Consider the following 60,802-nt stretch of genomic DNA (forward strand, 5'->3'; position numbering starts at 1 on the left):
GTATAGATTGATTAAAGCTGCGGAACATAGGAAAGACGAGAAACTGTTGATTCAACTGCGAGATCAAGACTTAGTCAGTATAGAAGTTAAGTATCACCAATCATGTTACCTAAGTTATACAAGATGTGTAACTTACACGTATCAGAAAAAAACAGAGGAAGACAGTGGTATCATGTATGCCCCATCCTTTAAGAAATTTTGTGATGAAGTTGTACAGAAGAGAATCATTGAAGGCAGGGAGTGCATTACAATGGATGTGATGAGAAATATTTTTATTAAAATGATCAGTGACGAAGAAGACATTGATGCATCGACATACAAAAATTCGTCACTGAAAAAAAGACTGCAAACAAGGTTTGGTGACGAACTTGTGTTTATTCGACCTAAGTATCGCCAATGCGAAATACTGATGGCTAACCGAGGAGATTCTGCTGCAGACTGTCATGTCTTGAATATTACCAATACAGATTCTGAAAGTGAAGAGAGTGGAAATGAAATGGAATCACAGTCGATGACAACAAGCTATAACAACAGCCAAGATGAAAGGCTTGAGATGGTTCACACTGCAATGAATATTCACAGTATTCTTGAAGAAACTGAAGGCGTTAATAACTGGCCTCCAAGGGAAGAAGACCTTACAATAGAGCAAAGTAGACGTATTGTGCCAATAAAGCTGTTCAATTTCCTAGCTTGGTGTACTGGCACATCACAGGACTTTCTTACAAGTGAACGTGTGGATGTCCCATCAGCTGTAGAAAACAGATTGCTATCAGTCTGCCAGGACTTAATCTTCTTGTCATCTCGAGGACGGAAAGTCACCCCAAAACACTTGTCTCTCGGTATGGCAGTGCGTCATTTGACAGGGTCTTCATCTTTGATAGGATTGCTGAATGGTTTGGGCCACTGTGTTTCACATTCATCGGTTTTAGAGCATGACACAGCGCTGGCTCTTCAACAACTTCATAGTGATGGTTTGCCACCAGGATTTTGTCAAGAAGTGTTTACCACCTTAGTTTGGGACAATAATGATTTTGGTGAAGAAACTATAAGTGGTGAGTAGACTCAAATACACATACTGTGATTAGCTTTCCATGTTACAGCTTATGATTTACACCGAGACGCCATGAAAACTAATTTTTTTAAAGCCTTTGTGTGAAACATTTTGCTGTCATTTTACTTTTCGCTGTTTTAATACAAGGAGATAATTACACATTTTATCTTCTCACAAGGTTTATTTCAATTATGATAATATTGTAGGAAAAGGTACAACTCACAACACCAATGGAATCATAATTCAAAGGAACACTGGAGATGAAGCTGATAGTACTGCTGTCAACCTTTCAACTGCAGTTGCCATTACAAAGTCAAAGCAAAGGACACTTACCGCTCCACCAAGCAACATTATTGAGTACCATGGTAAACCCCGCCATGGCCCCGCACCGTCAGGTTGTACATTGTGAAATACAATAATCATCACAGTCACCACGTAGCATGATGTCATGGTTTCATATTATGGTTGTAAGTATTGTAAGCGCACACTCATTCATGAAATGTTATCATACGAATTGCACAATCCCTTGCTTGCCCTTCCCTTTCATCCAGACTTTCAATCATTGTTACATTCTCTAAGGTTAAACAATATGTAAACAATCAAACCAATTACTTGTCATACATAGTCTATTTAATCCCAATATAAAGGTGTCCCTTTAACCCTTGAAATCCCTATAATTCTTTCCCTTTTTGTTAAAATTTTAATTTCTTTTTATGAAAGTTGTTGAATTGCTAATTCAATTGTAATTTCTTATTGTACTATTACCATGTAAATACTGTTATTATTATTATTATTATAAGAATATCCAGTTCAATACAATAACTTGTTTTTCATGCTACATGTAGGTTCAGATGCTGATTGCATGTTTCAAAACAAGGACAGAGTGATCGATATTCCACTTACTAAAGACTTGGCATTTTGGATGTGCAAAACTGTGCAGGTATGTACTGACATATCTTCAATTACTTATACCAGTATATTGCATGATTTTTATTTTTATTGATAAATTTTTTTTCTTCATTTAACAGTTGCACTTTTATTTTTTTCATGTTTGCATCATTAGGTAGAGGAAGGTAAAGTGACTTTGCCGGCATGGACTGGATTTAATCAGCAACTCTCACGCAATATCACACGGCCTGTGAGCAAAATTGGCTACCTACTAGTGATAGATGCCAGTCCAACAGAGAAGTCCACAATAAACACAGTACTGAGTACCAGTGTTGACATCGCCAATAAACTCCGGCTTCAAAGTATGGTACTTAATATGGATCTGGCAATTTATTCAAAGGCACAGGAAATCCGATGGCAGAATGAAGAGTACACACAACGCCTAATACTGCGTCTTGGAGAATTTCACACAGCAATGTCATTTCTTTCTGCAATAGGAAAGCGCTTCAGAGATGCTGGCTTGGAGGATATCATGATAGAGTCTGGTATTTTAGCCCAAGGTTCAGTCAATGGTGTAATGAGCGGACATCATTACAACCGAAGTGTTCGCTGCCATAAACTGGTTGCAGAGGCCATGCACCGTCTCCGCTTTAATGAGTTCCTTGACAGCTTGACTGAAGAGGAACATTTACCAGTCATCGCCAGCCTTCTTGATCTTCGTGACAGCTATCCCCATTCGTTCATTGATGCAGTTAATACAGAAGAAATGAAGCGGTTACAACAGAAATACACAGATCATATACAGAAGTGCTGTGAAAGCAACGTCAATTATGCTTTCTGGAGTTCGTATTTAAACATGGTACAGCTACTACTCTTATTCATCAGAGGTACGCGTGAGGGGGACTGGCATTTACATCTAGCTGCTATACGACAGATGTTACCATGGTACTTTGCCTATGGGAAAGTCAATTATTCACGTTATCTTCCAGTCTATCTGCAGGAAATGTAAGCTCTGCTACAAGCACATCCTGATGTATATGAGAAATTTTGTGAAGGTGAATTTGCTGTACAGCGATCATGTGACCATCCATTCTCAATGACAGCATGTGATCAAGTCATCGAACAGACTTTCAATCGCGAATCCAAGACAAAAGGTGGTCTGGTTGGTTTCATGCAGAACAAGGGTGCACTCAACCGATGGATTCTCAGTCATCCAGCACGTTCAGCTATTGCAACAGGTTGCTTTATCCAAGCTGGTAAGACAGACAAGCAGTCAGAAAATAAAGACCTGACACAAGCCAGGATGAAGAGAGATGAATCTGATGTGCAAGAAGTGATGTCAACCTTGCTGTCAGTTGGGTCACCGTTCACCAGTGATAAAGATAGTGAACTGGTTCATCTTACAGCGGGTGCCCTGGCTAGTGAAGAGATCACATCAGATCTTACCAATGCATATTCAAGAGGTGAAGAGGCCTACCTACAGTTTGAGAGTGAGCGTCTGACACAAGGAGTCAAAGATTTGTTTGACAAAATGTCCGTGGTACGAGGGAAGACGTTTGCAGATATATCCAAGAAACCAAAGTCAAAAGTAACCATGAACTGCTTGTCGCTGAAAGAAAATAGAAATCTTCTCCAGAGAATGCTGTTGATTGCACAGGTACGACAACTTGATCTTCATGATGCCCTCACATACCCACTAGGCCCTGTTCCAGCAATGTTGGCCAACTTCGATGAGACAATGACAAAGACAAATAAAGCTGTCCTTGCTCATCATCTGGAGGCAACATTTCCAGAAGCTATTGTTGACCTCAGTTTCAAAGGCAAGACTGCAATTATTGTTGATGCTATGGCGATGATACAAATACAAAGTAAAATACCAGCTACATTTGGAGAATTTGCATCCAGCATATTTACCAGTTGAGAGCAATCGCCGCTAAGTATGATGCCACAAGAATTGACTTTGTCATCGATCAGTACAGAGAACAGTCCATAAAAGATGCAGAGAGAAAACGTAGGGCAACGACAGGTACCCTTACTGAGATCCGGATCACAAGACCAACTCTAAATATGCCAAGGCAGTTCAAAAAGTATCTTGCCTCTGGTAAGAATAAGGAATCTCTCCTACTCTTTCTGTTTGAATCATGGAAAGAATATGAATCAGAATGCCTGCAGGGTATCACCATGTATGTTACCAATGGTGAGTTATGCTACAGGTTGCAATCTGCAGACGGTGTCATGGATGTAACCGAGGTACCTGAATTACAGTGTGACCATGAAGAGGCTGACACAAGACTACTACTTCATGCTCAACATGCATCATACATTGGGGAGGCAGACAACATTGTCATTCGCAGTCCTGATACAGATGTCTTGATGTTAGCTGTGAGTTGTGCTCATCAATTACAGGACCAGCTGTTCCTACATCAAACCAGCAAAAATGGTAAAATCCTCCATGTAAACAAGATATCAGAGTCTTTGGGAGACAAGACTGCCCTGGCTCTCCTCGGCCTTCATGTGTTCTCTGGCTGTGATAGCGTGAGTGCTTTCAAAGGCAAAGGCAAGAAGAAGATGATTAAAATGCTGCTGGAAAGTGATACCTACACTGGCACATTCCATGACTTAGGAATGTCATGGACATTGTCTGATACCCTGATGACACAAATAGAGTCCTTTGTCTGTAATTTGTATGGACAAAGTCGATGCAGTAATGTGAATGAAGCAAGATACAACTGCTTTCGTCTTGGCCTACAAAGTGATGGTGCGCTCCCTCCAAACAAAGATAGTCTGAAATTGCATACACAGCGTGCAAACTACCAAACAGCAATCTACAGGCGATGTTTGCAGGCCAAAATGGATGCACCAAGCCCACATGGACATGGATGGATAGAGCAAGACTCAGAGTTATCAATCCAGTGGATGACACTTCCCCCTGCACCAGATTCTATCATCAAGTTTGTAAGCTGTAAATGCAAGAAGTCTGGATGCGCGTCAAGATGTTCGTGTAGAGAAGTGGAATTGCATTGCACAGAGCTGTGTCAGTGTGTTTCCTGTACAAACACAACAAACATTGATGAAAGTGAACTTGCAGATGAAGAGAATGATAGCTCCTCAGACATAGAAAGTGACATTGAATAAACTAACTGTATGGAAGACATCAACAAAATCAAACATTCAATCATAGTGATCACAATGTGGACAATTAAAGTACTCACTGATTACAACAGAGAATTAGGGACACTTGTGTCTTTCAAATGAAGGGAGATTTCAAATTGAAATGTATTTCCACTGATTGTTTCATCTGACAAAAAACACAAGGAATAAAAAACCAGAGTGAAGACAAACGAGTGTGGTCATTTCTCCCTCATAAATTGTGAAACTTCCATGATCCTGGCAATTTTTACCATATACTCTCAAAGAGTTGAGTACATCATGGCCAAGATTACGATATGTATAGACCCTAGCGATTTCTCCATATTTGGTAAAAATTAATTTACAGGAGGTAATTTGCCATATGATATTAACACCAACCATTGTTTTTCAAGAAGGAACAACACAACACATCTCACCTTCTCATGTAGGATCAGTAACTGTTTCAACAAAATCATGGGAAATGCCCTTTTGACATATCTTCTATTTTAGTGAGAAAAGTTTGAAATATTGCAGTTTTGGTTAAAAAAATAAAAGTTAGACATTTTCAAGAAATACATGTGCATCTGATATCAGAAAATTGGAAATGAAAAGGTAATAGTTTCATTGTTTTGAACAGAAAATAAACCAACAAACACATCGCCTCTTTTTTCCCCTAAAAACATGAAAACGTATGTTTTTGGTAAAAAAGTGCTTTTTTGTGTTTTTTCGATGAAATGATGGTTGTTTTGATTGTTTCTTGTAATTATGTTTTTTTCACAATGATAACTATCATGAACAGAGTAACAACATACATATCTTAATTTTTACTGAAAATTATGAAAAAACGAGCTTTTTGGTCAAAACTCTATCAAATCTTGCAATTGAAAATTGTGATTTCCATGCAAGCATGTTGTAAACTGTCTTTTCACATAATATCAATTTACACAAACATGTGGTTAAAAAAAATCAACTTCTAGAGCCTTTTATAAGGCTCGGCCCACAGACTATTGTGTTCTCTGACCCGAACTCCCCCGGCTAGATAATTTTCATATCAATCAAAGTAACTTTTCATTGGATATTAGAAAAACTGAAATTTCAACCTAAAATGGTTACCATGGAAACATTGGGCAGTGAAATCGATATCATATTTGGTCTTTTCGACCAAAAATAACCTTATGGTGAAATTTTCACGGAAATTGAATCTATTATTATTTGCGTTATTTTTCTATACAATACTTATATCTTGAGTGGCTAGTGACCTTGGCGCGATATTGATATTTTTTTAGCTCCGCTGCGTATATGTAGAGAATATAACTATTTTTGACACACCTTGTTGATGAAGAAGATTGAAATCTTTGACAGCTAATTTCTATGGCCAGAAAAGTGGCAAAAATAACTGCAAAAATATACCATTTAAGATTTCATCATAATTTTAATATATCACATTAGATCATCTCTAAGAAAAAATATGAACTCAATGTGCTCACGTGTTTTACAAAAGATTCATTTATAGTAGTACGCTTGACAAACAATAAGATATCTGTTGTATCAGTATATGTAACAGGTTTTATCAGCTTTGCACAGTACTCTCAACGTTTAATCACTAATTACAAAACTTTATTTAATATGCAAATGAGCTGTTAATTAATTTGACACTGCTCAAGGCTTCATGGGACAATTAGATATCCATCAGATTTGTAGCACGTTTCATTAAATTTAATGCTGTAATTTTAGAGTAATATCACTAATTACAAAATTCATTAAATATGCAAATGAGCCCTAAATTAACTTGACACCATTCAATGTTTCATAGCACAATTAAATATTTATCAGATAAATATCTGTAACACGTTTCACCAAATTTGGTGCCGTAATTTCAGAGTTATATACCTAATCAAAAAGTTTATTAAATATGCAAATTAACCCTTAATTACCTTCACATTACTAAATGTTTTACAACACAGTTAGATATCTGTCGGCTCAGCATATGCAGCAGTTTTCATTACATTTGATGTACTTATTTCGGAGTTATATGACTAATTATAAAACTTAATGAACTATGCAAATGAGCTAATTATTAATCTGACACTGCTCAATGCTTCTCAGTGCAATTGGATATTTATCAGATCAACATCTGTAGCAAGTTTCACCAAATGTAATGCTGCAATTTTGGAGTAATATAACTAATTACAAAGTTCATTAATATGCAAATGAACCCTTAATTAACGCCACACAACTGAATGCTTTACACCACAGATAGATATTTGTCGTATCAGTATCTTCAGCAGGTTTCATCACATTTAGTGCAGTTATTTTGGAGTTATATGACTAATTACAAAACTTCATAAAATATGCAAATGACCACTTTGTTAACTTGACACTGCCAAGTTCTTCTCAGTACAATTATATATTTATCAGAACAATATCTGTACCTAATTTCACTGATTTGGGTGCCGTAATTTCAGAGTTCCATACCTAATTACAAAGTTCACTAAATATGCAAATGAACCCTTAATTAACTTTACACTACTAAATGCAGTACACCACAGTTAGATCGGATCAGTATCTGCAACAGATTTCATCACGTTTGGTGCAGTTATATATTGACTAATTACAAAACTTCATAAAATATGCAAATGAGCTATTTATTAACTTGACACTGCCCAATGCTTCTTAGTATAATTAGATATATATCAGATCAATATTTGTTGCAAGTATCATCAAATTTGGTGCAGGAATTGCAGAGTTAGCTGTTTAATAACAAAAGTTCATTAACTATGCAAATGAGAGGATAATTGACATGACACTCACAGTATCATAATAGTGTTCATAATAATGTCATCTGTGAAAAGCTTCATGAAATTTCTTGCAGTAGTTCTTGATATATGTCTACTTTGTCATTACCGTCTCCATAGGGAAATCATTGTACAAAAAAACGATATTGCGAATATAAATATACAAGCCAGACTAACCAAAATCTAATCACTTCTTGCAAGTAGCGTATGGTACCTCTCTACCAAATCTGACTTTAATCCGTTCAGGCGTTTTTGAGTTATCGTGTAAACAGACAGACAGACAGACAGACAGACAGACACACACACACACACACACACACACGGACAGACAGACAGACATCGCTATGACATTAGCCCACGTGTTTAAACACGTGAGCTAAAAATGTCAACCAAGCTATCTGACGAGCAGTTTTTCGAGAATCAAATTTTCCGAGCAAAAATGGCAACAATTGCCTCAAAAATAAAAATTACAAATTTCATCATAATAAAATAATCCCTTGGCACGTGTATACCAAATATCAGAGCAATCAGTCATGCAGTTTTTCAGAAACAAATTTTAGGACAAAAAATGGCAACACTTGCCCCCAAAATACAAAATTGCAGGTTTCATTATGATTTCAATATATACCATTTGGTTATCTGTAGGAACCTGCATACCAATTTCAAAGCTATAAGTAGTAGTTTTGGAAAAACACGATTTTTGACCATACATCACTAAGTTCATCTGCAGAGACCTGTATAGCAAATGTCGAAGTTATCAGACCAGTACTTTATGAGTTACTCATATTTGACTAAACTGGCAAACATTGCCCAAAAATTACAAAATTGTAGATTTCATCGAAATTTGAATATATCACATTTTGCTTATATACATATAAATCTATATACCAAATATCAAAACTTTCAGACAAGCGGTTTTGCTGAAACAAATTTTTTGACCAAAAGTGACAAAAATCGCTTTAAAAATACAAATTTGCATATTTTTGCACAATTCGAATAAAACTGAAATAGATCATCCCTAGGGACCTATGTACCAAATATCAAAGCTATCTGAATGTACTTTGGAAGAAGATTTAAAGAGGTTTGACCAAAAATGACAAATATTGCCTTTAAAATACAGATATGCAAATTTCACCATGATTTGAAAAATCTAAATGAACCCCCCTTAGTTACCTGCATATCAAATTCCAAAGCAATCGGACATGTTGTTCCCGAGAAGTTTTTTTTTTACCCAAAGACAGCAAAAATTCTCAAAAATACAAAAATGCAAATTTCACCACGATTTGAACAAATTTAAGTGAGGTTACCCCGAATAAACAGCATATAAAATTTTCAAGCAATCGGACTTTCGCTTTCCGAGGAGAAGGCAATTGTTGACAGACGATGGACATTGGACGGACGATTACAATGACGCTGGACGATGACGGAAAATCAGCCTATTGATAAGCTCCACATTGCTGACAGCGGAGATAAAATACAATTTAATCTATAAAAATCTTAGAACTCTAGAACAAATAAACCCTTTGAATTGAAATTGTACACACGGCATCACTAGTGAAAGTATTATCAAATTTATGGAGACATTGGACTTGTCCCATGGTTTGGTCGTAATATTGGATTTTTGGTAAACTCCAATGTATAAAAATCTTAAACTACCGAACCAGCAGACCATATTAACTGAAACTTTACTCATATCATCACTAGTGTGACTATTATTATATACGCGAACGCCAGTTGGATCAGTCTCTTGGTTTGGCCGCCACATTGGATTTTTTTTAAAATCCACTTTTATCTATTATTGTTAAATTCCAGGAAAATATCCAAGGGATGCATATGGGAATTGCAGGGCTATGTTAAATGAGACTATCATGAGAAGTTCCTGGTTGGCAGGAAATGTTAAAAGATGTTGACAGAGGGTTATGCAAAGTGTTAGTCAAGTGGAATATATTTATATTCCACTTGACTAACACTTTGCCAAACCAGAATGTGGTTTTAAATCTTTATCATTGTGTTTGAAAATGTGTCAAATCATGTCACAGAAAGAGATTATGCTCAGAGTACATACAAAAAAACTAAAGATATTTGAGAGAGCAAGAATGGAAAGGTGGTCTTAAACACAGAGAGACTAATTTGGCCAAAGTAAGTAATACTTCTGTGAAAATACACAAGCATCGCATAACTTCCTATAAACAAATATATGGTAACAAAACCAACAGGCGAAACACGGTTTTGAAGGATATTGTCAAGGCTTGTCAATGAAGAAATTCCAACCGGAAATCTTGCAGGGTGTTTGCATAAGGCGGGAAAAACGGTTTTGGAAGGTTCAGCAAACGCTTGTCACGTGACTCTTATGCAAATCATGACCGTGCACAGTGCTTACAGGGCTTTCAGAAAATGTATACTTTATTGGCACTACGGCCCAAAAGTATGCCTCAATGTACGGTATTCCGCGAAGCATTATTTCTATGGAACAGCGCTTCCAGCCGGTCGCTATTGACAACGGCGAACATTGTATCAATTTATTTTCAATAGATTATCGATCGAAAATCTGTTGGGTGCCGCTCGTGCCGGGCGCTCGTGTGTTGAGGTCACGTCATAAACATTTCCACAATTACCCGTATAATGACTTATACACTTTAACATCAAGGTATCCATTGGTTTCCTGTACTGAAATTAAATCGACGACACTTTTTTTTCAGTTTTGGTGATATTACGTACGTTTCAGCACATTTTGGCGCACTTCCGCGTAGTTTGGCGCCATTGTGAACGGGGAACTACACGCGAGTGAGTGAGACAACAATGTAACAATTTCGGACAAAAGAATATCGATCGATAACGTTCACTGCACGATTACAGTGGAGACTCTGTGCGGGTTCGTCTCTGTTCTGTGTTATTTTTGCAGTTTACTGGAATTTTCATAGTTGATATTCGCCAAAATTTGGTGTAAATTACAACAACCTGACAGGTATTTGGTCTGTACAATTTAAGAGACGCTAACCGATAAAAATGCGTCAATATAAGACCCTGATTCTGCATATGCAATCGCCGTAAGATCGCCATTTTATTGAGGGCAAAAGCAAAAATTCAGCGATCGAAAAATAAAATGCAACTAAAACATGTTTCGTCGAGAAATTCAAAAAACTAAAACGACAGGAATTTTGTATATAAATTAAAGAAACACTGTGCCATTTTTCACTAACATTGGTTCAGAATTGAGAAATTTGAACGAGCGAGAGTTGTACGGTCTGTTCAGTACATTAAACGCCATTGTTTTCTATGGGAAATCGAGCTGATTAGACACATCGTAAATGAAAAATACATCTGAAACAAACCGTTGGTTTAACTTTTTCATTTCGCTGTTATTTTTATAATATTTGGTATGACAGATATCATAAAGGGTAACTAAAACTCTATGGTTTTATTTTTTGAGTTTCCCTCTTATTTTTATGAAATGACGAGTGAAGATCTTTTTGCTGTTGACTGTGTTTTTACGTAATTTTGCATATGACTGTTATCGCTTACGTATTTTTGGAATTCCCATGTGAAATTCTTCCCAAAATATTATAATTGTAAGGGCAGCATATACGGGAAATAGGACCCGTTACTCTTTCATTAATATTTAGCTGTGCAGCAAGGAAATACGGCGAAATTTTCAACATGACGCGGGAGGTGAAATTTACTCTGTGAACGCGCACTCCACGTATTTGTGGCGAAAATTCGGGACGCTAATACCGTACAAAATGGGGCGCCTTTGGCCGTAGTGTGGGGTTTGGGACGTGTTCAATTGAGAAAAAAATAAAAATCTGAAAGTGTCTAAAAGGTATGTAGCTACCTTAAGTATTTACAATTTTAAAATTACTTTGGAGGAAAAGTTTTCAAGATGATTGCTCATAAGCTCAATTCCTTTTGCTACTGTGTACACACTTCAACGAACAATTAGTATTGCCCAGAAGCATAACTCCAGACCTAATGGGCGGGATGTCCGGTCCTGATTTGGGCAATCAGCACTCATGCAGTCATGCAGATGTCATGGGCATGTTGCTGGAGACACAATACAATTTTCTTATATATCTGAATAATGAATCGGCTTCAGCATCAAGAAATTGTCGTCTAAAGTTTGTGTTACTTGATCTATGGTGATTTGGTCAAGGTGTTGGTTTGCACAAATTAAAGAGAATGGTTGAGTTATTTGTTATTAACAATTTTCAAGCAAACAGGGTGTGCTCAGGTGGTTGTGCTCAAATTGTACCTGGTTTCTGTAATTGAAGTGATATGCAAGTCATAAACAAAATCAAAGCCATCCGGAATGATGGCAACACCCCTATCTAGTTTGGGCATCAAACGTAGGATGTTTCTCCTGGTCGAGACTGACATGTAACATGATATTCAAGTTCATTCTGCCTACATTTATCCTAGAATCCTACTGCCGGACAGTAGTGAAAAATACTTATAATGCGGCAATTTCAGTTTGCTTCTCAAACCAATACTTGCGCCTAAATCTTACAAAATTATACATATCGATCAAGCTGTACGTTCGGACATACGATATCCAAAAGATGTAGTTTTGAGAGAATTTCATTTGTCGATTACTTTCTGATTAAAGAAGAACCATATAAACTATGGTACCTTTTTTATTGAGCGTACTAATTTGATGACATATTACGGTTGGAAAAGAATAATTTCAACTTCATCATTAAAATGGAGTTGGGCAACAAAATAGCTCAGTGTTAGGAATCATATGGGATCGTTCTCGAACCTATTAATTTTGACGCCGACTATAAAAATGTGATTGAAGGATGAGCAAGTCAATATTGATTGAAATATTACTGAGTGATTAAAGTGGCACTCCCACTTGGTAACATTTTTAAAGCACATTTTTTAAGTGCCAATGGTCGATATTTGACGTTGCGACTGCGTAAGGATCGCGAGATATCGATAAAAACATGTCTTCAAAAAAGTAAGTTTGAATTCCGGTGGCCCACCTAAATTCAGCTTCCGAACATCGAACGTTCGGCACTGGGCCATTGTCAACTAAGCTATGGAGTACGAGTCTGCACTTAAGCTGCTGTACGCCACAGTACCACTGGCGTCTGTGATCGGCCATGCCCCGTGGGAGAAAGCTGAATCTTACTGACTTGGCGTAAAAACGAAAACAATTTTTGCTGATTCCACCGGAATTCGCATAGGTGACTAGCAAATTTACGTGCGGTTGATACATAGCGCCGCCGCGTGGTTTGCATAGACGAATACCACGCGCGCGGCGTACTGTGTGGCAGACGACAAAATGTGGTCATCGGAGGCGGCTAATATTTGACAAGTAAAAACTGATGTTTACGTGGTAGTGGTTAAAAATATAATACAACTAATTTACAATAATAAAAACGACAAAAACTAAGGAGAAGTTTTAAAAAACTTACCTGAGGTAAAGGCATAATGCTGTATATAAAGTCTTTGCAGTGGGAAGTAAATTAATTGCGTCGTTCGAACTTATTGTAGACTCCCTAAAATATCGTCAATCAGCACAACAACAAACCTTCGGGGGATTTCGGGTCAAAATCAGAAACGATCGTAAAACTTCGGGATGTAAAAAATACGCTCGGGAAATGACATGTTTTTATCGATATCTCGCGATCCGCGCGCAGTCACCACGTCAAATATCGACCGTTGGCATTAAAATAATGTGCTTTAAAATGTTACCAAGTGGGAGTGCTTCTTTAAAGGCTACATTGGAGTTTCCCGAGTTTCAGAATTCTTCTGTATATTAAAATATTCGATAACTTTTCGGCTGTTGGTTATTGCGCTTGTAATAAGAATATTTAAGGCATATCAACATGTAATACGAGTACGTAACACTACGTAACCTCCAATGCACAAAATTGAAGTAAATACAGTGTTTATCTTAGAATCAATGCTTTCCCGTAGTGATAGAATGATGAAAAATAAAAGGAAATACAATGGCTACCTTAGAATCATTGTTTTCCGTCTACCCGTTGTATAATCTTATTCGTTGGGTGATATTGCACCAAAAATTATCAGAGTGCAGTGGAGAAATTGTATATAAATAAATAAACAGTTACAGGTTCACAGGCTTTTGTAAATCAAAATGATCATGCTCATACATATAGAGGCAAATTATTTTGATTTTAATTATTGTAGATCTGGGATTATATCAAATGTGTTACTTACTATATCTTGAATCTTACCTGGATGAACAGATTTATTTTGGTGTTGACATTGATAAAATAGAAATAAATCATACAAAGATCATATATCCAAGAAAGCTTAAATAATATCATGTCGGCCAGAATATTTTCAGATTAGTGTACAGATCTTCTATTGAGAGTGTCTCATCAGTTACGTTTAACTCTGGTGTTTTAAGTATAGGATAAAGCCCTCGTACTCGGGCTCTTCTGGTATATAAAGTCCAACCAACGATAAAATGTCGAGGCCGCAGGCCGAGACATTTTATCGTAGGGTTGGACTTTATATACCAGAAGAGCCCGAGTACGAGGGTTTTATCCGACTTAAACATTATCGCCCCTAAGGCCAGAGAAAAAAAAATCTTGTTCATCGGATTTTTTGGACCAAGTTCCAGGAGCGGCGAGCGAATTTTTTTTAAATTTTTTTTTAGGCCGAAGGTAAACGCGGTTCTCTGGCATTTTTGCACAGATGCAGACAAGGCAAGATAATTGTTTCCCTTTTTACCAGAAATATCTCAGACAAGAAACACTGATACTGGTAACTGAATTCAATACTATATTTCCAAACAATAACATAGGCAATTACATTCACAGGTAGTGTTTGCACAACATATTCTAAGCATTTCAACATTCTCTCAGAATAAAACTGAAATGTACAGCAAATCACTGAAATTCAACAATTCAGTATTGTCCTTTAATATTGTCCTGGTGGGACCTAGCATCTGAGTTTTTTCATTTTACTTTGGCCCCATGTTTTGGCCTCTTTACCACTGTCTATATATACACATTTTACACAATGGTCTAACAACACTGTACTGTGATCGGAGTGAAGTTATATAGTCATCACTCAGATTGTACTTTAACATCGACGCAACCATGTGTTTTGTCATTGCCGTAAATTTTTATACTTTCGATGCAATTTTCATTCAATCGGATGCACCGTCCATCTGCTGTCACGATCTTGTTGAACAAATCGCCGAACGTAATATCAGGACAAACACTGAATAGCGTCTCTGGAACTAACTGTTGGCCATCACGTCGAATGTTGGCGATCAAATTAATACTCATGATGTGACATGTACTTACCTTTACAAAACGAGCAACTTTCTGGCTAAATCGACCCACTTTGCGTCGTGATTCGCCAAATTCAGACGTCACAACAACGTGTTGGGGGTCAACTAAGTCCGAACACGTATGAAGTCTCATTCAAAATCCCGTGCCCGCGAAAACCCGACAAAGTGTAGGGCGCCACCAGCGGCAGTACTAAAAATATTTGTAATGCGGAAGTAAGAATTTGCCGCGATCAAAAAAAAAAATCCAAATATGCCAAAGTAGAAGCGGCGATTCCGATGAACAATTTATTTTTTCTTCCTGGCCTAAGCAATATATTTTCGTTTTCAATGTGTTTACGTCAACCGTCCCCTTTGTCGATGTAACATGTTTAGGATATGAATTAAAACTTTTATTTGTGAAGTAGCCTTCCAATCTAATGGAACATCCTATAAATGCCCTAGGGCACATTATATAAATGCCCTAGGGCACAGCAGATTTTGTGTTGCAGCTGGTTTCCGCTGTGTTACCAAATTTGAATATTAAAACGTACCAGATGTCTACAGAATATGACATGTTCACTTTTGATTGGACAGTACTTTACTATGGCGCTGTCATTCGTTTCTGGAATTTGGTGACCAAGGCTTTACGAGTAGATAAAACACCCTGAATTGAGCACTCTGATTGGTCAATCAACACTAGATAGTTTTTAATTAAATGTTAAAAACAGAAACAAATAAACTTCACCAAATTGTAAACATAGCCGAAAAAGTAATTGGATTCCGGCAAACTCTTTATAAAGCCTAAACTGTTCTGCAGTGAAGGGGAATGTACAGAATAAAGTTAGTGATTCAACTCTTCTTTATTGTCAATGTCAGATGTTGACTGTAACGCACAGTCGTGTGCGGGCGCTCCGAACCTCCGCCCCCGAAAGCACACTGTTTCGGGGCGGAGGTACGGATCGCCCGCACACGACTGTGCTTAAAGGTATACTGTCACCAGTTCGAATTTACTGTCGACCAGTTCCAATTTTGCCACAGTTACCATGGAAAGAGAAAATCTAACCAATCACAGATTTTAAGCGGGTGGCCGTTTTAGAAAAAGCGCCCTCGCATGGTCATTTTGAATACCAAGGAACTCCCTTTGACCATATATGGGCATATTTTAGATTACAGGTGACTGTATACCTTTAATAGTCTATGTCAGACGCTCCCTACGTCAAAGCATGCTATTATTCTGGCTGGTAGAAAGGATCATTGGAGAAATCCGTTCGCCCCTTAACCTGCGTACATTTAAAGTCTCAGTAAATGTGGTGCATTAGAGTTTTAGTGAATCTGTTACTATAGACTATTGTTACGTCTAGATATAAATTTGATGACACGTAAGGCAATTTTTTGTTTTATGAACATACAATAAAGTATTTAAATTGATTTGAATTGACGAAAATGAACGATCGGCTGAGACGGTTTGCAATCACATTTCAGGGTGCACTTCCACTCGTATAATGGCCGAGTATACGTCCTCTAGCTCATTCAGGGTAGGAGGAAAATGTTCAAGCTGCGATACTGCTGCTTGGTTCAAAACAAACTGTTCTCTGGCAATGTTGTATTATAATATATTATCCCTGTTATTGTTTTGGTCATTCTTGCTCCTTTGATTAATTTTCACACTTTGAATTCCATTGAGCTTAATCTTAAAACATATTACTGCTTGCAATATTAATTATTAGTAGAAAAATAGTTTTCAATGTGAAACTGTGATTGTCACTGACAAAGCAAAACGACACAGTTACCAACTACGTCAACTCAACTTGGTTAAGGCATACATACTAGGTAGGATTGATAAGAGCTACGAAAAGGTGCACATTTACAGCCACCATGTCGCGTGATCACCCTGTGACCCTTAGGAGTATTACAAAGTCATGTCGTAGCCACCGCAAACGTAGTAGTCAGTGATCAACTATCCACGAAAATACTCTTAATTAATTTTAATTTATCAGTCCATCATCCAACAGGCGTTAGCCCAATTACAGGATGAGGTACGCATAACCCAAATCCCCCAATGGAGCACTGAGGAGTAAAGTGCCTTGCTCAAGGGCACAACACCGTGCTAGAGACGTGAACTCACCGTCCTCCGACAGTGAGTCCATTACTCTGGACCTACCGGGTCTTGAACCGGGTCTCGAACCCACCATCCTCTTATAGTGAGTCCGTCGCCCTAACCACTGGTCCACGGTGCCTTCCCTCTTATATCATTTTATTATAATGTGAATGATACCAGATTATCAGGAAACCATTAACCGGTGGAACTATCCAACATAGTACTCTTTCCTTCAGCAAAACTAGACCCACTCAGTTCCATCATCTACCTCTAAGTGCAACTTGCAGCTCCCTACATCTTACTGTGCGCTGGATCAAACGCTAGCAATTTGCAATCTTTAAATAACATCTTTTCACATAGAGGATATATACAGTGGCTTGAAATGCATTCGAGATATGTTTTGTAATGGAATCTCACAAAGCTAAGAGTACGAAATACTCTCAGCATAGCATGCGGTTGCATAGCTTTCATTTACATAGAACAAATGAACGAACATACGTTCTGCCTTCGTGAGAAAGGCTTGATGAATTTATAAGAACCTACAAGAAAAAAGATTATACCTTTATCCTTTCAGTATTGTTCTCTTGGAAGCTCATAGGGGAGGATGGACGACCTATATGACAAAGAAAAACATCTCTCAATTTTTAAAAGTTGAAAAGAATGGATACTTATTCGTAAACATGTGTGAGAGAGAGAGAGAGAGAGAGAGAGAGAGAGAGAGAGAGAGAGAGAGAGAGATGTAATGAACATGAAACTTGAACCATTGTGACTCAGAGTTTAAGTCTGTTCCATGATCAAAAGACAACAGGGCCTGATGTCGATTTCGCAAAATTAATATCTCAGCTGGGGAATTACTTTCTCTAGAATGTGCGAAAGCTCCGTAGTGTATGTGTTATTGCCTTCATTTAATCAGACAATCAGAAGGTTTTATACACCACACATAGAGACACACACAAACACACAAATATAATATATATAAATATATATATATATATATATATATATATATATATATATATATATATATATATATATATATATATATATATATATATTATATATATATATATATATATGATATATATGTGTGTATATAAGTATAGAGATGTCCTCGTGGGAAATTACGGTACTCGATGTATGAAACTTAAGTAACAGATATTATTACTTGTGCTTGAAGTATTAGTGTTAATATATATATATATATATATATATATATATATATATATATATATATATATATATATATATATATATAATATATATATATATATATATGCAAAGATTACGCATATATGAGATTAGCCACTCTATATATCTAGTATTACAGGTACATCCTTACATGAGTGCGCTGATTTAAAATTTGATTTAAAAATTTACAAATTTGATCACTGAATTTCGCCTTTAATTTCATTTCATTGTATTCGTTAGACTACTGTGAAAAAAATAAAGAATGGTTTACCTATAAAAACTAGCTAAATCTGCGCATTACATATGTTTGATAATTGATCTGCATGAACTTCAATACCATTTCGTGATAATGGGGTTATTCGTGTACTAGAAATTTGATTTTGAATTGACTTTGATCGTGTTCATTGTATAATAATGATATCAGCAATTAATACACAGCTGTTTCATCGGATAACCTCAGAAAACTTGTTTATGAAAAAATCTTGGTAAAATTTGGAATGAGTGAACGTTCGAGGCACCGACTCATGAAACCGAGGAACGTTTAGCCACCGAATACCCTGGGTCTTTTCGTGGCCACCTCCTTTGCCACTAATAATGCTCGTTCCGAAAGAACGTCTTCGGTAACACCTTGCCTGGTTCTGTAAATTGTGAGTTTGAATACGATAGAGAATCATTGAGGTGGAGATTCAGGGGATTGGGTCTACCAACCTCTTCATTATAGAGGATGTGTCTTTTGGAGACTGACAGATATTTAAACACACTATCGCAAAACTTAGGTTAGTTACCTGCAACATCTCTCCGGGGCGCTGATCTTACAGAAGTACGATCGACATTATGTCTGCTCTCTTTCTCTTTACAGCATAATCTTTAAACAAAATATGAATTAAGGCAAAGCTGCATGTTGCCAACACAGTATTTTTCAAAGCAATATTTATCATCAAAAATGACAATGAAACCCCCTCATACTATATATTTTCAAAACGCAGAGACTCTAAATTTTAGTATGGTAACAGTAGTTTTAATCGTAGGATGAAGTGGGTGTATATTTGGGGTAAGAAACCTCAATTTTGGTAGTAATGATAAAAATTAACTTAAGTCAAAAACTTTACACTATTTTCTGAATATAATACTTCATTAGAAAGAAAAGTATATGTAGAAAAAAACGACTATTTCGTTTTGCATAATCCATCCTCATTCTAAAATAGCAAGGTTGAAAGACTGTCACTCAAAAAAGTGATTAAAATCATGATTAACAAAATGCCGCTTATTCAAAATGCAAGGACTTTATTTCCAAACAAAAGTAGCCGTTTTGTTATGTAACATTTAAAGAACACAATGTGAAAATTTAAGAAAATTTAACCCGGCTAAAGTGGAGTTAAATTCTTTGGAAATTTTGAAATAAGAAGGAAACATAAGCCAGGAAATCGGAAGATCAGCATACATTGGCATAAACTGACACTGTTTCGTATAACTTACAACTGCTTGACAAGCTAAAAGGCGAACCCTACTGATATTTCAATCTTTGGTTCGCAAATTAATTCAAATTAAATGAATATTTGCCAAAAAGTGATTTTGAGCAATCTATGCTTTGTCGGATGCAGCGCCCCCTTTATAAGTTTATATTAAGGGAAACAGCAATGACCGCACATTCACATCGATGCAATCAAGTTAAGACAAACTACCCCACAGTCAATCTATTCGTCGATCCAGGCATACAGGCATCAATACCTGCAAGCATGAACACATGAATACATGCTCATCAATACATACCTGACTACATGAATAATATAGATAGATGGATACATACATACATGCATGCATGCATGCACATACATACATACATACATAACATACATACATACATACATACATACATACATACATACATACATGCATGCATGCATGCATACATACATACATACATACACACACACACACACATACACACACTCCCTCCCTCACTCATCCCTCCCTCCATGCATGCATGTATGCATACATGCGGGAGGGAGGGAGGGAGGGAGGGAGGGAGGGAGGGAGGGATCAAACCAACCGAAGTCACTCCTTTGTGTCCACTGTAACCTGATAATCGCCAAAGCATCTCGCTCATATTCAAGGTAGGTAGTCGTTAACATTATTTAAATGTGAAAATAGTTCGACGACTTCTTGTGAGTAATATGTGCGGTTGTTTGACATAGGTGATCATAGCTTGACGCGTCTGTGAACGACTCGACTCTCAACTACTTGTACATGAACTCTGAAGACATGGTATCCCTATGACCGTCTCACCTTCTGCAAGGACGACCACTTACAGGCGTGCCACACCCACAGCACGACGACGTCGACGAACTTTCGGACCCAACCTATGGATATCACAGTAACTTGAACAAACGGTACGTACGCTTTACTCAATTGCAAGAACAATTCTGGCATCGATGGATTTCAGAATATCTACCTGCTTGGCAATTAAACGGAACTGCCTACAACGAAATCAATGCCGGAGACGTTCGAGTACACACTAACACTAAACGACGAATGCACTGGCCATTGGCCATTGTGGAATAGTTAAACTACGGTAAAGATGGAATGATACCATCCGAGGAATTCAAGACTACGACTGGACTCACTAACGTCCTATTGTGAAACTTTAGCCCCTCGACGGGAAGGCAGCCACTTCTACATTGTTACCAAGCAGCGACAATGACACGGACACAATTCTGCTTGACTCTGGTAAACGTCAACGACGTTCTACACGTACAGCAGCAGCCATTGCACGTTGTAACGATACAAAAACTGAACACCATGTGAACTCTATATATCGGAAAATATATGGGACACTATTTAATGGACCCTATAACTCATATATACTTACCATATGATATCTAGTCGTTTTACCCATATTTCGAACACTTTCATTTTTGCATCTTGTAGCAGTAGTTCAACGTTGCTGTAGTAATAAAGCCTGCAGAAACAGAGCCGACCCCTCAGTCTCCATCAATTGAACTAACGTTTAAATTTTTATAGTTTGTACTCTCTCCCTTGACTTATTGATCAGTTTTATATTTTTGTAATGAATTTTATTGTCAAGAAAATCACTGACTTCACCGTTTTTTTCTCACGTAACAGCATACATAATACATACATACATACATACATACATACATACATACATACATACATACATACATGCATGCATGCATGCATGCATGCATGCATGCATGCATACATACATACATACATACATACATACATACATACATACATATACACAGACAGAGAGACAGACAGACAGACGGACAAGTAAGCCGCTCGTTATTCAATGAATTGAAAAAAATCATAACAATACTGATTTGAAATATTTTGTACCTTGACTTGATATTGTTTAAGTGAAAATGCAGCTCTTCGTACCTGCCCTCCAACAAGCGAATGCGAAATATGCCCTCCTATCCGATTATAATGCTTTATTTCTTCAAGTTTGTATGGTCTGCCATGTCCACCAATCCCCACAATAGTCAAAGCTGCCAACTAGTCTCTTCCTAGTATTGCCACTGCTCAATATTCCCTTAAGTTTTAACCCTAACAACAACGATTCTCGTCCGGTATCCATAACCATGAATATTTCTCCCTAAACACTGTAAACACTAAAATTTCTCCCCTGAGCATACTAAAACGATATCTTCTGTTATATTTATTCATTAAAGTGTCATAAGTTGACTTGCCACATCCATCCCCTAGGGCTTAAAAGACACTGAAGTAACATAGATCGTTAAGGCCAAAACTAAAAAAGAAATGTTTCTGGTCAGCGCGCGCGTCACTTGAACAACAGCGCGTCACCCCTTTTTTCCTGCTTTGTGGCCGGTGGCCGCGACAAACTACGTACTGATTGCTATGACACCAGACCAAAACGGATAAAGAGAAAGAGAAAATTCTTTGGGACGATCAGTGACTGCATGAACAGTATATATGTGAAGATATTGATAAAACTGTAAAACTGACCGTCCTCCTTGAGGGAAAAAAATATTAAAAAATCGCGTCGCCGCATTATTTTAAAGTAAGACCTGCCCTGAAACATTTTTCTTTTCTTGGCCTAAGATATGAATAAATAAGAGTAAAGATACATCAATATTATGCATAAATTCCTTTCTCTTAAAAAACATTACTGACAAAGTTTGCTAGGTCTACAGGCATGACTTTCATTACAAGTTCTAGATTTTCTTCATCGCCTCTAATGTCAAAATGTGGGGATAGTTCCCTTCCTTTTGAAAAGACTCAAGAAATTCGCTATACAATCCACATTGAAAGGGAAAAGGCATCTGATCTTCAACTGCATCTTTACAGAAATTTCTAATTCTTTCCTCCCTATCTATACTTGAATATCTACCAGAAACAAAGACACAATAAGAAACTGACTCCCCCACCCAACTGAATATTAATTTATTGACTGAAAAAACGTAAACCTTTATGAACGAATAGCTTCATCGGCAGCACCTTATACATAGTACGCGTAGGTACGTTCAAACGTAGTATTCATACCTATATTTCGTCCTTGAATACCAAAACACACTAAAAGATTTGCAAAGATATACAAAGAAAATGTGGATACACAGAGGAAACGTTTCAACGTATACTTACCTTATGCATTTTTTCCAATATTTCACAAATATAAAAATACCGATGCAAATAAGCAGGTGCCCTGCAATGACTGGTAGAGTGGCAATCAAGTATACTAATCCTGAAAAGAAAAAAAGGAACGTGAACAAGATTTACAATACTATAATAATCCATATCATTAAGTTTAAAACCTAAGTTTAGTCAAGTTTACCCGAGCCATCAGCTTTGAGGTTCGCTACATTACTACGTGAATAACGAAATTACTTAAAATCTAACTTAAAGTAGCAATGACTTGAACAAAAGAGTATGGCAAAATACCATTTTATGTCGAAATATTTACAGAAAGGCAGAAAAGGGAAATTTTTTACTGTGTGGAATTTGTCGGTATACCATGTCTAGGAGTGCTTTCACAGGAACTTCCCCTATAAAGGCCAGATTATCGTAAATTTATGCAAATGTAACAAAGCCACACTTCTGATCGGACGTGCCGTGTTTGGTCTCAGAATTCTGTCATGTTTCAGCTATTAGTGCAAGATGAGAGGTATAATGATATTCAAATCTGCAGATTACTTTAATGAGCATTGTTTCGATATTAAAATTCTATGCTAATGACCCTAAACCAATGTGGAATATCCATGTAACTCGGATCTTGCATTGTATGTTTCGAATTCAGGCGTACATTGTCATGAAATCTTGCAAATGCTTTATGTGAATATATAACTACTAAACTTGAGTCGAGAATAAACTGGGAAAATGTTCCGTTTTTGTCGGAGAACTCATATGTTTCAAAACAAGTTCCCTGTACGACCATTTGACCCCTTTTTGCATATGCCACGAAAGTGCCCATCATGATTATTCAAATTTGCCATCCGGTCAAAGTGTATGCAAATGACTACGTCATCAATTATGCCCCTATTGTGCGCCCACGGTCCTGTAACTTTCCGTTTAACAAGCAGAGATATGCGGAATAAGTTATGTGTTAGTCTAAAATTAGGAGAACGTTATTGGTCCTCCAGTTTCCCCTTCTCCGAGTAACCATTGAAGTTAAAAGGAAATTGCAGAAAGAATATCCACATGGTGTCCACTTGCACTTAATCCTAAGTTTTACCTATTGTATTCAGTAAACTACCGTAGACTAGGTCAGAACTTATCAAAGGTCATGATAAAATTTTCAAACAAAGTTTGACTATCAATGGCTAATTAATATCCAAGAAAACCAACCATCTAGCCCGATTGATTAATTTACAATTAGGTATCGCAGTACATAATGACGAGGTCAAAAGTTACTAAAAAGAAAATTATAATACGGTGACCAGTACCACTTAACAAGAGAGCTGTCGATTTCTTATAATTTATGAGATCTGTAACAATATAACCCTCTAGCTATTTAGGCAAGGCTGCGTTTACAAAATCGGTGAGGGGCTTGAGGTATCAGGGTGGATTCGAAAATTTTGGAGGTAGCAAAGGGGTAAATGAAAATTTTGCTTCACCTTTAATGGAGACCTTAACATTTTGGTTCCCTTTTAGTTTATACATTTTCCTATTTCAAGGTTTGGTAGGTAATTAAATGAAAAATGAATAACATTTTAGTGTTCATCGAATTTTTCTTGTGTATGTAATAATTTAAGAAAATCTTGAACCGTTTTGTCGCATTTTATTAATTTCATCTCGTAAAGATCTTTTTTTCGTAAAAAGCCAAACAAGTAATCCTAGTAACAAGCAGAAGCTGCAACTGTTGATACGTTTTCAATATTTCTGTGCAATATATCAAATACAGTTTCTTGGTTTCTCCTTAAACCATGCTGAAAAACAAAATATATTCAGTTTGTCGACAAAGCCAGCCAGGCTGTGTTGGCAAGCAGATTACTAGTAGACAGTTCAACAAGCTGTAGGAAGTAGAATAAGAACACAGCTATATAAATTGAACAAAATTATTATCAAAATTATGAAAGCTAGTACTGTTACCGCCCTGCTACTGCCTACTGGCAGTGTCACTGTCACTGCATACCGGCAGGGACAGTGATAGCTCTGACTTTGATGAAGTTTAAGAAGAGGTTTGATCATTTGACGCTCATGACATCGACAGTGAAACATATTTAAACACCATATCAGACAAGAGAGCGACACATGGAAGATTAGGTTGGTTGGCGACTATCAGGGATTTTTGAATTCCAGCGTGTCAAAATAATCAAATATTTAAGAAAAAATAGCGGTCAGCAAGCTTGATTCTCCAAAAGTTCACATTCTCATCTCAAAATAACGCGAAAATGAAACTATGAACATTTAAGACTCGAAATGAAAAAATGTGTGACTGAATGGAATTATTTAGTTTTTTACCAAATTTGCCATTATTAAAGTCAAGAGGTTAGAGATTACAACGGTAATTTGGTTGAACATTTAAACGTTAACACGATTGGAACTAATTTGGGATATTCGTTGTCGTGTTGTGCTGAGCTGATTTGGCGATCTGGCGAGGTGGGTTTTACCATTTTAAAAATTCCTCTCACACTTTTAAGAATATATAATAAGCATGTTGAACCAAATTTGGAAGTATTTTATCGATACTGTCAGATTTTACTCAATGGTGTACAGTCAGTCATGTCGTCTTCCACATGTTCGTCATTGGAGGATGTTTTTATGAAACTGTTGGCGTATTATGTTTCGATTGGCCTGAAGCAGTGTTTCTGCCCTGAAAGCTCACAAAGTAAACATGGTTGCTAAGCGAATTTCAGCACGACGCCATCGACTCTTTGAAATGTCGTCCTTCTTTTGCATAACCTCGTCCAATCATTAACCACGCACGATATTTCCCAAAAGTCTGACACCTGTGAATCTCATTTTAATATGAAAAGGCCACAGTTTATCGAGACGACCATGACATCAAATTGCATGCCGTATTTCTAGTCTGTGGTTCTCTTTGTATGTGTAGAGGGTAAATATTCGATTCGCTGTTTTGATGCGCAAAATCCATGTGTCGTTGCCTTGCGCTTACTCGCACTGAATTGACCGAGTACAACAACAGACAGTAGAGGGTAGATCTTCCCCCTCTACTGTCTAACCAGCTGCTGCAGGGGCTCCCATTTTACTCGCTTTGAATACTGTTTAAATTGGCCGCTCCTGTCATTGCCCGTCGCTGCCCGTCGACTGCCCATCAGGAAATTAACATTCGAAATACTGTAATCAGTTAATTTTGTTACTTTAGAGAAAACGAACCAAAGGTGAGCTCAGCAATTTCCGTATAAAACGAAATTTATATTGAAAAATAAAGGAAACTAATCACTTAGTCGAGGGATAGAATACACACTGTAATATAGCTGCAATGCAGCAATGACCGAGTTTCGAGACATCTCGGTGCACAGGGGCAATAAGAGAAATAGATATGAACATATCTGATTAACTATGGATACATTTTTGACATCGAGGTCAAAGGTCATCCTTGTCGCATGACATGAAGATCGTCACAGATTTCCCTGCCATCAAGAAAATTTTCTCCAAAGAATAACAGAAATCATCAAGAAATTCAACATTCCTCGCGAAATGGTCATTAACTGGGACCAGACCGGCGTTGCGATCATACCAGCAGGCGAGTGAACAATGGAAGCTGAGGGGTCTCGTCAGGTGACCATCGCGGGTCTCGACGACAAGCGACAGATCACTGCCGTATTTGCAGCTTCCGCCGAAGGGGATTTTCTGCCACCACAACTGCTTTATCAGGGGAAAACAGACTGATGCCACCCAGTCTTCAAATTACCAGAAAAGTGGGACATCCACCACACTGAAAGTCATTGGTCCAACCAGAAATCCATGATGCGATACATCGATAAAGTTATAATCCCTCACGTCGAAGCAACGAGAACGAGACTTCAACTTCAAGCTGATCACACGCCGCCCTGGAAGATATCCTATAATGCATTGCTGTAAGTTCGACGCCTAAACCGGAAATCGGCTCACTTGGCGTCAAGACACTGAGGCGAGTGGATTGGCGTCGCTCATCCAATCTTGCCGCATATGGCAAGCAATTGCGTTAATGACGAATGCCTTATTCCACAAAATCAGTAAATTACATGCTTTATCCTTCCCCACTTCAGTGACACACGTTCCCTAGTCAGCAAATGAAAATTGAGCCGGAGGTACCCCAGGCCCCCACAAGTATCAGATACAGAAGGAAGCTGCTTTTCTCACAGAAACAAGCTGCATAATGTACTCAGTAAAACGTTGTCAGGTACATGTAACATGAAAGTGACTGAGGTCGAAGTGAATAAGGCACCGGCATTGATCTGACCACAAACAAAGACAAGAGGGTGTGAATTACTTGGGTCGAAACGGACAGGGGTCGAGGTTACCTGCTGCCCCGGTCCCCAGCTGGGCACACAGTCTATGTAAAAAAAATAGCCAATGATGAGATGCTAATGAGCTGCAGGCCTGGCTATGTTTACATAAGGCGTCAACATTTTAGAAATTCGCTAAAAGTAGGTAGGCAGAAAGAAAGCCCCCTTACGTGAAAACACTAGGGGTCGATAGGAGTCGGCTGACAGTTTGACACATTTCGTACCATTAACACTCGAGTCAAATGATACTACATTTATTAGGTTGATCATACGACTTTCATCAGAAAACGTCCTCGGGAAAAGTGAATGCATTGGATGTTTGGCCAAACTTTACAAAGCATCAATTTTTCGATCAAAAAATTCATGCGTAGAACTAATGAAAATTCGTAAAAAAATACCACTGCCTTGTACATCAGGTAATAAAACGTCGTAGGCGTGAAAATGAGATGTATGGTTCTAAAAATATATCACTAATAGTAAACAATACTTCCCATGATGTTCTAGACTATACTAGACTAATTTAAACTGGTCAAAAGAGAGAATGATCTAATAAAAGCGTTGAAAGCATTTGTTTGTTATATACCTGATCAAATTATATGACATGAAATGGATTTCATCGAGTATTCATGCTACCAATGTCATGTTACCACTTTAATTGAGAACATTCACTTACCTAGTGCTGCTGGTATGACTTGAATTGTCACATTCTTACTTCTCTCCATTCCAGATCCAACACTGGGCATATCTCAAGGTAATTTAAATGTACAACAAAAAAAACTATAATTGATGTTATAGAGATACATATCATCAAGTCCTACCTAAGTGAAAAATAATGGTGAAAAGGAAATAATCCAATTTTCCATTTATTGGTGATAAATGCTAAATATGATGTTACCTCTGCTGCAGATCAAGATAATAACGATGACGAAAGCTATAATGATCACGATAATCATTGTCATAATGATTAGTAAGTACAATATGAAGGAGGAGTGTTCATATAAAATTGAAACATCTTTCTTATACACTAGGGTTGTTTTCTACTATCTACTTGCAATGTAATTTTAGTTTCTTTACCTACATATTCAACAGCTCTGTATATCGGTTTTGTATCGCATATCCGCGTTTTACGGTTGCTGTAAAATGCAGTATCTGTAACGTACCCACATATGCAACTTATCTATGTTACAATTCCTCTATCTGACCATGACCTGTTCTACTTAATAATTTCTCCAGAATTAAATGAGAGTCACAGGGACTAGACACGTGCATCATTAGTATTTTCGTCGGGGTGCCAAAACCGTCTAAAAACGTTAACAGGCAGAAAGGTTGACTACACAGATAGAAACGTGGACATACGAGAATTAAATAAACTTTCAGCCAGCAAACTTCTATAAACGCAAAAACCTCATAAAATAGTGCAAATTTATTTTAGTTATCTTTTAAATTTCGACAATACCATTTTATCCGGAACGATGTTTGTGAATCGACATAAGTAGAACCAATTTATTCTACATGTGGGGATTTTATAAACATTTGAACTCAGTACAATTTACTAGTTCAACATTCGGTACATGAGTCGGAGAGCTATCCTTGCCATGAGATTTTGAGTGGTCACACGGAATGGGACTGTACAATCCAGGTTTTGGTTAAAAAGACAGCACATATATACCCTTACAATTCCACACTAGCCTCAAAACGTTTGACTCATGACACGATGATTGTGTCAAATAATAACAAGGCTAATTTTGATATTAAAATTAAATTTGCTACAAGGTTTCCTTTTTTGTAATGCGCTCTGATGATTAAACGGTCTGCTGAGTAAAGTTTTGTGGGAAACTACTGAATTCATAAAATGTTCACCTTCATCTCCTTGTGGCAGGCATTCAGTATCGCTTGGATGTACCACTATTACAATGAAGAAGTCTTGAAAGTCACGTCTCTGGCAAAATATAGACACTGCATGATAGGTACAATCTTAGCAGCAACAGTAGAGGGATATATTCTACTTTCGGATGCTTTACTTGTTTAAGTAAGTTTCAAATGGTTTGAGCCAGCGAGTGTTATTTTAATACGACTATTAGCCCAATATCTACATAGTCTCCATCGGCGCTCCACAATGAATTGGAACTCTGTAAGCTCAATTAGTGCCATACAGCACATGCTTTGACTGGTGTGAAATATATTATTGTACCAATAATAAACAGTGAAAAACACTAAAACTGCGTATTTCCACCCCACGATTGCAAATCCTTTTTATACCCGCCGTTTAAGAAGCTGCCTACAGATCTTCTAATTTATGTAACCAGGAAAGGCAATTTCGTGCTTGGCACATTTTCAAAAAGGAAGTCATCGACCACGCTACGCCTGAGGAATCAAATGAATGTCAACATGGCCACAACATAGCTTAGACTGAACGATTTCCTTTGACCGAAGATTAAGTCCTGTATGAGTGTTGACAAACTCCATCCACAAGATGACTGAAGGCGCAGTGTTGAATATATGTTCTCAAACAAAATTTTGTTGGAGCCAAGAATATTGTAAGGGTGGGTTTATAAACAGCATATTGGGGTAAAAGACTGCCCATATGAGTGGATAATAACACTCCTTGTTATTATGTAACTTGATAGCTATTTTTATCATACATGCTATGCCTGTATTGCCATTCTCCTATTGTTTAGAAGGTACTGATATGGACCTGTATTTTCACATGTTAATATACGAATTATATTTTCACCGTAACCGAACCACTTACAGCTACGCGTACGCGTGACCTTCTCTAGTATGTTCATACGTGCATAAAACAGCTGAGTGAACAGGATATGACACTCCAAATGGTCAATGGTCAAAATTTTGTTGTGTGCTGTCAGTTTATGGGCATTTCACTCAGGTACAAGTACACTTGCACCAAAAACATAAAAACGAGAGCATTGAAAATTTGTACGTTTTGCGACCGACATCTGTCATCGTTCACGGCCGATCCCATACAGTGCTGTGTTTCCATGTCGTCTAGTCTACCCTACTGAAGACTAGGGTCCCGGTCGACAGTGCATCATGATAGAATCGCTATACGACAAGTTTTCCCATTGACGAGTTTAAGTATCTTGGTGGTCAATTACATCGTTTACAGCCATGAATGAGCCACAAAAATCCAACCGCACTGAAAATACTTTAAACAGACAAGGTGCACATATTATATTTCCAATTTATACAGTAAGATTCACAGGTCATAATCGTGCCCGGTGCGAGTTTCTGATACAATATAAGATACTAGGAAAAGTCGACACTTTCGTTTAACAGAAGTTCAGTTCATTTTGGCAAGCCAGTAACAAAAGTATACAGGCAGACGATTTAAATACTTTGGAAATGTTTTATACATACAGCAACAAAATATACATGAACGAGTTACGACGCTATACAGTGACACAGTGCACTCACTTCACGTTTTCTCTAAGGAAAACCAAAAAATTGTGCTATTCCAATAACCCGACCAACCCTATTTTTTACCTGCCGACACCCTAAACTTTTTGAAGCTACGTAAACACGGAAGTAATGAAAGAAACCCGTAAAATCACGAGTTCGTTACTCGGCAGTTGATTTTGGCTTGAACGAGGATGTATTTTATGTTTGTTTCTCCTTTTATATATATGATACATTTTGCTGGAAATGTTGTGGCTAGTGTTTGTCTGCCCTGAACCCCTGAAAAATGCATATTTAAAAATAAAAAAATATTTGGAAAAATGTTCCTGCCGACCTAACTACCCTATTTTTGAAAACCATGTTATGGGAACAGCACAATTTATTTTTTTGCCCAATCCGCTCACAAATTAAATCCTTTTTAAGATGGTTAATTCAGCATATGTGACGTCTGAGGACATGTATAATTCTTGGAGATAAACTGACCGGTACGGCTACTATATCCACTTTGCATTCATAGATGTCGCAGAGCTGCTTGCTCTGAGCTGTTCATTACTCGATCGAGCTTGAAATCGAACGCTGGCGAGTATTTTGACCCGATTTTTGGCGGGCCTCATAACTTTCGCGAAGGGATGAAGTTATGTTTCAAAACACGAAAAAACACTCATTTTACACACTCCAGCCTATGTTTTCCCTCCATTGCCATTTTAAACTTAAAATAAACTCTCTTCAAATCGCGAAAACCGGTGTCGACATCTTAATATTTAAATTGTCGACATCTTAATATTTAAATTGTCCGCTTTACCATAAACCCTCCCTTGAATGGAATGGCCCAACAGTGGAATAATATCAATAAGTGATATGGTTGCCATCAGTCCTTAGCATCCAACTTTTTATGAATAAGGAGTAAGTAAGTTCGATAACAGTTGATTTCGTCGCTACTTTTTGAACGTACGTAGGAAAACAGTCATAATCAAAGCATGATAAAGGGGTTGTTACACGACGTTTGGTCGAAAGCGCGTCATATTCTCGTGATGTGTCCGCGTTTTGATTCCTGCTGCGTAACTCGTCACACCTCTCGAATACGACGCGATATCCACCAAATTTTGTGTAGTAACCCCCAAAGATTAGGCTAAAATTTCAATTTGTATCACGTTTAAGAAGGATAGTGTGTCAGCTGAGAATGGTACTTAATTTATTTAAGTTTGCCGCGGTAACCTACAGTGCTCCTCTAGTTATGATTGGTTTGGAGTTTGCTTAGACCTGAATATTTCAGTCTTCGCTTTTTTGTGACATGCCTTTACAAAACGTCTGGAGACAGTTGTTGAAAAGCGAGAAAGGTATGTAATTAGCTTTGATGACTAGTAATTACATCACCTGCAAGAATATCATGCACCAACATGAATTCACAATTCAGGTAATATGCTAATTTTTCAGTCAGAGGGGAATGTACATGTGACAACGTCTCACTGCATTTAGTACTTCAAGGTACTGGTGATAGAGTATGTTATCAGACAGACACAGTATAGTATTATGGATTTATAAAGTGTGGACGTAAGTACAGAGCAAATAGTTTTAACATCACTGATAGGTTCAAAGCAGTTTGAATAGGTTAAAACCTGTTGAGTATCTGCGCATGGGCTATATCTCTCTGCTAGCAATGACCGTATCAGCTTTGATTGATAGCAAAGTGAAAAGCCAAATCACTACAAATATTAACACACGTCAGTGGGTTACAGAAAGTAGGCTGGCATTTTTCAAAATCAAATGGTCAATTTTTTTGGTGAAAGAAATCAACATATGTCTTCATAAGTGATGTCGGCATACCAATATCCTATTCTTCTCACCATAATATTTTGAACAAATTGAAATGCCTATATTTCATATCCACACATCGCTATTTTAAAACAAAGTGTTTAGGTGTTTTTGAATGACCTTTCACTTCTAATGGTAAGTGGAATATAAACCATATTTAAGACTTTCCGTTAACATATAATATATCCTACCTAACCTTTATAGAGTATTTGACAATGGGATGGGATTCTTTACATTGCATAAGGTAAATTACATAATGTGTAATATCAGCAAAGGTATCTGATAACCTCACGATGGCATATGCATAAAAGACTTGCATGGGAAATAATTCATGGCACCATATTACGATACTAAGCGACCTTTAGACTTTTCCATCTACTTTTGTGTGTTGGAAATATAAGCAACCTCAAACATGCATGCATATCGAAGAAATGAAACTAACCTTGACATGTATGGATGATTGGGTTGTGAATGTCTGGTACTTTCCAATGAACTTTACATTTCGCAGCAAGTCAAACACAGGGCACTAATGATATAAAAGAAAATAATGAAAGGGGACAGAGACACACATATTTATGTGTATATGTTTGTATTTTGTTTGAGTTTTTGTTTGCATGAATGAGTGAAGCATTAAACAAAGTAACAAAAAATGCATCCTCACAATTTGAAAGATATCCAAAGAACACAAACACTCAATAAATGTAGCCAGCTTGTCTACTAGTAACTAAATGAAACGCATTTGCAGTGGGAATATCAACTAATTTACCTTTTAAAAAACAGTTATTTGTTTGCCTTTACTGGTATTGCGTACTCTATTCTGGGTGATCTTGAATCATAAACATGTGTGGGGTGTTTGTATGTATCATCAAATTAGTTTGTAGCACAGCGTTTATCATCACGTGATCAAAATTAAAAAGAACTCCAAAAACCTGATAGCGAGAAGGGGGAATCATTCGATCAATAAAAATCAATTATTTGAGTATACATTGAAGATCATATTTGAATTAAAAATTCTCAAGTCATACTTTTTTCTTACCGTCGCTTCTTGAACTGAAATGGTTGCACATATTTTATCGGTAGAAAATCCTCGGACGTGCACTGCTTCAACATCCCAGGGAATTTCAAAGTCAAAGTACTACAATAGAAATGTGGAAATCATTTTAAGTTACGAACCAGTAGCACTGCCTATATTGTGATTTCAGTTGTTACCTATTTTCATTTCCTGTATACTCATGCCATCAGTGTACCAGTTAAAGAACTCACAAGATGAAGACGTGTTTGGTAATTGCTGGGAAATATTTGCAAACTGACAGGGATGATGAACGGTATAGGTTAGAAAAATATTTTCAACCAAGAAGGTGAAAGATGAGAAATATCACTTGATTAAGTCGAAATTTATGCATGGGTGTCAACAGTAAAGTCCAATTCCTCCTGAGAATCTGATGAAAGTCCAATTAGGCCTAGTACTTTTTAGGACATGCAAATGTTTCTTTGACTGGAAAAAGGAAGATTGATTACGGATAATTAAGTATCAAATTTATGCGGCTGCCCAGTCAGATGTCATATGGTAATGGAGTGAACCCGGCACTACTTATGCCGAAACATAACTTATTGATCATAATACCCCTTCAAAGTGTACGAAGAAATGGGTACTTAATTATATGGCTGGAGAACTTGCAGTAAGCTGAATTTTATGTTGAAACGTGATTAACTACGTATGTATAGTTTACAACTCCTGTTTCTGAAAAGACGTAGTGATCTAAATATGTTCTGGTTGTAATCAAACTTGTGATGATGAGGTCATTTCCCCCGTATGACCCTTCATTTAGAAAAGTGTAGATTAACCAAAAAGAGTCTTGAAGGTCATGTTTACTACCGGTGGATTATTTTTAGCAAATTCCATTTGCATGTCAATAGCTATAGAAATCTTCCTCAAACACAGGCCTCGAATCCTTTCGGATTTGTTGTGTTTTAATATCAGACTGATTTTCTTGATCAGATGTGTATTGACGCCATTTCTTTAGGCGCTTGGAGTTCAAGAGACATTTGGGCTTATTTAGCATATAATCATACTGTCTTTGTAACTCCTTGTAAATGTAGCATTTAATCCCTACTATTTAGTTCTCAATTTCCATAAATTTCGGGGTTTTTTTTTCAAAAATGGACTTCCTCACCCATTTTCTGTCATAACAAAGCAGAGTGTGTGTGGCTAAAAGCGCAAACAGGCACATCCTCAGGGTAAATCTAGGGCATTGGTTACATTATGATACGTTGTGCCATGATATTCTCTGTTTTGTTAAAGAATGCCATAAAGTAAACGTGTTTTCAAAAGACTGGAGATTATTTTTCTTTTTCATGACGTAGCGGATGACGATCAGCTCGATACCTGGAGGAATATCTGGTGCTTATGCCGACTCGTAAAATGGAAGCAGCCCTATTTTCCAGGAAGACTGAAACATGCATGTTTAAACATGACTGTGCTATGACCCCTCAGTTAGTGGCCCGTACAGATTTGCTCCGATACAGTTGTACACTTCTGAACATCAATTGCATAACGGAACTGGTTCGAAACGTTTCGAGATGATCAGCTATCATACGGTAGACCATATCCCTCGACTTTGTGGTCATATTCCTACCAACAGCAGATGATAAGGATAAATGTGTGATGGCATGTTTGTTATTGTTTCCATCATTCTTAGGTGCTTCGCTTGTTTGACAACTCTGCACCAACTACGCGTGGGCTGGTGCCCGGATGATTGGCATGAGATGTATTAACACGTGATATAAGATTAAGTCTTAGTTATAGTCATTTCTGATATATTTCTTGCGAAGGCAATACAAGTGTTACCAACGATGCATGAGAAAATTCCATTTTTAATTTTCGAACAAACCATGGACGGTACAAACGTCTTTAAACATCTTTAATAGTTGTTTTTCCAATGTTTTATAAGCTAGACTATGGTGAGAGACACTGTTTAAATACGAGCAGAAGTACAAGTAGCATCAACATATTTAATGCCAGTACATCAAAAGAAATTCCCGTATTTCGAAATGGTCTATTTATTGTGATAAAGCCTAGAAAAAGTTAATTACTGTGTCGTATTGACCATATATTACAAAATAAACATGCTGTAGTTACAATTTTTATATTTTCGTACCCACATGGCCATATTCAATGCAGAGAGACTGCGCTCTCAGTCTAATATAAGGCCTTAACATATGGGTATTTCTCGAAGTATAGTTTTACTCTTTTGTGTTGTCGGCCTTGTTATTTTATTGAATTTGTGTGAGTTATATATAGGACGAGTTTGAGTACAGGATGTCTACTCAATCTAAGAACTATTTTAAGAAACCATTTTTAAAATGAGTTCAATGATTGCTCAGCCTCATGATGGCATTTTGGCGTTTGTTATTTTGCATTTGATTCAGGGAAGTCAACATGTCCCAGCTAGACCGTGTCTTTCATTCAAAGTTTGAATATATTCAAACAAATCATGTGCCTGGAGGATAAAGTATGAAAGCATGTTAGATTTTCAAAGCGCGGAGCTTTATGATAAAAGGTAAGAACCCGAATAAATCGACATGATTTCTGAATAATGACATTGTAGTTTTTCAGGGTGATAGCGTTAAAGCATCCTTACTGCTGAAATGAACTTTAGAGACGTTACCTTCACTTCGACTATACAGGCAATTGTGATGACATTGCGTTTGCAAAGGAGATTTCAGAATATGCACACGTCATAGCCATGAACACGATTGTAACTTTTTTGGGATAGTTGGATGGTGAAATAATGGCGGTTTAATCTGCAATTGTAAGCTAACCATCCTTTGTTTTTAAAATATACACTTGTTTTTCTGACTCAGAAAAACAAGTGTATAGTTTTACTCAGTTACTCAAAGTAACTTGCAATATTGCAACATGCAACTATAGTGCACCTAACATTCTTGAGAAATTTTTTAAATACGGGGATCCAATTATCCCAAATTAGTTCCAATCGTGTTCAAGCTACATGATTATGCACTTTCCAATAACTTACCTGAGGACGTGAAGGCGACGCTATAACAGTCTGAGGTGTAGAAAATCTGCAAACGTTAGAATAAATATTTTTGAATGGTATGTTTATTTTCCGTGACAGTGTGAGTTCGATGACACGGGGAACCAGCATAGATATTAGCATTACATATGTACGGACTCTTTCTAAGGGGGCCTTCAGTAATTACATGGGAGTGGGCCGGGGAAATTCCGTGCGCACCTTTACAATAAAATGTGACCCTCCCCCTATCCTTATGTGTAAAGTATGACCCTCACCCTCGTCCGGGATTCTAAAACTTAACCCCCCACCCACCCCAATCACTGCAGTATTCTCCCCAGGAATAACTCAGAAACAAAATCAGTTAATTTCTATAACAAAAAACTTTAATTGCAGGGGAAGGGCTTGCATTTTGGGAGGGAGGTTGCAATTTATCACGCTCGCATTTTTGAAAGGACACATGCATTTGCGGGAGGATCACCATATTTTGGGCAACTAAAAGGAGGCAAGATGTGGCTGATCTACTGCTCAACCCAAAAATATCAAATCATAATATATGGACGTCTATCAGGCAAACTATTGACCATTTTCGCCCACACAACAAGCTATATCTGTACATTTTTATATGTTTGATAATATAACAAGCTATATCTGTACATTTTTATATGTTTGATAATATATGTAAACGTACTTTGCTTGAAGTGAGAGGTAAAACATGCATGTGTGTATCAGAAGTTGGATTTTTGGATTTCATCGAAAATGTTGATTTATTGTACATAGTAGTCTATGAGGAAACTAGAAGTAAGTTTTTTCTTATACAAACTCGGTATATCTGTGTATTTATGTATGCTTGATTATTGATATTAATGTATTTGATTAGACTAGGGTGGTTACAAATAGATGTGTGTGCAAGCAATTGGATTTTGGAATGTTACCAAAATGTTGAATTCGCTATACATGGTAGTCTATGGGAGAACTCTGATTAATTATTTTACAAATATATAAAACATAAAACGAACAATATCTGTGCATTTATAGATATTTGATAATTGATATACACTTTACGATCCTTCGCGTATGTTGTTGTCTCTTGTCTTGCATCAGTTTTAACTGTTCGAGGTGTTTAGTGTAGGATACCACTGCATCTTCTTTCTTGTGAAGCATGTCGATAATGTTTATGTATTTAAAAGATCAAACTATTTCATCGACGATTTCCTATTTAGGAAATATCAAATGGACATTCAAAAATTTGGCTGTAACATCATCTTCTGCTAAAGGTGACCCCCCCCCCCCAAGATAGGTTTAGAAAAAGTAAGCTGCCTCTTGGACAGTTTTCTAAAACGTTACTCTCCATCAATACCCACGGCCCATTCCCCCTGTAATTACTGATTGCTCCCTAAATCAAGATTTTTACATGATGTGTATTAAATCTACTAAAACTTTCCATTGTAAACTGGAGCATTCGTGTGAATTCGTCCAATTATATCTTACCTGTATCTTCTGAATAATATTGATAGTTGGATGTTAAGTTTCAGATTACTGTATTTTATTATTAAATGATATGATATGCGACTTACAGATTACTGTATTTTATGATTGACTGATATGATAAGCGACTTACTGAATTGTAAAATCATCAATGACAGTAACAATGAGACTATAGTCAGTGGCGTTTGGCGAAGAACAAGTCACTCTAATGAGTACATCACTCACTGGCTGTTCACCAATATTCATCGGACATAGTGTCCTGGCAGCAGTGTCGTATCTATGACTGAAATAAATAAGATGTTATTATCTATAGTAAATTGGATGCATGATATTTAGGGATTATTACAGGAAGTTTGGTCGTTACCGCTTCAATATTCGAGTGTGTGTCTGTATTTTGATGAGTTAAACAGCAATGAGTCAAAATGCGGACTCATTACGAGTTGTCATAGGTGCTGTTTACAAGGCAAGGTATCAACGGGGACAATAAAAGAAGGTTTACATCGGCTTCACTGATACAATCTTCAAGAGGGTTTCGACTGTGGCGTTTTCACTAGTTGACTAGGTGCCGTACTTAGTGAGTACAAAACCCGATCGAAAATTTACTGTATTCATTAATTATATGAAATCATTCTGTAACAAGAAATATGGGAACACTACAGAGTTGTCAAAGTTTATTTAGCCTTTAAAAGATAAGAACCAGGTCTATGACCTCTTGTGGTCAATTATTAACAGAGCATCAAGCTACTCCAAAATAAGCAAGCAATATACACTGTAAAAATAGCGGACGCTAGACGCGTCTTTACGCGTTCAAAATGTAAACGTCGGTGTTCAAATTTTAAAGGCTTGTGTTCATGTTGTTAACACTAGTGTTCATATTATTAACAATGATGTTCTAAACCTTAACACTGTGTTAATAACCATCTCCTTCAAGTGTTCAAAAACTCAGCATTACAGAAATTTTACAATACTGTAAAACAATTAACAATCTTTAGTGTTTTTTACTTTACTATGGCTATATTAAATTTACTACTGCATCGCTGTCCGGCAAACGTACACGGATTTTGATGTAACGAATTTCCCACTAAGTGAAAAATATCTCCGGTCTAAAATTGCTGAAAGCATGTTTTTTCTAAAAAAGAAGTGTACAAAATAATTTTACACGTTTATTACGGGTTGAAATTTTGAAATTTTGAAAAGAAAATCAGATAACAACCATGAACGTTTTAATTTTAACATTGGCGTGCAAGAGGCGTTCTACTCCTAAACACTTAGTGTTCAAGTTTGGTGCCTTTTCTTATCCCGTCATGCATCAAAACGGAAGTTGCGACATTTTTCTTGTAAACGCACACTGAAGTCGTGATCGTGCGGAAGCAAGACCAGAAAGGGTAAGTTTTCTTTCCAAAATAGTAAAAGGTGTTAAATTGTGAAGCAGCTGTATTATTATCCTTTGAAATTATTTGTATCGTACTTTGGAATAGATAAAATACGTGAAGAAACCTGTTTTTCTTTCAGTGGCTTGTATACTATACACTAGCTGTGAATACGCAGCGGTGCAAGGTTTTGGGCCCATGGCATATCGATCGCGTTCGGGTCAAGGATCATCGCCCCAATTCTGTAGTGATGACCATGCATGACCCGAGTGCGATCGATACGCCATGGCCCAAAACACCGCTGCGTATTCACAGCTAGTGTATCACAGCTAACACGTCTTTTAGTAATCACAATCACATGTAAAACATAAAATCGCATGTAAAATATTAGTTAAACATCGCAGAGTGTACACTCTATTGTTTCAGCATGTGAGAGTTGGCTTTATTTTTCTTCTTTTCATCAGTTGGTGACAAGAAGAAGCCAATATTTTGTAACAGAATCGAAAAGAGGCACTATATACGAAAGTTACCCCTTTTCCAAAATCTGATAAGGCCACCTTGTCTTTCATTTAAAATCTCATGTCGCCATATTACCTATTCTTGCATTATTTTCAGGATGTGAAAAGTTGGATTTACCTGGTAATCGAAGAGTCTTACAGAAGCTGATGGTACAGAAATTGAAGACGATGAGTGTACAGGAAAACAAGCTTCAGAACCTCAGTTCATCTCTAATGTAGATTTAATCTTTCGAGGGTCAGTAACTGAATTTTGATAAGTTTCTGTATTTGTTCTGAATTTATCTAAGCTTTGGTAGAATGCTATGATCAACTAAACGTTACTGGAGAATAAGCTTTCAAATACGTGTAGTCTGCCTTATCAGATGAAGAGGTGGAATGAAGAATTAAACCAGAATGCGACAGGAAATTCAGAGTAAAAAATGTACACTCTGAATTTCTGAATTTTCTGAAATTTTTATTCTGAATTTTCTGTCGCTTTCTGCTTCAATTCTTCATTCCACTCTTGCATCTGATGAAGAATACCTCAGGTTTTGAAGGCTTATGCTCCAGTAACATTTAGTTGATCATAGACTACTACAAAATCTGAGATTATTTTGTATTGTAGATCAACACGTCTTTTGTTCTCGATTGGTTACTTTTTTTTGGCTTTGCTGTTAGCCACGAAGAGTTTATCTAATTGGTGAATGTGTGGCATCGTCCTCAAATTTTTACATCCCACGCTTTTTCTTCAAAACGGCCGGTACGATTCCTTTAATACTTGGAGAGCAGGTTCCCAGGGATTACCCTAATGTTTTCAAGGATATTTAAATTTGTATTTTGGGGGCTGATTTTGCTATTTTTGTGCAAAACTCTTGTTCTTCTTTACTGGTGGTTCGACGTTTTCAACATTTGGTAAACATGTCCCTAAGAATGACCTTCGTCAAATTTGTGCCAGTTAGTTGTGATGAAATATTCAATTTTTATTTTTCATGGCAATTTTTGTCGTTTTTGGTCCAAAAATCTTTAAAAATCTTCTTCAAAACTGCTAATTGAACAACTTTGATATTTGGGACATAAATCTCTGTAGATAGCTTTTGCAGATTGTTCAAATTGTGCAGAAATATGCAAATTTGTATTTTTGAGACATAAAAAACATTTCAGACATTTTAAGACAAGTAATTACCAGAATGTGATATATTCAAGTTATGATGAAATCTGCAATTTTTATTTTGGGGGCAATTTTACCATTTTTGGTCCAAAAAATTGTATCTTAAAAATTACCAGTCTGATAACTTTGATATTTGCTACACATGTTCTTTGGGATGATCTTAATTTGATATGTCCAAATCATGGTGAAATCTTCAATTGTGTATTTTTTGCAGCTATTTCCCCATTTTTGGTGAGGCCATCCTGAAGTGAGCTGTCAGAGATCCTCTACATAACACTGCGAGCTCTTTCGACGTCTAAGTCGCTTGTTGTTTTGCTATATTGGTGTTGGAATTTCTAGCATTAAGGTTGTTGCCATTGGTTGCAGACTGCAGTTTCCTTATATAAGTGAATTTTAGTAAGGACTGAAATTTCCAGGTTCAACAGCAAATGCTTATTGACACACAGAACAAAACTTATGAAACGAAGTCAAAATTAGTTAATGTGTTTTTAATTTCTGAGAAGAAGAGTTCTCAAATGTCAGTGATTTATTTCAGGCTTTATTTAACGATATTGCAAACAAACAAACCTTTTCGTTCATGAAGGACTTTGTTGGTCAAGGAAATAGGTTTTACACTGCAAAGGACCCCTTTACCCACTTTCTGCATGTTGTGTCTTACTGTGACACTTTGTGGCAACGTGATATGTTGTGTTTACTTAGTGCGGACAACTATGTACCATGTGCTGGGTGCAGCCTTGACTAACTTTTTTCTAAGTTAACAATTGTCTATACCAGAGGAAATGTCTTAAAACATCTTACAAAAATGGAGTAAATATTTCATACGAATATGTGTTTCAACACAATAAGTAAGCCAAATTTTGAGCTTTTTCAAAACAGATATTTTTGTACGTTTTTACAAGTATGAACATATAACGTAATCCACAATATTTAAGTAAAAGCTGTTTTTTCATTACTGTGTCATACTTTTTGAAAACGATCGACAGTGTTTATAAGGATTTTCTTTTGTTTATCTTTTGATAGGAAGGTGTTAACACCGTTGGTGTTTTCCTCTGACAAACTTTACAAAGTGGCCATGTTTATTTTCCCATTTTACACTAAATAATTGTATTTTACTCAAGGAATTTTTGTGTATTTTTAGAACAAAATAATTTTACAGAATATCAGTGGTCCGTTTTGTTATTTCCAGGCTTGAACACCCCCTGAACGCCCAAAATTAAAGGTGTTCAACAAGTGCATATCATGTGTTCAATCCTTTAACACACTTATCGTTGAACGGCGTCCATGCGTTAAAAAGTGTTACAGCCATTTGAACGAGTAAATGCGTTCAATTTTTGAACACATTTCATGTGCAACGTGTGTTCAGATATGGAACACCATGGTGTTCAATATAATGTTTGATGAACACATAGTGTTCAAAATCTTCATACGTTTGTTCAAAAATTTAATGTTGGTTGAACACGTAGTGTTAAATTTCTGAACGTCTAGACGCGTTCAGAAAGTGTTACAAAAAGGCGTTTAATTGGTGTTCTATCCTTGAACACTTCACTTTACAGTGTAATCTTTATATATCAGAAAAGTTAAACATTATCATACACTTCAAAAAATTGTTCAAAAAATTGTACGCATTTACGCGTTCAAAGGGCTGTAACACTTTTTGAACGCATGGACGCCGTTCAACGATGAGTGTGTTAAAGGATAGAACACATGATGCGCACTTGTTGAATACCTTTAATGTTGGGTGTTCAGGGATGTTCAAGCCTACAGATAACAAAACGGACCACTGATATACAGTAAAGTTATTTTATTCTAAAATACACAAACATTTCTTGAGTAAAATACAATTATTTAGTGTAAAATGGGAAAATAAACATGGCCACTTTGTAAAATTTGTCAGAGGAAAACACCAACGGTGTTAACACCTTCCTATCAAAACAAACAAAAGAAAATCCCTCTTAACACTGTCGATCGTTTTCAAAAACTATGAACGAACTAATGAAAACACAGGTTTTACTTATTAATATTGTGGATAATGCTATATGATCATACTTGTAAAAACGTACGAAAATATCAGTTTTGAAAAAGCTCAAAATTAAGCTTACTTAGCTTACTTAATGTGTTGAAAACACGTTTTCGTATGAAATATTTACTCCGTTTTTGTAAGATGGTTTAAGACATTTCCTCTTGTATAAACAATTGTAAACTTGGAAAAAAGTTAGTGAAGGCTTCTCTGATGCACATGGTACATAGTTGTCCACACTAAAGTAAACACAACATGTCAAGTTGTCACAAAGTGTCACAGTAAGACACAACATGCAGAAAGTGGGTAAAGGGGTCCTGGGCAGTGTAAACCTATTTCCTTGTCCAACAAAGTCCTTCATGAACGAAAAGGTTTGTTTGTTTGTAATATCTTTAAATAAAGCCTGAAATAAATCAGTGACATTTCAAAACTCTACTTCTCAGAAATTAAAAATACATTAACTAATTTTGACTTCGTTTGATAAGTTTTGTTCTGTGTGTCAATAAGCATTTGCTGTTGAACCTGGAAAATTCAGTCCTTACTAAAATTCACTTATAAAAGGAAACTTCAGTCTGAAACCAATGGCAACAACCTAAATTCTAGCCATTCCAACTCCAATATAGCAATATTTCTGCATAATTTGATCAATCTGAAAAAAGCTATACGCAGAAACTTATGTCCCAAATATCAAAGCTGTTCAATTAGCAGTTTTGAAGAAGATTGTTAAAGATTTTTTGACCAAAAACGACAAAAATTGCCATTAAAAAAAATTGAATATTTCATCACAACTAGCACAATTTTGACGAAGGTCATTCTTAGGGACATGTTTACAGAATATTGAAGACGTCGAACCACCAGTAAAGGAGAAGAAGATTTTTGCAAAACAAATAGCATAATTTACCTCAAAATACAATTTTGCGTATTTCATAATAACTTGAACATATATGATTAGGGTAATCCCTGGGAACCTGTACTCCAAATATTAGAGGAATCGCAAAGGTGGTTTGAAGAAAAAGCTTAGGATGTCAAACTTTGAGGTCGATGCCACACATTCATCTATGTGATAAGCTCTTCGCGTCGCTAACAGCAAAGCTAAAAACAGTAACAAATCGAGAACAAAAGACGTGTTGATCTACAATACAAAGTAATCTAAGATTTGGTAGTAGGCTATGATCAACTAAATGTTACTAGAGCATAAGCCTTCAAAGACGTGAAGTCTTCTTCATCAGATGCAAGGGTGGAATGATGAATTGAAGCAGGAAGCGACAGACAATTCAGAGTGAAAATTTTCACTCTGAATTTTCTGTCGCTTACGGCTTTAATTCTTCATTCCAACCTTGCATCTGATGAAGAAGACTTCACGTATTTGAAAGCTTATTCTCCGGTAACATTTAATTGACCATAGCGTTCTACCAAAGCTTAGATAAATTCAGAACAAAAATACAGAAACTTATCAAAATTCAGTTACTGACCCTCGAAAGTTTAAATCTACATTAGAGATGAACTGAGGTTCTCAAGCTTGTTTTCCTGTACACTCATCTTCTTCAATTTCTGTACCATCAGCTTCTGTAATAACTCTTCGATTACCAGGTAAATCCAACTTTTCACATCCTGAAAATAATGCAACAATAGGTAATATGGCGACATGAAACTTTAAATAAAAGACAAGGTAGCCTTATTAGATTAAGGAAAGGGGTGACTTTGGTATACAGTGCCTCTCTTCGATACTGTTACAAAATATTGGCTTCTTCTTGTTATCAACTTATGAAAAGTAAAAAATAAAGCGAACTCTCACATGCTGAAACAATAGAGTGTACACTCTGCGATGTTTAACTAATGTTTTACATGCGATTGTGATTACTAAAAGACATGTGTTAGCTGTGATTACGCAGCGGTAATGTGGCATATCGATCGCTCTCGGATCAAGGATCATCGACACAGTTGTGTGGTGATGACCCTTGACCCGAGTGCGATCGATACGCCATGGCCCAAAACAACGCTGCGTATTCACAGCCAGTGCATGGTATACCAGCCACTGAAAGAAAAACAGGTTTCTTCACGTATTTTAGCTATTCCAAATTACTTTATAAATAATTTCAAAGGATAATAATACAGATGCTTCAAAATTTAACACCTTTTACTATTTTGGAGAGAAAACTTACCCTTTCTGGTCTTGTTTCCGCACGATCACGACTTCAGCGTGCGTTTACAAGAAAAATGTCGCAACTTCCGTTTTGATGCATGACGGGATAAGAAAAGGCACCAAACTTGAACACCAAGTGTTTAGGAGTAGAACGCCTCTTGCACGCCGATGTTAAAATTAAAGCGTTCATGGTGGTTATCTGATTTTCTTTTCAAAATTTCAAAATTTTAACCCGTAATAAACGTGTAAAATTATTTTGTATACTTCCTTTTTTAGAAAAAACATACTTTCAGTAATTTTAGACCGAAGATATTTTTCACTTAGTAGGAAATTCGTTACATCAAAATCCGTGTACGTTTGCCGGACAGCGATGTAGTAGTAAATTTAATATAGCCATAGTAAAGTAAAAAACACTAAAGATTGTTAATTGTTTTACAGTATTGTAAAATTTCTGTAATGCTGAGTTTTTGAACACTTTAAGGAGATGGTTGTTAACACTTCGTGTTCAGGTTTAGAACATCATTGTTAATAATATGAACACTAGTGTTAACAATATGAACACTTGCCGTTCAAATTTGAACACCGACGTTTACATTTTGAACGTGTAAAGACGCGTCTGGCGTCCGCTATTTTACAGTGTACCTTACAAAACTAAGCTGTTAAACGCTCTGAGTGGGTTTTAAAATATCGCCACCAAAGCAAATATTATTTACCAAAATTTAACACCACCTAGAAATAGAGTGGTACGTCCGAACAACATAAATGAGATTGCTGAGCTATGAATACTTTAGTTCCGCCTGAAGATTGCAATATGCATGAAACTAGTAGTAAACGGCTAGTTTTCAATCGGGTTCGAACTCACAACATACGGCATCAGTCGCCCAGTGGAGAGGTAACAGACAGACCCGCTCGGCTAAATCCCCACTCTCAAAAAAGTGGTTTAATAGCCGGCTAAGTTGTTACATTTTTCTGACTGCGACCGCTCCACACGTTGTAGAGTTCATGAAGCACTCACGCACGTACGCTCACTATCACACATCGCACACACAAACTTTATGGAAGCGTAGCAATGAATACATCGCTTTAACTGGGCGAACGACAGTCTCGGGGACAACTCTGTCCACCAGCAGAGCTATCAACCCAGGGTAGAAAATACGGCTAGTTTTCAATCGGGTTCGAACCCACAACATACGGCATCAGTCGCCTAGCGGAGAGGCAACAGAAAGAACCGCTCGGCTAAATCCCCACTCTCAAAAAAAGGTGGTTCAATAGCCGGCTAAGTTGTTACATTTTTCTAATTGCGACCACTCCACACGTCGTAGAGTTCGTGAAGCACGCACGCATGTACGCTCACTGTCACACATCGCACACACGATAATCGATAACGTTCACTGCACAATTGCAGTGGAGACCCTGCGTTTGTTTGCCTCCATTCTGTGTTGTTTTTTCTGTTTACTGGAATTTTCACCATTCATATTTGTTAAAATTGTGGGTAAATTATGACAACTTTACAGGCATTTGGTCTGTACAACTTAAGAGACGCTTACTGATAACAATGCATCAATATGAGGCCCTTGTTCTGGGTATGTAAATGCTGTCAGATCGCCATTTTATTGCGGGCAAAGTATATATCAGTGATCGGAATAAATAAAATGCAAACAAATCAAGATTCGTGAAGAAATTCAAAAAATCTAAAACCACAGGAATTTTGTATACATATACTATATATATATATATATATAATATATATATATATATATATATATATATATATGTATATATATATATATATATATATATATATATATATATATATTATATATATATATATAATATATATATATATATATATATATATATATATATATATATATATATGTCCAAGGAACGCCATGCCACTTTTCACCATCATTGGTTCAGAATTGCAAAATTTGAACCAGCGAGAATTGTGAAACCCGTTTGTTACATTAGATGCTACTGTTTTCTATGGGAAATCGAGCTTATTCGCCACACTGTAACAAGAAATATTCATCTGAAAAACCGGTTGATTTAACTATTTCATTTCGCTGTTATTTCTTACAATATTTGAGATTACACATCTCATGAAGAATAACTAAAAGTCTATGATATAACTTTTTTGAGTTTTCTCTTATTTTCTGAAATGACGAGTTAACGATCGTTTGGCTGTTGACTGTGTTTTCACCTATTTTTGCACATGACTATTATCACTTGGGTTTCGTGCCAAAATACGATAATGGAAAAGGCAACATGCAAGGAAAATAGAATCTGTAGCTCGTTCATAAATATTTACCTTTGAAGCGAGGAAATTCGGCGATGTTTTTAACATGACGTGGAAGGTGGATTTGGCCCTCTGTACGCGTACTTCGCGTATGTGTGGCGAAGTTGGGATGCTTTTTATTAGCTCACATTTGGTTATACCAATGTGAGTTTATCGTATAGTCTGAAGTTGATGGCGTCTGTATGTATGTATGTGTATGTATGTATGTATGTATGTATGTATGTATGTATGTACGTACCACCAGTATGTCCGTCAACATCAAAAACACGCAAACCGCTGCACGTTTCAGCTTGGTATTTGGTGTGTGGATGCATCCTGGGCTATAGATGGGATTTTATTCAAATGAAGTCTGCATTGCCAAAATTATGCAAATGAGCTTACAAAATGTGAAAATGGTTAAGAATTAATAACTCAAGAACCGCTTTTTTGATTGCTTTGAAAATTTGTGTGCAAGTACCTTAGGTGAACCTTATACAGTTTTATGAATATTGTTAAGATATATTGAATTTTGCATTTTTGCTGAATTTTTTTGTGATTTTTCTCATTTTCAGTAAAAATTCTTCTTCTCTGAAACCGTCAGCCCAATCGCTCTCAAATTTGGGTTGTCTCTTTGCAAGGGTGTTACTCTTCTAATTTGTTGAAATTATGACAAAATGGGGAAAATTACTATTTTTGAGCAATTTTGTCATTTTTGGTCAAAAAATCTTAAACAGTATTTCCTTTTTAAAACCCCTGGACAGACAGCTTTCATATTTGGTACACAGACGTACAGAGATGACAATAGTTAGATATGTGGAAATTGTCCTGAAATATAAAAATTTGTATTTTTAAGACAATACTGTATTGTCATTTTTGGTCAAGAAAACTTTATTTCAAAATTACTTGTTTGATAGCTTTGTAATTTGGTATAAAGTCCCTAAAGATGTTATTAGATAAATTTTCTGCTCAAAGTGTTGGGAAACCCCAAAATTTTTATATTTTAGGTAATTTTCTCAGTTTGTGACCTTAAATGACCTACACCAACCTAGGATATGTTGTGAGACATTTTGAAGGCTGTGAACATAATTTTGTCATATTTGGTACCAATTTGTAGGAAAATTTGATCCAGAAAACAAAGCTGAGGTGATTTTTTTCATTTTGGACCAATTTTTGCAATTTTTCTATGTAAGACATACAAGAACTGATGAGAAATTTGGATCCAGGATAATTCCAGATGTTGTAATCACCGCCCACAGTGGAAGGCATTTCACTATCTGTAACTAACTTAAGTGCTGTTTACATTAGAATGATAACCACTCATGGTATTAATTAAAAAATCTCCAAGGTTGTAAATGTACTTCCTGTCATTTGGTCTTATGTAATACCAAGGGATGGAACATTTGATATTCAGGAGGGGGTAGAATCTAGAAGATTGATGAGATAGCATTACTTTTTACCAGATCCATTGTACATTTTTTTACCCACTCCACCTTTTCTTTTTATCAAGCCTTCTCTGTTTTTTGTTATTGACATTTGCTTATGTATTTAGGATCTGCTTCTCCCATTGCTATTGAAGTTGATATGCATGTTCCTAAAGATGACCTCCAGTACCTAAGTTGGAGACCTTATTTGCTTTTGTCATTCTTGTTTTTCCTGTTTAAAATATTTCTCGAATGGACCAATTCAAACTGAATGTAAGCACATAGTGTCCTTGACGGTATTTTGTACAAAATGGGTGGCTTTTGGGCTGCTGTGCACAGCTAAATGCTCTACCTGGATGCCAACAACCTCTACAGCTGGGCGATGAGCCACTTGCTGCCCACAGGGGACTTCCAATGGGTGGATGACTGTGGAATGCTCGAAGCGACCATCATAATCCACCCAAAGGGTGCTCGTGAAGGCTAAATCCTCAGGTAGACCTTTATACCTGTAGAGCTGCATCAGGGTCACAATTATTATTCTCTGGCCCAACAGCAAATATTGGTTCAGAAAGAGTGACTGTGCAACTGTGAGGGCTCTTGGGAGGAAGGCAATCGCCCTCTGAGTTGAAAAGCTGGTCTCCAACATTTGCAGCAAGGAGTACCACATCCTCCTCTACTGCAGTCTGTAGCTATACCTCTCTCAGGGGCTGTGGCTAAAGAAAATCCACTGTGCCCTGAAGTTTGTACAGAGACGCTGAATGGAGCCCTATATCTGGCCCAACACAGAGCTCCAGAAGCCAGCAGCCATCACCTTTGAAAAGGACCTCTTCAAGCTGATGGACAACTCTATCTTTGGGGAAAACATGGAGGACCTCTGCAAAGGGTTGACGTGCAGCTCCTGTGTGGACATAAGGAGGACAAGATTCTGCACATGCTGGCCAGCCCTGCCTACGTGCAGGCCACATCTTCAATGATGACCTCGCAGCAGTCTTCTTCCAAAGGCGCTAGCATGTTCTCAACTGCCCCATGTATATGGGCATGAGCATCCCAGACCTCGAAGCTCTACATGTGCAACTTCTTCTACAACCAGATGAAAGCCCAGTACGGGGAGTGCTCCCACTACTGAACTCGGATACTGACTTGCTCCTCCTTGAGGTCCAGACAGAGAGCGTCTACCAGGACATGGCCAGGCCCCTCTACAAACTTCCAACTACCTGCAAGATTATTTCCGCCACAGCCAAGAGAACCAGAAGGTGCTTGGCAAGATGAAGGCGAGTGTGCTAGGCACCCTATTGCCGAGTGTGTGGACCTGTTTCCCAAGATTTACTCATTCCAAGAGGCTGGGGGAGCGGTCATCGAGAGGGCCAAGGACATGAAAAAAGTGTGCTGATGTGGCTCATTCGCCACGAGCAGTTCAAAGAGGCCCACTAAAGCAGGAGGAGCTTCCTTTGTGGCATGGACATGCTGCGTTCCATGGGGCACCATATCTATGGTCAGCTCTTAAACAAGGTGTCTCTGTTCCCCTTTGACAGCAAGCACTGGATCACCGAAAAAGGGGTTGACACCCTCGACCACAGTAATGTGAGAGCTAACCAAGCAGCTGCCCATCAAAAAGGTGGCTTGGGCCAATCAGACCCCGAAAATGAGGCTGCACTGTAACTTCAATAGCTACTATATTTTTCAGTCTAGTAGCGTGACAGTGCAGCTATAGCTACCTGTCATTTGTAGGCTTGTGCAACTCGGCTATCCAGTCACAGACAAAATGGTCGATGGAAAGGATCACTGCACTGCAGAGAATTTGGTCCAAGAGGACCGAGACCTTGCCAGTGCCAGTGTTCTCAAGGATGACAGGCTTCTCCTCCTCTGCATCCATCAGGGAGAAGAAGGAGGATGAGGGCCCCTGTGGCCTGCTGCCTGTGCCACAGCTGGCAGGTGGGCTGGAGGACAAGCATGCTTATGTTTTGAGTAGTACAAGCCTAGGGCTGTCAAAGAAATCCCGGCCACCCCTAGGAGAACGTAACACTTATTGTACCAAGTCTGAGAGTGCATGGTCTCCGGTGCCTCAGGACCACACTCCAGAGGAGCCACACCGACCTTGTGGGTAACTTTCTCTGCTTTCTCTTGCTTTTTCTGCTGGCTGATCTCGGCCAACTTCTTCCCTCATTCCACTCGACCAGGGCTCTTCTCTTTCTTTGAAAGCGTAATCTTCTTCATCTTTGCTGTTTCTGCAGGCTCCGCTGCCAGTGTTTCCATGGTCTGCACTGTGGGGGATCAGTGGCCTCCACTGCATGTGAGGTCAACTCTGTCTGTGTTATTACCTAGATATTTTGGCCCCCTGTGTTTATGTCAACTTGTTTTCATCACGTTCAGTCATGCACTGACAACAGTGAAAACAGGACCCCAAGTGTAAGCCAAGGCTCCTCCCAGCTTATTCATCTCACTCCTGACAAGGAAATCGGCGTTCAGATCCTTTGAAAGCCCCTCCATGCTGTCGATTGGCAGCAAGCAGCCCAGGCCCTTACTAGCCAAAGAAACAAAGTTCTTGATGATGTTCTCTCTCACACGGGTGTTGAACGCTGTCTCATAGATGGCGTAGTGTTTGCTGATGAGCCCAGGCTTCATTTTCTTGACGGCCTCTAGGGTGAAAGGCTTGCCAAGCAAATCATTGCTCTGGCTGGCCACCACCACACACATCAGGAGTCACCTTTTCTTTTCTACGGGGTCCTCCTCCTCTTCCCCTTCCAGAGAGGGCAAGTGTGTTAGGTAGCCTGCTTCCTTCAACCTGTCCTACATGTTTTTGACCATTGCCTCTATCCTTTGCGCCAGTATTTATACCCATAGTAGCCAATAAGAAGCCAAGGCAGCAGCAGGGCCAGGGGGTTCATATAGCTTGTGAAAATGCTTCTTACAGTAAACTGTTTACTGGCAAGAGTACAAGGGGTTCTCAGCAAAAGCGCCTTGTAGTGAAATACACACGGAAAGAAGAGGGGATCTGATTGGAGGGGGCAGGGTGGAGGTTGACAAGTGGTCTTGGAAAGTTGTGCCACAACAACATGGGGCACCAAACAGTGAAGATTAACTGCTGGTGGTACCGAATGTGAGGGCCGGCCAAGCAAGCCTTGGCTCCCTTTGCATTTCTGTTGGCAATGATATTGTTCTTGGGTATGTCTCCAGGGTGGTTGACACACTTTTCTGCTCTGGTCTTTCTCTTTTCCTTACCAACCCAGTGCTCGTCTGTATGACCTTGATGACAATACCAGAAGGGGCGACTGCCCCCATGGCCGCCAGTAGAGCAGGAATGACAGCAGAAAGTGCGCTGCTGATGAGCACGTCTATGTGACATTCAAGCCCATATTGATTCAGCCCATCAACTTGTAACTGTGCCGGTAAGCAGTGGCTGTTCTTTTAACATAATCAGCAAGCTTGGTGGCATTTGTATAGACTGAGACATGTACCATGGTTCTATAATTTTACATGCAAATCTCCTTGCGATTGAAATATGCATCTGTTCTTTTTTGTCATGGATAAGATAACATTGCTTTTCATTCTTTTCTGGGTCTTGAAACACATATTGAAGCCAATCCTCTTGAAAACGTGGGCTTTCTGGCATTGTGGTACAAAATCGAGGATGGTGCAGTATAAGTGCTTGCTCGTTAGCCGTTCACCGGAGTTTGCCTTGAGGATATGTCTGTTTGCTCTCCGCAGGCTGCACCATTCTAGATCAATGCTGAAGCCAAAGACTTCTCTGTGTTTCTGAAGAAACTTTGGTATATTCTTTTTGCTTAACATCCTCATCTTACACTGTCAGCATATTCACTGTGTAGAATAAAAGCACTGTCATGAAAATCCACAGCTGTTCGCCCACAAAGCCCACCATGATGCCAGCGGTTTTCAGGATGAAACTGACAATGGTGCTGATCAATCCTGGGATAGCTGCAGCACTTTTTGCAGCCAGTCCCTTCAGCCACTGGCCCAGTTGTTTGATCTCTCCTTTTGCCACATCGTATGTTTGCAACAAAGTATGCTTCCTCATGGGGCGATTACCCGGGCTACTGCCTTGCACACCTTGTGGACTGCCTACTTTTCGTAGACCAAGAGCAAGTGTTGTGATCGCCAGTTCTGTGGCAGTTAGCAGTGCTCCAATGGTGACCTTTCCCGTTTGAACAGCTCTGTCAACTTCGTTTTCAGCTTCAGAGCTATTGATCCTTGAGAACTTCTTTCAGTGGTCTTGTTGGAGCCATTCTTTCATGAACTCTCCAGTTCTTGCCATGGAGCCACTCGATGCAGTCATCGATTTTTGCTAGTTTGGCTTTGAGCTCAGGCATCAACTCACCATCAGGGCCAGGCTTAGTATTCTATCTCTTTTTGTTATCCCAGAGTTTTGCTCGCGAGGGCCAGCTCGACATTGTAAGCTACATATTCAAGGTTGATGTTATTCAGTTGATCAATTATGTCCTCGATTACCTGTATTTAGTCTGTATTGCTAGGGAGGCCCACATACATGTGTTGTTTTCAATAATTTCGATGTTTGATCGAAAATACACCATGTAGGAATTGAAAAACAAACAAATTGCATTTTTGAAATCTGCAGAAAAAAACTGATTTTATTTCATTTTTCTTTTACTTTTATTTTGCTTTGTAAGTAAAAAAATTGGAGGTTTAATTTCCGATAATCTCACTCTCACAGTCACAGTGTGTTGAACGCGTCCCGATATCTACAGCCATGAAAATCGTTCATACTCCGCTGCCCTAGTTACTTAACAAAATTTGTAATGTTGTCTTTGATTGGAGATCGCAGTCCCAGTTTTTGGTCTACAGCCATGAAAATAGTTCTTTGTAAAGCTCTTCAGCAGCACAATAAATCTGGGGGTCTGCATTTGCTCTCGACGCTATCTTCCTTGTTGTTGAACAGGCGAGAGTTTAATTTGAAGATATTTTAGCAAGACCTTACAAATTCACGCTGCAGCTACTACGATTTGAATATTTTGCTTGTTTACTCCTTGTGGCAAGTTTTCAGTCATTCTGTTCTGTGCAAAAATGTATGCACGACTTAAAGTTGAACGATGTATAGAAGGTCAGCAACTGGAGCGATTCTCACTTGGCAGTGAACCGAGCGATGTGCTGCAGAAGCATGGCTTCATGAACGATACGTCACGGTGAGTTGTGATTCATGGGACACGATTTCCGTGCATTTCTAGAAAGTTTGAAGAACTAAATTCTTCTCATTTGCTCAATTTGTGAATATTTCCATAGAAACTTTGGACAGATTGCGATCATTTCTGTTTTTGCAGGACGGTCACGTCCGTGATTGGCAAATAATTTATTCATGACTACGCTATTCATTGTGAATTACGTTTTACGTGTGAGTGTGACCTTGTGTTCAGAGGGAGTGTCGTCCCAGTTACATCGAATTTCCGTGTGTCTGTTGTGATTTGTGTGACCTAGAGTTTTATCAAAGACAAATAAATGATAGTTTTGCCTTCACATATCATCGTTTCTATGATATTATACTGTTGAGAGCTGTACGGTATGACATGGCGTTGGTGGCGCTGTTGCAGTTGACTTTAACGTGATTTTGAATAATAGACCATTTTTAATTCAAAGAGGACATAAAAAAGGCCATTTTCATGTTGTTTTTTCAAGTAAATCATAGTTATTGGTGTGGTTGGATTGTATTTCAATTTTATATGTCCACAGAATTACAAGATTATTTATCATCAATGTGTTATTTGTAAGTAAACATATTATTGGGTCACTTCTTCTGGGTGTATATATTTGCCATGTAGTTGCTGAAAACCTAAATCACTGTAAATAAGTACTGACTGATTTTTATTTGTTGCATTTCAGGTCAGTTAGTGCTGTGAACCTGTCAACAACTTCCCAGCAACACACACATACTGTATTTTCTTCATCTCCACTACACTAGTATACGATTTGAAAAATATGGTCAGGGTGTTGTGTGTATAGTGACACATGCAGGTCAACTACCAAATGCTCTGCTATTTACTTTTGTGGTTGAAGCACTTTACATCAGTTAATGTTGAGGGACGAACCTCTAAACAAATGCAAGCCAAAGCAAGACATATCCAGTGCAAATATGAAAACTTATCCAGGCTTACAATAATTGTCGTGAACGGACATGTTCACACACAGCTCCTGCAGTCTGTTACTTTGTTGTCGATAGTTTCGACAATACTATATTGTAATCATCATGCGCCACTGCGAAGATTGTGGGAGTACCAAGGAGTAACCATATGCAACGGTGACTTAGATTTGTGTCTGCTTGCAACAAAAACGATTTCATGTTGATCGATGCTTGGCTGCGGTGGTGTCACCAAACAATGGCGACGATGAAACGTGTGCTGATCCTTTGTTATCGAATGGCTCGGACAGACATCGTGTGTTGCGGAGTTCCAGTTATCAACATGGTACTAACGAAAAGATTACTATTCCGGTAATGTAATCATTAATGAATTGCTCTGCTTTATTGTCAACCAAATGGACATTTTGCCGTTTGATGCTGTTGTGAAAATATGTGTGGATGCGTTCAATGACCAAGAAATCGAATCAGCGAAACATCTACTGTTTGACGTTTGTGGAGAGACTGGCTCACATCTATTTAAGCGTCGTAAGGGCGTGAACAAATCACAGTCGAACGTGCAGGATATTTTGACTCTTCTCCATGAGATGGAAGTTGAAAATATTCCATGCTTTGTCGCGAAGGATTTGAAGAAGCTACCCCCGGTAAACTTCAACCATATCAATGTGTCTTCATTGCTGTCACAAATGAACCAGATGAAATACGACATTGATAGCCTTAAACACGGAGTTGACAATATGTCAAAACTTTATTTGACCACTTCTGGGGACATTCGACAAATAAAAGAGAAAATACTAGATCTGCCACTTGAAAAGGACATGATTGTGAAATCAGTTACAATATCAACGCAATCCGATCACAGTGAAGACTCTGACATGTCTGTACATTCGGAACCACTCCTTGATGATTCGGTCAGTGTCCGTGACTGTGTTCAGCCACTTGTCAACACCACGTCCACAAATGTATGTGTTAATGAAGAACCTGATTTGCAAGTGAATGCAGAAGTACCATCTGCATGTGGACATGGTGTGATGACTGGTGAAAACGAAATACCAGATAATGATGCAGATGGTTTCACAGTGTTAACTATGGGCGCTACAGAAGGAGACACAGAAGTTATGCTGATGCAGTTGCCGACAGTCAGAAAAAGGACGCCAAGTTAAATAATGATTGTGTTGGAGACCGCCGCTCACCTGCTACTACGACCAAGGAGCTGATCATACGTCCAGCTGACAGCGGTCGTAGTAAGTTTATACTTGGCAAACGCCAGCTCACCGGACTACAAACAGCCGCTACACAAAGAAAACGTGTCTTTGTGTGCAGATTGAGGCCAGAAACTGATACAGAGCATCTTGTGCGATACATACGAGAAACCATGCGTATTGATACCATTGACTGTGATAAGCTTAGGACGAAATATGATTCCTACGCTTCGTTTTGTATTGCTGTGAGATCGGATAATTTTGAGTCATTGATGAACCCTGATGTTTGACCGGAAGGTGTTCTAATTCGAAAATTCTACCAACCCCGTAAATCCTAGATGGATGAACTTCGTATTGTATCCTACAACTGTCGTTCTATCAAGAATTCGTTGCAAGCTGTAAGAGATTTGTGCAAATGTCATGATATGTGCCTAATACAAGAACACTGGCTTACTAAGGATGACATTTCTTTTTTATCCTCCGTTCATGACGACTTTGATTACTTTGGTGAGTCCCCTGTTGACACAAGTGAGAATATCATTGGTCGACCGTTTGGGGGCGTTGCAATTTTATGGCGTAAGTCTATTGGTCACGTAGTTAAAGTAAGATCATTTCATGATAATAGAATAATTGGTATTGAAATAGATAATGTCAATAGTAAATTGTTAATTCTTTGTGTTTACATGCCCACTTGTAGTAGGGAAAATAATGATGTTTTTGCAGAGTGTTTAGCAAAAGTTCACTCAATTGTTCAGTCTTCTGACAATTATAGTACAATGATAATTGGTGACTGGAATGCTGATTCAAGATGAATGCATCTTTTGATAAGTTATTACAAAGTTTTTGTGATGAATATAACTACTGTATTCTGACAGGGTTTTTCTACCCGAAAACTCATTCACGTACGTCAGTGATGCCCATGGTACTACCTCTTGGTTAGACCACTGTATTTCTTCGTATACGGCTCATAACCGTATCAAGTCTTGGATATTATGTATGATGTGATATCATCTGACCATCTTCCACTTAGTGTTGTGTGCGATATTGGCGTCTTATTCTCATGTCAAAGTAGTCATAGTAATGAAAGCGAAGCAGATTCTAGGGTGAATTGGGCTAGGATCAGCAAAAAGCAGCGTGATATTTACTTTAGTATTACTGATAGGCTCCTATCTGATATCACCATTCCTACAGAGGCATTGTGCTGTAAAGATATCCATTGCAAAAATCCTATGCACGCAAAGAGTATTTGTAGTTTCTATGACAATATTATCAACAGTCTTTTCGCTGCTGGCACTCATATTATGTCAAAAACTCACAGTAAGGATTGTAATATTATAGGATGATATGACCATGTGAAAGAGGTCCATTCTATTGCGCGTGATTCTTTTAAGCTTTGGCGTGATTCTGGGAAGCCTAGGAGTGGTCCATTGTATGACCTTAAACGACGTACACATGCGCGCTTCAAGTATGCTTTGCGGCTGTGCCGCCGTAATGAGGAATAGATGAAAGCTGATGCCATGGCGACTAATCTCTCCTCTGGTAATTGTAAGAAATTTTGGAATTCTGTTAATAGTAAAAAAAATCACATGTCTAGACCAAATAATATTAATGGCTGCTCAGGTGATGGAGACATTGTTGAAATGTGGCGTAACCATTATTGTGACATTTTCAACTCTGTAAACAATACTACGGATAAGAAATTTGTATATGATGCTATTGACAATTGTACTTTGGGAGATAATTTCACTATTTTCTCTGGTGATATTCGTGATGCAAAGCCAACCTCCAGGCTAAGAAAAGTCCTGGTTCTGACTTTCTTTCATCCGAACACTTTATGTATGCCAGCAGTAAAGTTTCAACTTTGCTCAGTATGTGCTTTACGGCCATGTTAGTTCATGTAGTTTGCCCCGAAAGACTTTCGAACACTATTCTAGTTCCAATCACCAAAGATAAAAATGGTGACATAACTGACAAGAACAACTATCGTCCTATTGCTCTCTGTACTGTTACTTCTAAAATTCTTGAGTTAGTAATACTGCATCATATTGAATCATATCTTGGGACGACAGACTACCAGTTTGGTTTCAAATCAGGTCACTCCACTGATATGTGTGTTTTTATTTTGAAGGAAATAATTCATTTTTACAGAAGTTATGGCAGCAATGTATTTATTACCTTCATGGATGCCTCTAAGGCCTTTGACAGAGTTAACATCGGACACTTTTCAAAAAGTTAATTCAGCGTAATATTCCTGTTTTTATAGTTAGATTCCTTGTTTGTTGGTATAGAACTCAAGTTATTGCTATTCGCTGGGGTGCTCTTACATCGAATAGCTTTACTGTGACAAATGGTGTCAAGCAAGGTGGTATACTGTCACCTAAGCTTTTTAATGTTTATATGGACGACTTGAGTATTCTCTTAACAAATTCGAATACAGGCTGTAATATCGGTGGTGTTTTTGTAAATCACTTACTGTATGCAGATGATATCTGCTTAATTAGTCCTTCTGCAAAAGGTACACAGAAATTGATAGATGTTTGCACTTGCTATGGTGGTGTACATGACATCATTTTTAATAGCAAAAAGACTAACTGCATGTGTATTTTTCCTAATCACAGTAGGATGTGTAAAATTCCTTCTGTGTATCTCAACGGTGTTAAATTAGAAGTTGTTTCTAAGAAAAAATACCTTGGTGTTGTCTTATCTGATCGCTTTAGAGATGACGATGACATCGAGCGACAGACGAGATATCTTTACATTTCAGCAAATATGTTGATGAGAAATTTCTGCAAGTGTACGTTTCATGTTAAGTATGTTCTATTTAAAGCGTATTGTTACCAGCTATATGGAGGACCACTCTGGAGTAATTACTCTGTGGCTGTTATGCGTAAATTGAAAGTTGCATACAACAATGCTGCACGACCCTTATTGGGTTATGAAAAACGGAGTAGTGCGAGTTCAATGTTTGTATCTAATAGTATCAATAACTTTGACGCTCAAATGCGTAAACAGATTTATGGTTTGAGAGAGCGACTTTTGAACAGTAGTAATACAATTGTATGTACACGTGACTTATTGTACTTCAAGTCTGATATAGTTAAGGGTTGGAATAAGCTTCTTTTTGGTTGACTGATTGTTTTCTTTTTCACCAGTATGCAAGAGAACAATTAATTCTTCAAGAGTCTGTAATAACATTTCACAACATTTATATGGACTTTTAAGTGCGAAATAAAGTTTATAATAATAATTATATAATATAAGTATTATATAGAAATAATAACGCGAATAATAATAGGTTCAATTTCCATGAAAATTTCACCATAGGGGTATTTTGGGTCGAAAAGACCAAATATGATATCGATTTCACTGCCCCATGTTTCCATGGTAACCATTTAAGGGTTGGAAATTCCAGTTTTTCTAATATCCCATGAAAAGTTACTTTGATTGTTATGAAAATTATGTAGTGGGGGAGTTAGAGTCAGACAACACAGAAAAACAGACTTATTTTAATGTTTCGAGTTGCCATGGTAACCAATTTGGGATTGAAAATGTTACTTTTTTCCTAATTCCTATTAAAGAACTATTGATTGATGTAAAAAATTGATAATAAGGGTTTTTCTGGTTAGCACACAAAAAAAAATCACACTCATTTTAATGTGAGATGTTTCCATGGCAACCATTCAGGAGTAAAAATTACCGGTGTTTCAAAGATTCCACCTAAAATCCAGTAATCACAGAATGTGTTATATCAAAGGGAAATTTTGGGTTAGAAAGACCAAATATCCAGTGTAAAAATCCATTAAATCAACAGAAATATTATACCAAAGGGTTATTTCAGGTTAGAAAGACAAAATATGATATCCATTTTTACCTCTCCTGTGTTTCCATAGTGACCTATTTGAGTTTTAAAATTTCATTTTTTTTTTCAAAATGCCAATAAAAGTAATCCTAGTAACTGTGCAAATGCTCTCCTAAGTGTATTTATCACAGCATGAACTCAATGTTCATTTTTGTTTTATGTTGCCATGGTAACCTATTTGGGAACCACAACTTTTTTTATTTAAAACAATATACCCTTGAGTGGGGCTATGTTAAAACATAATTCACTGTTTTTATTTATTTTATGGATTTCTAAGTACAACTTTTAACGTTTGTTCTATAATAATAATAATTGTAATTTCTTTGCCTTCATTCTAGGAAGAATAATAAAGATAATGTACATTGAGGCCATTCTTGTCAAAATTGTTTTCCGTTTATTTTTGTGTGTTTGAATTAATTTTATGTAGACCAGAAAAAATTTTCAAGCATTTTTAATTTTGTTTCATGCAGTCATCCCAAATAAGTGTTATAGAGTATAGTACCAACTTATTATGCATTCATCGAATTAATGTTATGCCTTCAAATTAATTTTATGTGTTAAAATTAATTCTACTTGTATCTCTAATTTTATGAACCCAATTCCCCTTATCACCCAATGTACCATTATTTATAAGAAGCAGTAACAGTTTTTTTTTGTTTTAT

General features: G+C 37.5%; 2 protein-coding genes across 2 annotated transcripts in view; one reads left to right on the forward strand and one right to left on the reverse strand.

Annotated features, from left to right (window-relative positions):
• LOC139126976 (uncharacterized) overlaps positions 1–1,514 on the forward strand; it is a 2,002-nt gene extending 488 nt beyond the window's left edge. The window contains exons 1-2 of the mRNA XM_070692894.1: positions 1–1,052; positions 1,258–1,514. The exon at positions 1–1,052 is cut by the window's left edge and continues 488 nt beyond it. Coding sequence (XP_070548995.1) covers positions 1–1,052; positions 1,258–1,460 — 1,255 coding nt within the window. The 3' untranslated portion in view covers positions 1,461–1,514. The remainder of the gene's footprint in view (positions 1,053–1,257) is intronic.
• Positions 1,515–18,942: 17,428 nt separating this feature from the next.
• On the reverse strand, positions 18,943–49,990 carry LOC139126977 (SID1 transmembrane family member 1-like). The gene is made up of 8 exons (XM_070692895.1): positions 49,932–49,990; positions 36,604–36,649; positions 33,603–33,701; positions 33,009–33,092; positions 29,198–29,276; positions 28,011–28,082; positions 23,031–23,130; positions 18,943–19,039 (listed from the first exon to the last, which is right to left on the reverse strand). Exons 1-8 carry the CDS (start codon positions 49,988–49,990, stop codon positions 18,943–18,945), a joined length of 636 nt encoding a protein of 211 aa, XP_070548996.1.
• Between the last annotated feature and the right edge of the window lie 10,812 nt (positions 49,991–60,802).

Source organism: Ptychodera flava, unplaced genomic scaffold (assembly GCF_041260155.1).
Source record: "Ptychodera flava strain L36383 unplaced genomic scaffold, AS_Pfla_20210202 Scaffold_28__1_contigs__length_4768798_pilon, whole genome shotgun sequence".
NCBI classification, from domain to species: domain Eukaryota; kingdom Metazoa; phylum Hemichordata; class Enteropneusta; family Ptychoderidae; genus Ptychodera; species Ptychodera flava.

Coding starts and splice junctions, on each gene's coding strand:
- LOC139126977 (XM_070692895.1), bottom strand. CDS start 49,990: ATGCTAGCGCCTTTGGAAGAAGACTGCTGCGAGGTCATCATTGAAGAT. Junction 33,702..36,603: donor CGTCGCCTTCACGTCCTCAG/GTAAGTTATTGG, acceptor TTTCTATTGTAG/TACTTTGACTTTGAAATTCC. Junction 33,093..33,602: donor TTTCAGTTCAAGAAGCGACG/GTAAGAAAAAAG, acceptor TTATATCATTAG/TGCCCTGTGTTTGACTTGCT.